The 72,089-nt window shown below is 37.5% G+C and overlaps 1 protein-coding gene and 1 pseudogene across 1 annotated transcript; both read left to right on the top strand.

Annotated features, from left to right (window-relative positions):
* Window positions 1–14,309: 14,309 nt before the first annotated feature.
* Window positions 14,310–68,994, top strand: SNX2 (sorting nexin 2). The gene is made up of 15 exons (XM_032156570.2): window positions 14,310–14,455; window positions 34,720–34,837; window positions 39,144–39,307; window positions 41,337–41,403; window positions 41,549–41,592; window positions 42,936–43,077; window positions 48,005–48,083; window positions 54,834–54,909; window positions 55,795–55,908; window positions 56,162–56,255; window positions 57,685–57,890; window positions 65,273–65,416; window positions 66,593–66,673; window positions 66,789–66,860; window positions 68,835–68,994. The coding sequence occupies exons 1-15, from the start codon at window positions 14,348–14,350 to the stop codon at window positions 68,883–68,885; spliced, it is 1,560 nt and encodes a 519-aa protein (XP_032012461.1). The 5' UTR covers window positions 14,310–14,347; the 3' UTR covers window positions 68,886–68,994.
* On the top strand, window positions 35,548–35,688 carry LOC116472122 (small nucleolar RNA U13; annotated as a pseudogene).
* Window positions 68,995–72,089: the final 3,095 nt, after the last annotated feature.

Here is a 72,089-nt window from a genome sequence, read left to right as displayed (position 1 = left end):
GGAGGAGTGTCTGCATTTTCTAATTTGTATGCATAGAGTTTAATTATGTTTGGAAATTAAATTTTAAATACTTAAAGAGGCAAATCATGAGGGTAGCTGTTCACTCCCACTACGAATAAAGTCAAGTCTCCATCCGGAGCTTTAGGCTTTGAGTCTTATCCAAGAGCACGTATTTGAATAACACAGTAAGAATCCATAGCATCAATCTTATGTAGACCTTTAAGAAAAGTACATTCTTGGCCCTATCCCACCCAGATAATTTGAACCAGAAAAGCTGAGGATAGAGCCCAGAAATCTGTGTTTTCTCAAGCCCTGCAGGGGATTCTGATGCACACTAAAGTTTGAGAATCATTGCTCACCATAAGTTGACTTCTACACAAAGACATAGTCCCACGGAGTGTGGAAAAAGCATAAGCAAATTGATTGTCATCTGCCCATGCTCTCATGAACAAATGGGAGAGAAACAAAAGAATCCTTAACTAAGAGAAGGCTAAGGGTTAGTTTCTCTCACCACCCTGTGCAAATGGAAGAGATGGATGGGTGGGAGTATTTCTACAGCCAACAAGTCTTCAGGAAAATTGAGCTTGACCATGCCATAACAAAAAGGTCAACATGGGCCAGGCATGGTGGCTCATGCCTGTAATCCAAGCACTTTGGGAGGCTGAGGTGGGCGGATCACCTGAGGTCAGTAGTTCAAGACCAGCCTGGCCAACATGGTGAAGCCTCATCTCTACTAAAAATACAATAATAATAATAATTAGCCGGCATTGTGGCACATGCCTGTAATCCCAGCTATACAGGAGGCTGAGGCAGGAGAATTGCTTGAACTTAGGAGGTGGAGGTTGCAGTGAGCTGAGATCGTGCCACTGCACTACAGCATGGGCGACAGAGTGAGACTCTGTCTCAAAAAAAAAAAAAAAAGATCAACATGAATTAACTGGTAGCCAACTGGGTATGTGCTCTACTGTGTTATGCTGTCCCAGAGAGATGATTATTGGACCCTCCTCCCATTGGGCTGGCTAGATGTAGTCCTCTTATTGACAGGGGCAGGAAACTAGATGCACTGCCCAGTCACATCAAGAGAAATCAGGCATCAGGGAAAGGCTGCCAGGCAAAGGGGACTCTCCCTTTTAAAAACATATCACACACTAACATTTTAAACAGAACACTGGTACTTAAAATGCTGCATTTAATTGACTTCCATTAGCCTGTTTTCTATTTAAGGATACGGTTTAAAACATTTTAAGGGAGAGTCATTACAATTAGTATTTGTCTGGAGGGGGTTAGGACTTCAACACATGAACTTTTGGAAGAATATAATTCAGCCCATAACACTATGTTTACCCACTTGGTTTCATATGTACTTCACAATTGCATAAAGATAGGGAAAAAACTCAACACATTCTGAAGTAGAAAGCTGATCATATTGTCATTGTGTTAAAATATTGGGCATAATTTATGTGAAAGTTGAGAAGCAATTTCAAAATGAATCTCCTTTCTTTGCAAGAAATGCCACATTCTTGGTTTTCCCTGTGCAGCTGACATGGCCTATACAGAGGCCCAAAAGAACTTCTCTACTCTGTGGAGAAACGCTTTTTCATATGAAGAAGGGCAATGCAGAGGATGCTGTGTTCCTCGGCAAAAGAACAAAGCAAACTCATTATGATAGTTCTGCTCAATCTTGCATGAATATTTCTTCTTTCCCAGGCAGAAATTAATGTAATTGTCCATCTACACCTCCTATCCCCAAAGCAGTTGAGAAGCCACACAGATATTCAGTAGACTGTCAAGTCTGTTAACAGCAGGAATTGTTCTGCAGAGCTAGGTATAAAATGCCACCAAAATTTAAATGCCCCATCCAAAGTGACTATCCTAGGAAATTCTCATAAAAGCAAACTGATAACTGTAATAGAAGAATATGCCCATAATTGCACCTTAATAGAGTTTTTAAAATTTGGGGAAAAATTGTTAGTATAATCTCTATAAATTACAATATAATTTCTCAGATCATTTTAGGCCTCTTTTGTGTAATTTATTCATTAAACATTATGTCATAATTAAATATAAAGATTATGTAATTAGAATATGCCCTTAAATATGGAGGGCAGCTAGGGAACATGTCAAGGCTATTTCTTCATTGGTAAAATGACAACTTTAATACAAAAACATACTAAAGAATAAGATGTTCTCACTACGGACACTATAAATAATAATGAACAAAAATGTCACAGTCTAGGCCAGTCATGGTGGCTCACACCTGTAATCTCAGCATTTTTGGGAAGCCAAGGCAGGAGGATCACTTGAGGCCAAAAGTTCAAGACTAGCCTGGGTGGTAGAGCAAGACGCCATCTCTATGAAAAATAAAAATAAAAAGTCGAAGTCTAAATCTATGTAAATAACATATTGACTCTATGTATAGCATTCATTTCCCACTTATGCAAATATTTTCCATTTATTCCATATTTGCAAAAATAAAACCATTTTAAAAATACTTCTTTAAAATTATACCATCTCCTTAAAATTATACCATCTTCATTTCCTCGAATACCTATATTTACTTCCAAGTAATAATTTTTTTTAAGTTTTAGGCTTTGCTGGATATTATTTTATGAAAGGATTAGATATTGCCTTAGGAAACTTAAAAAAAAATTTTATAAAAATTCTTTCCAATGGATACAATTTTTCTCTGTTTCTAGTTTGCTAGTGCATTGGCTTTTTTTTTAAGGTATGCAAATGTATGGAAATGATTCTTTTAATAGGAGAAATATCTATGTTCATTATTCTTGTTTCCTGAACCCTGTTCTGACAAGGAGCTCACTCCAATACCAGAAATTAAGTTTCTTGGTAAACTCAGAGCTGTTTTGAAATTTTATTTGTCTAATAATGATGTCTTGAAAGAAACATAATTCCCATTCAAATGCCATCAGGCTCACTGATTTTTGAGATGATTTCATGTGTGATATAAAAACAGTAGGATCTGAGATTCCCTTGTTAGTCTCAACCTTCCAATAGATCCTATACATGCTGGCTTAAAATGACAATACTGAAATACTGAGCTCTTTTATGATCACATAAAAACATACCACTGTTATTTCCACCCATTTTAATAGTTCATGGTGGGGCTGGGTGCGGTGGCTCACGCCTGTAATCCCGACACTTTGCAAGGCCAAGGCAGGAGGATCACTTGAGGTCAGGAATTCCAGACCAGCCTGGCCAACATGATGAAACCCCATTTCTACTAAAAATACAAAAATTAGCTGGGCATGGTGGCACATGCCTGTAATCCCAGCTACTCGGGAGGCTGAGACAGGAGAATCACTTGAAACTGGAAGGCAGAGTTTGCAGTGGTGAGCCAAGATCCTGCCACTGCATCCAGCCTGGGCAACAGAGTAAGACTTTGTCTCAAAAAAAAAAAAAAAAAAAAAAAAAGAATAATTTATGGTGTAGGAAGAGCAGATTAAGCAGAAAGTAAAATGAACCTCTAGCTCCATATGCCTTACCACCTCCAGGCCGCCATTCCGTCTTATCTGCCCAGAATTTAAGGATTGAGATTTTCATATTGGTTATGCACATTATGTTGTCTAATTTTCCCAAGAATCCATTAAGAAAGTTACTATTTTTATTATCCTCACCTTATAGATGATGAGACTGAGTCACAGAAACTCCAAAGCCTGCATGCTTCTCCACCACACAATATTACCAGAGATAGAGGAACCCCAACCCATTTACACTCATGGAATGCACAACTACCAGTTTTAAGCTATGGAATGGCCTGCATACACTCTTCTTTCCAAAGACTTTGATTTTTTCATAGTATTTACATTTTGATGATAGCAACCGTGATAAAGAAGAATTCTGCTTCTCAGCAGTGATTTGTAGTTGTATTATTTTGGATTAGATTTGGCTGCATGTGACAGAAGTTCTCAAACAATGGCTTAAGGACGATCGCAGTTTGTTTCTATCTCATGTAAAAGCCTAAGGCAGGCATCTCTGGGCTGCTGCAGCAGTTTCTCAGAACAGGGACTCAGGCCCTGCCTACTTTGTTGCTATACCAGTCCCAGGTTTACTTTATGGTCCAACATAGCTGCTGGAGCTCTAGCAATTGCATTTGAATTCCAGCCTGCAGAAGGAGAAAGTGTGGGAAGGGCAGGCCTTCCTTTTTTAAAGACATTTTCCGGAAGTTACACGTATAACTCTGTTTGCATTAAATAGGCAGGCCATACTTATTCACATGACCACCCCTGGCTGTAAGGAAGGAGGAAAAGTTCTCTTTGTTCTGGGTTGCCATGATGCCTGCCAAAACCTGGGTGAAGTAAGAATGGGGTAGGAATGGATTTGGGGAATCAACCCAGTCTTTGCCACAGGAGAGCAAAATGCATTCGTGTTAGATGGACACAGGGTGAGCTGGGGGCCATGGTATACTGGAGAGCATATGCTCACAGAGATATGGGCTACATACAGCCAGATTTAAAGAGAAGCCAGAAATCTAAATTTTTATGTGAGATTTCTTGATTCTTAAATATTGCCAGTTGATTAAAATATAAAAAAACAGTGCTGACCAAATAAAAGCCATCTGTGTCAAGCCTAGAGGCTGACAGTTTGCTTCCTTTGATCTAAAACAATGGACTCTGTTTCTCTTTGAGATTTACTATTTTCAATCAAACAACAAATATTGATTGAGGACTACAGTGTATAAGGTACCATGTCAAGGGTGATGAAGGACAGAAAGACACAATCTTTCACTGGAACAAGAAAGTCTCTGATGTAGGAGACAGAGTTCATGACTAGAATTGAAAAAAAGAGGTTGCAGTAAACTACTCTTTAGTTTTGCTTCATTTTGTTTTGGTTTTGGTCCAGTTTCTTTACCTAGCCTCTAACACTGTATCTTATTTCCTTAGGTCTTTTCTCAATGTTTAATAGTTTCCATTCTCATTTTAACTCACTCAAGTAAATGAATCTGTCCCTAGAATTCCATGCTTCTAAAATGTATCTCTTGGAAATACTGAGTCTCCTCTTCCTTATTTTGTTGCTAATGTTTTGGTTGACAGAAAAATTGTTTTAAGCCTTTCTTTACATGTGCTAGTCCTTGTAAAGTTAACCATATACACATACGTATCATAATTTATGTCTGAACTTGACTTATTGTCCTCAAAAGGATGTGTGATGGGACAAACATTATTAATATGTAAATGTCTATAACATTCATTCCTGCTCCTCCCAGAAGTAGAGAGTGAGAGGTATTGGTGGCAAAGACCAAAGTCACCCCATCAATTCTCTTGGGGAAAAGCAGTGAGTGGAAAACCAGCTAGGCTTCCCCTGCCCTAGGGTGATGAGTCACTCAACATTCCTGGTGTCCTCTGGTGCTGTGTGACTGGCAGATGGGAGTCAGGACCAGCTCCATAATTTGCAAGGCCCAGTGCAAAATGAAAACATGGGTCCCCTTGTTCATAATTATTAAGAATTTCAAGTTGGTTACAACAGAGCATTAAGCCAAGCATGAAGCACTTCTGAGTGTGGGTTCTGTGTTGCTGCACAGTTGGTGGTGACTGTAGTGGTGCACCACTGGACACTTCTGGCCAGGGGAGTGGGGAGCGGCTGGGCAGCAGGAAAACATAGGCTCAGAGTTGTAGGGTGAAGCTTTTGTTTCTGGGGAATCTGGGGGTGACAGAAGCACAGAGGCAGTTTACAGTGTAAGATTTTTTTTTTTAATGGAGGGGGATCAGGGTTTTCTTGTTTCCTTGTTTGTTGAAGTGTTCCTATGATGTGCATGTCCCCCTTTATGGTGTTCAGGAAATGTGGCCGGGCGTGGTAGCTCACGCCTGTAATTCCAACACTTTGGGAGGCCGAGGTGGGTGGATCACCTGATGTCAGTAGTTCGAGGCCAGCCTGGCCAACATGGGGAAACCTTGTTTCTACTAAAAATACAGAAATTAGCCAGGTGTGGTGGTGGGTGCCTGTAATCACAGCTACTCAGGAGGCTGAGACAGGAGAATCAGCTTGAACCCGGGAGGTGGAGGTTGCAGTGAGCCAAGATCATGCCATTGCACTCCAGCCTGGGCAACAAAAGCAAAACTCCATCTCAAAAAAAAAAGAAGAAGAGGAAGAGGAAGAGGAAGAAGAAGAAGAAGGAAGAAGAAGAAGAAGAAGAAGAAGAAGAGGAGGAGGAGGAGGAGGAGGAGGAAGAGGAAGAGGAAACAATTATTATTAAAGGATGCGTTAGCCGGGCGCGGTGGCTCACGCTTGTAATCCCAGCACTTTGGGAGGCCGAGGCGGGCGGATCACGAGGTCAGGAGATCGAGACCACGGTGAAACCCCGTCTCTATTAAAAATACAAAAAAATTAGCCGGGCGTGGTGGCGGGCGCCTGTAGTCCCAGCTACTCGGAGAGGCTGAGGCAGGAGAATGGCGTGAACCCGGGAGGCGGAGCTTGCCGTGAGCCGAGATTGCGCCACTGCACTCCAGCCTGGGCGACAGAGCGAGACTCTGTCTCAAAAAAAAAAAAAAAAAAGGATGCGTTAATCTGCAGCACTCCATTGCCATTCAGGCACTGAGACATAGGAGTCACACTATACAATGGACCCTTGGACAGTGCAGGGATTAGGAGCCCTGACCTCCCTCCCCCACAAAACAAAATTGGCATATAAGTTGTGACTCCCCAAAAACTTAACTACGAATTGCCTCCTGCTGACCAGAAGCCTTATCAATAATGTAACAGGTGATTAACACACATTTTGTATATGTATTATATACTGTATTCTTACAATCAAGTAAGCTAGAGAAAAGAAAATGTTATTAAGAAAATTGTAAAGATGAGAAAATATATTTACTATTTATTAAGTGCAAGTAGATTGTCATAAAGCTCTTCATCCTCATCATCTTCATGTTGGATAGGTAGAGGAGGAGGAGGAAGAAGAGGAGTTGGTCTTGCTGTCTCGGGGTAGCAGAGGCAGAAGAAAATCCAAGATTAAGTGGATCCACAAAGTTCAAACCCATGCTGTGGAAGGGTCAAATGTATAACCATTTCACAGTTCTTAGTAATGTCACTGATTAAGGGTTGGCCCACACTTTTATAGTAATAGGAATTTATTTGTTTGCATTTATGGCCTGTGAAGAAAAACAACAACAACATTATACTTGGCCATCTATCTCCCTCCTTCCCTCTCTCCCTCCCTCCCTCCCTTCATCCAGCCCTCTTTTCTTCCTGCCCTCTCTTCCTCCCTTCCTTTCATCTTTCTTTCCTTTGCTTTCTTTCAAACAATTGTGAAGACTTTCATTATTTTCCAGTAAGAATCTTAAAACATTTTCACTTAATGATAACCAATCATACTTATTTAAGCAATCAAATGATTATTTTTCCCAATACCATTGCAAAGAATATCATAATAAATTCTTACTTGTTCAAGGCTGCTGTCCTATATGTAACCTCACTCACCAGGAGCTATGTTCAAAGATAAGGCCCCTCCCTTCACTTTCTATATATTTTCTAATTTTTCACAGAAAGTTCCCTCAACCCTTCTGCCTTGAGTAATAGGTCACTCTATCCCCTAAATACAGCTTGTGTTGGGTTCCAAATATCACTTTTATACCATCACTTTTTTTTTCTTAAGAGATGGAGTCTTGCTGTTTTGCCTAGAGTGAAGTGCAGCAGCACACTCATAGCTCATTGCAGCTTCAATCTCCTGGACTCAAGGGATCCTCCTGCCTTAGCCTCCCAAGTATCTGGGACCAGAGGTGCGTGCCACCACACCTGGCTAATCCATCAATACTCTTGAAAAAAAAATCCTCCTTTGAAATATATGACACCTCCTATCTCTCCTTGTCATTGGAAACCACATATTTCTGGTCACTCTTACTGAGAGGCTTCAAAATCCTTAGTTCCCTTGTTCACCGAGATCATCCTTAAAAAGCCTAACATTGAATCAGTCCAACTATCCACCTCCACTCCTACACCAACATTGCTAGGCTAGTGGAGAAAATCTCATAAATGTAGAGATTATTTCTATCATATTGTCTCCACCTCATCTGGGCTTTCAATACTACTTGTCAATCCCTTATATGTCCCTAGCGAATGTTCTCTCCAATTCTACACACAATCTATTGAAAATGCTCTTCCTCGCTTCCTTCCTTCCTTCCCTCCCCCTTCCTTCCTTCCTTCCTTCCTTCCTTCCTTCCTTCCTTCCTTCCTCCTTCCTTCCTTCCTTCCTTCCTTCCTTCCTTCCTTCCTTCCTTCCTTCCTTCCTTCCTTCCTTCCTTTCTTTCTTTCTTTCTTTCTTTCCTTTCTTTCTTTCCCCTCTGTGGCCCGACCTGCAATCTACTCGGCTCACTGCTGCTACCCCGCACCGCGCGCTGGCTGGGACTGCCGGCGCGCGCCACCGCCGCTGCCTGCTTTTTCGCCATTGGCTGCAGGCGCCGTTTCGCCATGTTGGCCACGCTGCTCTCCAGCTCCTAGCCCCGAGTGCTCTGCCCACCACGGCCTCCGAGGGTGCTGGGACTGCAGACGGAGTCTCGCTCGCTCGGTGCTCGCTGTTGCCCGGGCTGAGTGCGGTGGCGTGGTCTTGGCTCGCGGCAGCCTCTGCCTCCCAGCCGCCTGCCTTGGCCTACCAGGGTGCTGGGATTGCAGCCCCTGCCGGGCCGCCGCCCCGTCTGGGAGGTGGGGAGCGTCTCTGCTCGGCCGCCCCTCTGCCCAGCCTCCACATCTGGGAAGTGAGGAGAGCCTCTGCCCGGCCACCCATCGTCTGGGAGGTGAGGAGCGCCTCTGCCCGGCCGCCCCGTCTGGGAAGAAGTGAGGAGCGCCTCTGCCCGGCCTCCCCGTCTGGGAAGTGAGGAGCGCCTCTGCCCGGCCACCCATCGTCTGGGAAGTGAGGAGCGCCTCTGCCCAGCCACCCATCGTCTGGGAAGTGAGGAGCGCCTCTGCCCGGCCGCCCCGTCTGGGAAGTGAGGAGCGCCTCTGCCCGACCGCCCCGTCTGGGAGGTCTACCACGGAGGCCAGAAGCAATGTTGGGCCTGGATGTGGTGGCTCACGCCTGTGGTCCCAGCACTCTGGGGGGCCGAGGCGGGTTGATCACTTCAGGCTGGGAGTTCGAGACCAGCCTGGCCAACATGGCGAAACATATGAAACATATGAAAAATACAACAGACAAACCAACCAACCAACTCAGTGACAACAGAACAGGTCTACCCTGGAGTCATACTCTTAAGTTTTTCTATTTTCCTCCCTTTCTGATCCTTTATCCCACTTTCTTTTTCTTCCTCTTCCTTCTCCTTCTTCTTTGTCAAATAGAGGATTGAGCTATTATCACTGATCCATATAAAGTCCCTCTCTCATTTATTTTAATTCCCACCCCCCATTTTTATTCCCCGACTTCCCATGTGCAACCTTCCTAATATGTTTGATATGCATCTTTTTGTTTGTATGTATTTTTAGAAAATGTTTGTTTTGTGTGCAAAAAAATTAATAAAAAAAAAGAAAGAAAATGCTCTTCCTCATGCCACTTATGCTGACACTAATTTCTTTTCTCTTAGTAATTAACTTCCCCCCTACTCCCGAAAAATATTGCTTTTGAGTATTGACTTTTTCCATTTCTTGCCCCTATATTTACAAACAAGTCTATAAATACATCCACTGAGGTACACTGATTGCATTCATTGTCCCAATTAACCACCTCCCTTTTCCACACCCTTTGCTCTACAATTTTGTAGTCCCTTCCCATTCTGATCCTGTGCTTGCCCATGTAACTTCCTTTTGTGGAGGCTTAAAGAAGTGCTTGCCTATTTCTGCCTTCTGTTTGGAGCTCTGCTAGGACCTTGAACAGAAGCCCAAGCTAACCTGCTGGAGGATGACAGCACATGGAGCAGAGCTGAATTGTCCTAGCCAAGACCATCCTAGTCCAGCCTGTCTCAGCCAATCTATCAGCTGACCACACAGAGCATGAACAAGCCTGAAGATAAGAGTTGCCAAATCTGGTTCAGTAGAACTGCCTACTTAATCTGCAGACTCATGAGAAATAATAAGTAGTGGTTGTTTTCAGCCACTACATTTTGGGATGGTTAGTTATGTAACAATGGCTGACTAATACAAACTCTCACCTCCATCTCTCCGCTCTCAGAAGAAGAGGAATCCTTTCTCCTTTTTAAGACAAATTTATCTACTTGCTCTTTATCTCATTCCTGCATTTCAGATCTCATCCTTTTGGTTATCTCTCTATATATTGCATTTTCAACCTCTTGCTCCCCCCTTTGACCTCTTTCCCTTATATACTAATATAAGCATGTTCAAACCTTTCCCATTAAAATAAAACAAACATACAAAAATAAACCTGTCTTCCAAAAGTTATTGACCTATTCTGTCATTCTTTTCGTTTATATTCCTTGAAACGATAATAATTTATACTAGTGCATTAGTTAGGGTTCTCCAGAGAAACAGCACCAACAGGATGTATGTATTAATAGAGAGAGATTTATTTTAAGCAATCGGTTTACGCAATTGTGGAGGCTCAGTGAATTTAAAGTCTGATGATGTAGGCTAGCAGGCTAGAGACTAAGAGAAAAGTTACAATTGGAGTCCACAGGCAGTCTGCTGGCAGAAATTTTTTCTTGCTCAGAGGAGGCCAGTCTTTGTTCTACTATGGCCTTCAATTAATTAGATGAGACCCACCCACATGATGGAGGGTAATCTGTTTTACTCAAAGTTTTCCAATTTCAATGTTAATCTTATCCAAAAAGCATCTTCACAGAAACAAACACTATAATGTTTGACCAAATATCTGGGCACCATAGCACAGCCAAGCTGACATATAAAATTAACCATCACAACTTGCTACACCCTTTTTTTAAATTTTCATTAACCATTCACCTTTTCAGTTATCATCTTATTAATCTACCCAAGGTATGTGATACCACAAATGCTCTCTTCTTTGTCCTTTTACTTTCTTTACAGCCCTCTCTCACAGATTGCTTCCTATCTCTCTGACTGATGCTCTTCAGGTTTATTTATGATCTTTCTCTTTCCTTCCTTCCTTCCTTCCTTGCTTCTTACTTTCCTTCCTTCCTTCTTTCTTTCTCTGTCTTTTTTTTTTTTTTTTTTTTTTTTTGAGACAGGGTCTCTCTGTGTTACCTAGCCTGGTCTCAAACTCCTGGATTCAAGGGATCCTCCTGCCTCAGCCTCTCAAGTACCTGAGATTACAGGTCTACAACTGTAAATCATCCTTAGGGTTGTGCTTCCCAGACTACCTGGGCCTTCTCATGTAACAGTGGCTCCAGCTACCAGATCTGTATCTTCCTCTTAGCTCGCTCTTCTGAGCTTCATTTCATTCATTCTTTCATTGAGGGTGTTAATAGGTTGTCTATCTTAATGAATGCAATGCACTATGGGGCCTTGTGGCGACTTTTAAAATGTCCCCCCAAAACCCTGCCTCCTGTTATTCACACCCTTGTTTTACTCCTTCCTTAGAGTGTGGGCTTCCAATGAATAGAATACAGCTAAAGTAATGAGACGTTACTTATGAGATTAGGTTACAAAAACACTCTGGCTTTTTTTCTTACTAACTCCCTCTTACCCTCTCTTAGAGCTGTCTCCTTCTGTCTTTCTCAAAAGTCTTTGCTCTGGGAGAAGCAAGCTGACATGTTGTGTGGGAAGCCTTACGAAGAGGCCTGTATGGCAAGGAACTCAGATTTCAGGCCAAGAGCCAGAAATAACTTGAGACCTGCCACCAGCTATGCTAGTGAGCTTGGAAGCAAGTCCTCTCCAGTTGAGTCTTGAGATGACTGCCTACCTGGTCAGTACCTTGATTGCAGCCTTCTGAGAGACCCTGAGTCAGGGGCGCCCAGTTAAGCTGTGTAACTAACGAGCTGGTCAAAGGGATGTGGACATAAGTGGTGTGTGCAACTTCTGGAATGTGCCCTTAAAAGGAAGGTAACATCATGTTTCCCTTTGACTCCTTTTCTGCTGGCTGGAATGCAGTGTAATTGTTGTGGTGAGCTGACTTGAACTGGGAGGATTCTTGATCCACAAAAACCATGAGAAAATAAATATTTATGGTTACAAGCTGCTATGTGTTTATGTAATTTGTTTTACTGCAATAAATAACTTTTACAGGGCTGGCTACTCAGGATCCATCCTCAAATAATGAATGCTCCCTGACATCAACGATCCTTCAGTCCATTAGGGGTGATAGAACAGCGTCTGTGACCACAGCACAACATGGTAGGTGTTAAAATATACACAACAACTGGTGGGAGCACAAAGAGAAGATAATTTCAATCGTACTTGAAAGTGAAGTGATTCACTCAGTGATTTTATTTTGTCATTGAATGAGGAGGCTAATCATTTGATGAAAATGAAGAGAAAAAGATGGTGGGATACTTGAGGAGAAAATGACTTTTTAGCACCTATGCTGGGAAGAATAGTTGAAGGAATTGGAAACGAAACAACTAATGGTATTTAGGCAGTGTAGAAGTCAGAATTGGAAATAATGGACTGACAGGATCTTCAATCTGAGGTTGGGATTTATTATGCAAATACTTTAGCAATCTGGATATAAGATTAGAGAAATTGATGGCTGAATTTGGGATTTCAGAGAAGATGAAACAGAAAAGCAATGAACCAGGAAGAAGATGAGCTGAGAAAAATAGCAAGACAATTATTGCAGTTCTGGCTCATAGAGGTTAGGCTGACTAGGGAGAGAAAGACAATCAAAGCTTCTGAGAGTTTAGGGAAAAGGCACCTGATTCTGATCCCCCACAAATCACTGAGACTAAGGAGTCAATGCTGTGTTTGGTTTAAGCCTAGGTGATGTATTCCCTCCCTGAGCTGGAGAAAACTCACAGCTGAGAAGAAAGTTCAGGTATACGACCATGAAAACCATGAATGCACTATCAGAGACCACTAGTTCCCTACTTTCTTCCAGGGTAAGTGAACCCCTAATTTTTAGGGGGAGAAATAACTTCATTTCCTAATGTCTTCTGTAGCTAGAGATGGCCATGTAGCTAACAAGCTGGTCAAAGGATTGTGGACAAAAGTGGTGTGTGCAACTTCTGAACTGTGCCCTTAAAAGGAAGGTGACATTATTGTTTTCTTTTCACTCTTTTTCTGCTGGCTGGAATGTGGTGTAACTGGTGGTGAGCTGACTTGAACCATGAGGAAGAGACTACATCCTAGGGAGGGCAGAACAACAGAAGGGTCTCATGTCCCTGAATGATCTCATAGAACCTTCACACCAGCCCTAGTCCTACATGAGGGACAATTAAACTTGCTCATTTTTCAAACCACTTTTACTGTGGGTCTCTGTAACAAGCATCAGGACCTATATTTCACCTATTTCAGATGTCCACTAAAAAAGATAAGCTGGGAATATATACGGCCATAGCATAAGACAGAAAGTAGTAAGCAATAAATAGAGACACATGTAAAAATTAAGGATGCATATAATAATCACTTCAAGTCAGGCTGGGAGCTTTCATAAGAGGTTAAAGTTTCTGACCCATGACAGACTCCAGACTTTCCATAAGGTGGTGGATTGCAGGCCAGGGAATGTGACTATGTGCTCTTAAGAATCATCCATTTATTTTCCTATCATTTTTCTAGACCTTTTGACTTATTGAGAAAGAAATTATGTGGCTCATGATAAAATTGGAGTGAATCGCAGACGAGAAATTATTCAGGTCCCTTTCGTTATCTAGAGCTGCAATCACCAAATAGGTAACCACTGGCCACATGTGGCTAATTAGATTTAAATTAATTAAAAATAAATAAAATTTTAAAACTCAGTTCCACACACCGGCCACATTTCAAGTGTTCAGGGGTCACAGGTGGCCAGTAGCTACTGTATTGGACAGCACAGATAGGGAACATTTCCATCATGTCGGAAAGTTCTATTGGACAGTTCTAGAGAGATCTAAGAGACAAGTACGTGTCTCTCGCTCACCAATACTCCATCTCGCCTCAGCCTGTGTGCAATCCAAGCCCAGAGACTGGTCCCCAGGCTCTACCACTTCCTACAGAAGATTTAAAGTAGTGCCAACAGAAATTACTTAGCCTAGTCCCGCCAAGAAGGTGATGTGGTAATAAAGTCCAAGATTCTGCCACATAAGTCGGGTCAGCAAGTCCGCGGCGAAAAGAAGGCCAAGTCCTAGACTTGCTGGGAGGAGGCGGGACAAAGGGGCGGGGCGAACGCAGCGCGCTCCGGGTGGGCGCCGTCTAGAGGCCGGGGGCGGGGCCGAGCGCGGCTGGGCGGGGCCTTGAGAGGCCGGCCGGGGGCGGGGCAGCTGGCGGGTCGGCGCGGGCCCAGCCGTGCGTGCTCACGTGACGGGTCCGCGAGGCCCAGCTCGCGCAGTCGTTCGGGTGAGCGAAGATGGCGGCCGAGAGGGAACCTCCTCCGCTGGGGGACGGGAAGCCCACCGACTTTGAGGATCTGGAGGACGGAGAGGACCTGTTCACCAGCACTGTCTCCACCCTAGAGGTGAGACCGAGGCGCTGTGGGTGCTGCGCTGCGTCGCTGCCGCGCGTCTCACCTTTCCCCTGCCCCGACTTGTCCCTCCCCACCCCCCGGGTTTGCAAGGACCGTCTTGGGGTGACACCTGTGACGCGAGCCCCACCTCCAGTGCCGTGCTTGGGCTGAGCGCAGGGCCTCCTCAGGAAAGCAGCCTGTGGCCCGGGGGTGCCGACCTAATCCTCAGAGGGGCCGGGACCGGACTGAGTATTGCGGCGGCCCTTTCCCAGCTCTGCTGGCCTTCCTCGGTGTCACTTGCACCTCCTCCTCTTAAAGCCAGAGAAGGGCTTTCTCTGCATCCCAGTAAACCTCCACCGAGCTCTCCGGGGGCTTCAGTAGCCCTTTTGGAGGGGTGCTCGCTTTTCCTTTTCCGAGGGAGGGTGTGCGGCTGCCAGGGGAGCGCAATGAAGTGAGCGCTGAGGGGTTGAGGGTCTGTGGGGAACGAATGGGTGCACTTTCCCAGGAATGGCCCTTCACGGACTGCTGGTTCCTCTTGAGGTAGCTGCTTCTGATTTGGACTGTTAAATAGGTAAATGCATTTGCCTGTTTTTGTTTGTCTGCAGTTCCTAGACTTTTAAAAGGTCGTAGTATTTATAAAATGTAAAGCTGAAGGCAGGATTAGTCCAGGAAACTGCTGTTGTGTGTGTGTGTGTGTGTGTGTGTGTGTTTTTCTAAGTTACCAAGGGAGAAATAGAAACAGATCTCCACTCCTTTTTCCTCTTTTCTCGCTTGATCAGCGATCTCTGAAGCTGTGTGTTCCTGTTTTTGTCAAAGGAAACACCCTCTAAAGTTAACTGTATTGGGCCCTCCTATATCCAGTTCACATTTGAATTGCTTTGGGTTTGATGAGAGCACCCACACCTCACAGCCTAATTTTAAGTGTGTGTATGTGAATTAAAATGTACGAAATTTCCCAGAGGATTGTTTACCGTGGGCTATACTTGCTTATAAAGTACTTTTAGTAAGCTTTCGTGGCTTGTTCAACTCTGCACCAAATCAGTTGGAAATTACTATAAAATATCTATTATCTGAAATTCAGTTACCTGAAACTGGAAACCCGGAAACCGTTTTCAGCACTGATCACGTTCTGCTAATTGCATGTGCAATGTCCCAGCCAAACCCCACCTCCCCTCAGGTTATAGGTTTCCTGCAGGTTAGTGTTAGTTTCCTGATCATCTTTGTGTCTCTTACAAAATCTTGAACATGTGTATTTATTAGGTTGGTGCAAAAGTAATTGCAGTTTTTGCTATCCGTTTTAATAGCCAAAAGCCGCAATTACTTTTGCACAAACCTAATAGTAAATGTTTGCCTAAGTTAAAACCAGCACCTCCTAAAATTAATAAAAATTATTTTGCAGAACATATTTTCGGGGATTAGTATCCTTTTAGCCCTTTCTACTTACTATACAGCTACTTTAAAATCTACATGTGTTGAAAGTGTCTGCAGGATCCTAAGACCTGTATTCCTTTTGGAGGATACAGTTTTTCTAACCAGCGAGAATCAGAACAAATTTGATTGACCCTAGTGTGAACTAGAATACTGTGAAGGCTAAGCATTCTGTTGGGGGTCGTTTAGAGTTGAGTAGAAAGAACTATAATCTGTATTTCCCATGTGAATAAAACTTTAAAAAACAGAGTGTTACAACCTTTTTTCAGTAAGTCTGCAAAGTTTGATTATGAATAGTTTATCTTGGTTAACGCACTGTAAAAGTTGTAAACACATTTGTTTTTGATTGTTCATCTCAGCACCTTATTTAATGTACTCATTTAGGTTACTAATTTTCAGAAGGTGGTGTGGCTATGAGATTTGTAAAGTCAGATTTTTTTTTTTTCTTTTCAAATTTGGGAAGGATATATAGCAGTATTTCCTAGTATACCAAAACTGCTTTAAAGGAATGTTCTTTCAGTACTTCACTTTTCTTTTAAACAGTGCTTCTCAAACTGTGGTGTCCCGGAGTATCCACAGTATTCATCTTTAAAATGCAGATGCCTGTGCCTCACTGGAAACTGCATGTTTAATAAGTGTTCTAAATCCGTGTTTTGCAATCTTTATAAATAGGGATCTTGTTGAAGTGCAAATTCGGATTCTGTAGGACTGGGTAGAGCCCAATATTCTGCATTTTTAACAAGCTTTCCTGATATCAGTGCTTCTGGTCCACAGACAACGTTGAGTTGCAAGGCCCTAGGTGATTCTGATATAGATCATCAGGCTTGAATAGTTATTACCTAAGAAAATATATACTACTTAAACCATAAAATCGAAAGTAAGACATATAAATTAATGTCTTTTAACTTAAAGTAAGTCAGAGTTTATTATATTATTCATAGAGGAACTTTTTCATTTAAGAGCATTTAATTTGCAGGGGGATCAATTGAAATTTAAGTGAAAATCAAATTATAGAAAGCTTCAATGGCATAATTGTTTAGCTTGTAATGCTTATGCATTACTATATCTGTACACTTATGTGTATATTTTTACTTCTATTATTTTTAATTGACACATAATATACATATTTATGGAGTACAGTGTGATGTTTCAGTACCTGTGTACAATGTGTAATGATCAAATCAGGGTAATTAGCTTATCCATTACCTCAAACGTTTATCAGTTCTTTGTGTTGGGAACATTCAAAATCTGCTCATCTAGTCCTTTGAAAAGATACAATAAATTGTTAATTTTAGTCAATGTATGGTGTTCTAGAACACTAGAATTTATTCCTCCTATTTGGCTGTAATTTTGTATGTTAACCCATTTTTGACTATTGGCCCCTTCCCACACTCTAGTAATCACTAGTCTAGTTTCTACTTCTGTAAGATCAACTTTTTTAACTTTTACATACGAGTAAGAACATGCAGTATTTGTCTTTCTGTGCCTGGCTTATTTTACTTAACATAATGTCCTCCAGGCTCATCCATGTTGTTGCAAATGACAGGATTTCATTCCTTTTTATAGTTGAATAGTATTCCATCATGCATATATACCACATGCTCTTGATTCATTCATCTTTTGGTGGATACCTAGATTGTTTCCAAATCTTGGCTATTGTGAATAGTGCTGCAGTAAACATGGGGGCACAGATATCTCCAACATATTTATTTCCTTTCCTTTAGATATTTACCCAGTAGTGGGATTGCTGAATCATACGGTAGTTGTATTTTTAGTTTTCCGAGTAAACTCTGTACTGTTTTCCATAACGGCTATACTAATTACGTTCCCATCAGCAGTGTATAAGATAACTCCTTTCTCCACATCTTTGCTCGCATTTGTTATTTTTTGACTTTTTATTTATTTTTATTTTTATTTTTATTTTTTTTGAGACAGAGTCTCGCTCTGTCACCCAGGCTGGAGTGCAGTGGTTCGATCTTGGCTCACTGCAATCTCCACGTCCCAGGTTCAAGCAATTCTCCTGCCTCAGCCTCCTGAGTAGCTGGGACTACAGGCGTGCGCCACCATGCCCTATTTTTTGACTTTTTAATAGCTATTCTGACTGCGGTGAGATAATATCTTATTGTGGTTTTGATTTGCATTTCTTTGATGATAAGTGATGTTGAGAATTTTTTTCTTATGTGTATATTTTTTAGCCCAATGTTAAACTCCTCCCCTTTCAAAATTAATAACAGCCACATAAAGCTGTATCCCCTTACAAAATTAATAACAGCCACATAAAGCTGTATCAGTAAATAAAACATTTCAAACCCCTACTGTATGTTTCTGTTGTGACTGTGAAACAAAAAAGGGATGGAGACTGAGAAGGGAATGAGAAGGGAAAAAATCTGGGAAAAGCCTGTTCTTTTATGGTACCTGAGAGGCAAGGCTTTAACTTGTTTGTGAATACTGTTTTATTCTTTAAATGGTACAACCCTAAGCTTAATGGTGCTTTAAACTTTAAATACAGTTTTGCATGGAGTAGTAGATAGTACATTTTAAAAAAAAGGTCAGGAATTTATATTAACTACCTGGTTCTTTTTTAAAAACAGCTGTGTTGAGATATGATTTATATATCATATAATTTACCCATTTAGTATGTACAATTTAATGGCTTCTAGTGTATTCACAGATATGTTCAACATCACCTCAGTTTTAGAGCATTTCATCACATCAGAAAGATACCCTGTACCCTTTAGCTATCATCCCACGCCTTAATTCTCTCATCCCCTCTGCCCTCAACTCTAAGCAGCCACTAATCTACTTTCTGTCTCTAGATTTCCCTATTCTAGACTTTATGTGAATGAATCGTATAATACATGGTCTTTTATGACAGGCTTTTTTCCTTTAGTACAATGGTTTCTAGGTCTGTAGCGTGTATCAATACTTCATTCCTTTTTATGACCAAATAATATTCTATGGTATGGCTGTACCACAGTTTAACCATTTGTTGATGGACATTTAGGTGGTTATGAATATGACCGTGAATATTCAGCTATTGTGAATAATACCGTTAACATTCGTGTACAAATGGAATTGCTGGGTTATGTGGTAACTCCGTGTTTAATCATTTGAAGAGTTGCCAGACTGGTTTCCCAAAATGGGATGAGTTGGAGGCACTTTTTAAAAAAATTATTTTATTTTTTCAAGTTCTAGGGTACATGTGCAGGATTTGCAGGTTTGTTAATAGGTAAATGTGTGCCATGGTGGTTTGCTGCTCCTATCAACCCATCACCTAGGTATTAAGCCCAGCATGCATTAGATCTTTTCCCTAATGCTCTCCCACCCTCCCCTTACAGGCCCCAGTTTGTTTTGTTCCGAGTTGGAGGCACTTTAAATAGTCTGAGGTTAAAGGCCTAAAGAAAGAACGTGCAAATAATAAAGGAGAAAAGAGAACTTATGTAATAACAGATTAAAAGATAATATTCAGAAGACTTATAATGCCTCCCTTCAGATGATTCTTAGGGGAGGGAATAATAAGTTTATTTCACTTGAGGTTATGTTATATCAGTGAAGATAGCATTAGGCAGCTAGGACTGCTGGATGGGCTAGAGATGTGGCTTTGGGAGTCTATCTTAAACTTATTGAAAACACTAAACCGGGATCTTTGTGGAAATCTAGTCCTCCTATAGTGGAGTGTATGAACCAACGGAATACAACCATGTGAATAAATACCTGCCATACCAGTGATATATGTGTAATTAAAAATCTGCACAAGGTACAGAAACAGGTGATATATATGTAATTAAAATATGCACAAGGTATAGAAGTAGTATAGAAGAGTGGGGTGACTTGATTGCATAGAGATGATCTTTGAGGCCCTGAAAGTGGTTGAGAATTATCAAGAGAAAGAAAGTAGAATAAGACAAGAGACACTTTTGATAAAGAGGAACTGAGAGCAAGTTTAGTATCTGCTGTTCTAACACAACAGGTAGTAAAAGTGTATATAACTTGTTTTCTTTTGTCTTTTTTTTTTTTTTTTTTTTTTTTGAGACGGAGTCTTGCTCTGTCCCAGGCTGGAGTGCAGTGGCACAACCTCAGCTCACTGCAGCCTCTGCCTCCCAGGTTCAAGCAATTCTCCTGCCTCAGCCTTCCAGGTAGCTGGGATTACAGATGCATGCCACCATGCCCGGCTAATTTTTGTATTTTTAGTGGAGACGAGGTTTCACCATGTTGACCAAGCAGGTCTTGAACTCCTGACCTCGTGATCTGTCCACCTCGGCCCCCCAAAGTGCTGGGATTACAGGCCTGAGCCACCGCACCCAGCCTTGTTTTCTTAATTCTGTTTTCTAATCCTTGGGCCTCCAACTTTAAATGTATGAATTTTTTGAAAATTTCATTATGAATTATCTATGTTTCAGAGGGAAAAATTTGTGAACAGGTATTTAAATGCATTAAGCATGGAAAATTACTAGAAAGAGATTTATGAAGAAGCATGATTCAAGTTGACCACTTTCTCTTGAAACCATTAAATTTAAGGAGTTTTGAATGAATTATTTTTAGATCCTATAAAAATATGTTATTCTATTAAGTTGCTTAAGACAGGGATGCTCAGCTTTTGTTTTTTTTTGTTTTTTTGGAGACGGAGTCTTCGCTCTGTCGCCCAGGCTGGAGTGCAGTGGCGCAGTCTCGGCTCACTACAAGCTCCGCCTCCCAGGTTCACGCCATTCTCCTGCCTCAGCCTCTCCGAGTAGCTGGGACTACAGGCGCCCACCACCACACCCGGCTAATTTTTTGTATTTTTAGTAGAGACGGGGTTTCACCGTGGTCTCGATCTCCTGACCGACCTCGTGATTCGCCCGCCTCGGCCTCCCAAAGTGCTGGGATTACAAGCGTGAGCCACCGCGCCTGGCCCAGCTTTTCTTGAAGAGATTTTCTTAGCCTCTACCCAGCCTCTGGCAACCACTGATCTGTTTTCTGCCTCAAGTTTTGTCTTTTCTAGAATGTCATATAGGTGGAATCATAGATTATGAAACTTTTAGAGTTTGACTTTCTTTAACTTAACATAAAGCATTTGAGAGTCATTAAGTTCTGTGTATCAATTGTTAATGACTTGTTTATTATTGAATTTAGTATTCCATTGTTTGTATGTAACAGTTTGTTGATCAGCTGAAGGACATTTCAGTTGTTTCCAGTTTGGGGTATTTATGAATAAAGCAATATAAACATGTACTTACAGGCTTTTGTGTGAGCATGAGTTTTCAGTTTTGCAGCGTACATACTTACAAAGTAGGGTGGCTGGCTTGTGTGGTAAATATAAGCTTAATTTCAAATAAACTGCCAAACTCTTTTCCAAAGTGGCTGTACCATTTTGCATTGCATCAATAATGACTAAGAATGACAGTTTTTCCATATCCTTGTCAGCACTTGTTATTATCAGTTTTAATTTTAGGCAGTGGTGAGCTTAAGGCTAGTCTTGCTAGCAAGAACTGCATGTTACATTTTTAGGAATTTTATGAACTAGTTAATAAACAGCCATTATTAAAAATTAAATTCAATGAATTTAAAATTAAATATATACATATGTAAAGATTATAAATAATTTTATGAATTTTTATTAATGTTATAAATATGTAAAAAATATATATATAAAGCTCTTTGCTTTCTAATTCCTTTACTACATTTCACTATTACCTATGCTCTTGAGATTAATTATGTCTGTTGTGTCTGTATGGTGGAAGGTACGTGTCTTCTCAACTCTACCACAGAAATCAGCAAAAGCTAAAAATCTGGATCTTCTCCTCTGCAGATCTGATTGCCAAACATTTACCAGAACAACACTGATTTTTAGCCATTCTAAGAGGTGTTTAGTGTTACCTCGTGCCTTTAATATATATTCACTAATGACTCATGTTGCTGAGTATCTTTTTATGTACATACCGTCTGAATATTATCTTTTTTGGTTATGTGTCCTTTTACATCTTTTGCTTATTTTTTTATTTTATTTTATTTGAGATAGAGTCTTGCTTTGTCGCCCAGGCTTGGAGTGCCGTGGTGTGATCTCGGTTCACTGCAACCTCCACCTCCCGGGTTCAAAAGATTCTCCTGCCTCAGCCTCCTGAATAGCTGGGATATAGACGCCCACCCCCATGCCCAGCTAATTTTTGTATTTTTAGTAGAGACAGGGTTTCACCTTGTTATCCAGGTTGGTCTCTAATTCCTAACCTCAGGCAGTTCGCCCTCCTCAGCCTCCCAAAGTGCTGAGATTACAGGCGTGAGCCACCACGCCTGGCCTATTTTATTTTATTTTATTTTGTTTTATTTTATTTGAGATGGAGTCTCACTCTGTTGCCCAGGCTAGAGAGCAGTTGGCGCAATCTCTGCTCACTGCAACCTCTGCCTCCTGGGTTCAAGAGATTCTCCTGCCTCAGCCTCCCTAGTAGCTGGGATTACAGGTGCCCACCACCATGTCCAGCTAATTTTTGTATTTTTAGTAGAGATGGGGTTTTGCCATGTTAGCCAGGCTGGTCTTGAACTCCTGACCTGAAGTGATCTACCTTCCTCGGCCTCCCAAAGTGTTGGGATTACAGGTGTGAGCTACTGCACCTGACCTGTTTTGCTCATTTAAAATATTGAATTTTGAGAATTATTTATGTTCTGAATATTTTTTTTCGCAGTCGGTGGCTTGTGTTTTTTGTTTTGTTTCTTTTTGTTTTTTGTTTTTGCTGAGATGGAGTCTCACTGTGTCACTAGGTTGGAGTGCAGTGGCATGATCTCGGCTCACTGCAACCTCCACCTCCCCAGTTCAAGCGATTCTCCTGCCTCAACCTCCTGAGTAGCTGGGACTACAGGTACGTGCCACCATGCCCAGCTGATTTTTTTTTGTATTTTTAGCAGAGACAAGGTTTCACCATGTTAGCCAGGATGGTCTCGATCTCATCACCTTGTGATTCGCCCATCTCGGCCTCCCAGACTGCTGGGATTACAGGCGTGAGCCACCGTGCCTGCCCGGTGACTTGTGTTTTTGTTTGATTAACGGTATCTTTCTCAGAGCAGATGTTTAACATTAACATTTAAAGGAACGCTATCTTTTGTTTTTTTATTGATAGTATTTTAGATGTCACATATATGAAATCCTTTGCTAACTTTAACCCATGGTCACAAAGGTTTTGCTTATAGTTTCTTCCAAAAGAATTTGGAATTTTACATTGTACATTTAGGATTCATGTTGAGTTAATCTTTGTATGAGATATGGGTTGACATTCTTTTTTTAAAATACAGATACTTAATTATTCCAGCACCATTTGTTGAAAGTCTAGCCTTTCTTTATTGGGCTGTCTTTTTCAGAAATGAACTGACCATATATGTGTGGGTTGACCTATTTGTGTTTTATTTCATTGATTTATTGAGAATCCTTTCCCAGTCTACACTGTCTTGATTATTTAATCTGAATCTTGAAATCAAGTCGAAAGACTCCTCTAACTTTGTTATTTTAAAAATTGCCTTGGCTATTCTAGTTCTTTTGCTTTTTCTTATAATTTTAGAATCAACTTGTTGATTTCTACTGAAAAATCCTGCTGAGATTTTAATTGGGATTGTGTTGAATTCATAAATTAGTTTCAGGAGAATTAACCCATTAACAATATTGAGCCTTCAAGCTATAAGGATAATCTCTCTCTTTATTTAGTTAGATCTTACTTGATTTTCTTTCATTAATGTTTGTAGCTTTCAGCATATAGATCTAGCACATATTTTGTTACGTGCTAGATCTGTATGCTGAGTATTTCATAGTTTTTAGTGCTTTTATTTCTTTTATTACTTTTTATATTTCCCCTTTGGTTGCATGTTGACCCTGTATGATAGCAACTGTTCTAAACACTTACTAGGTTTAGTAGGTTTTTGTAGAGTCTGATGATTTTCTGTGTAGATAATCATATTGTTTGTGATTGTAGTTTTATTTCCTTCTCTTAGTCTTTATACCTTTTTTTTTTTCTCTTGTCCTAATGGCTGGGTAGGACCACAAGTATAATATTGAATTAAAGTGGTGAATATTTGAATATTTGAATAAAAGATAGTAAATATTCTTTCCTTTTTCATGATCTCAGGATGTAAGATGTTATCTATAAGGTTTTTTTTTCTAATGAGCTTCATCAAGTAAAAGAAGTTCTCCTCTGTTTCTAGTTTTCTGAGTTTTTATCCATGAATGGATGTTAATTTTGACAAATGCTTTTTCTGCATTCATTATGATAATCATATAGTTTTCTTCTTTAGTTTATTGATAAGGTAGATTATATTGATTTTTTTTTCTTTTTTTCTTTTAAGCCCCACCCTCAGAATGATTTTCAAACTGATTCAAAAAGGTTGAATCATCATTACATTCCTAGGATAAACCCCACACAATCATAATGTATTTATCCTTTTTATATATTGCTGGATGCAATTTGCTAGATTTTGTTTAGGCTTTTATGTCTATGTTCATGACAGGTAGTTGTGTTTTCTTTTTCGTATGTCTTTGGTTTTCATATGAGAAATGCTAGCTTCATTAAGTGATTTGGCAAGTGTTTACTCTTATTCCATATTCTTGAAGAGGTTGTGTGGAATTAGTCTTATGTCTTCCCTAAATGTTGATAGAATTTACTAATGAAGTCATCTGAATTGTAGTTTTGTTTGTTGGAAGGCTTTTAATGACAAATTCAATTTTTAAAATACAGGACTACTTCATGGTGAACTTTGGAAATATATCTTTTAAGGAATTTATCCATTCAGTCTCAGTTGTGAACTTTATGGGCATACTGTTTTTTGTAATAGTTGTCATCCTGTTATCATGTTTGTGGAGTCTGGATGGTAAACTTTTTTTTCCTGATACTGGTAATTTACATCTTCTGTTTATTTATGTATTTTGATTTGGTGGAGGTTTGATATCCTCTTAGGATCTTCTCAATTAGCTTTTGCTTTCATTGATTTTTTTCCTCCTGTTGTTTTTGTTGTGAATTTCATTGATTTCTGCCCTTTGTTTTCTTTCTTCTGCTTGCTTTGTGTTTAATTTGCTTTTCTAGTTTTTTTTGTTTGTTAATTTTTATTTTTATTTTTATTTTTTTTTGTAGAGACAGGGAGTCACACTATGTTGCCCAGGCTGCTCTCAAACTCCTGGCCCCAAGTGAGCCACTTACCTTGGCCTCCCAAAATGCTGGAATTACAAGTGTGAGCCACTGCACTGAGCCTGGTTTTTGGTTTCTTATTAAAGTAGAAGCTTGGATCATTGATTTGAGACTTTTTTCCCTACTCTTGCTATTTAGCTATGTATTTCCCTCTAAGCACGACTTTGGCTGCATTCCACAAATTTTGATAAATGTTTTTTTGTTTTCATTCAATTTAAAATAATTTCTGGTTTCTCTTGTGACCTCTTATTTGATCTATGAGTTATTTAGAAGTACATTATTTAATTTCCAAAATTTGAGGATATTCCAGATAGCTATTACTGATTTCTGGTTTCGTTTGGTGATGGTAAGAGAATGTTTTATGCGTTTCATTTTTTTAATTTGTTAAAGTTTGGTTTATGGCCCAGAATATGTTCTATTATGGTGAGTGTTCTGTGTGCCCTTTTGAAAAGTTTCTCTTCAGTTTTTTTCCTTTTCTCCTTTCTTATGTATTACTTTATGTTTATTAGTATTTCATTTTATCTACTGGGTATTTGTTTAATATCATTATGTTTAAATATATATTTTAGTGGTTGCTCTGCAGCTTAAAATATGCATACCTGAGTTGATATTATACTTCACGTAAAATGCCAAGCTTTACAACCACATAGGTTCATTTACCTTCCCTCCTTTACGCTTGGAAGTCATTGCTGCCCACACCAATAGCATAGTTTTGCAGTTGGCGCCATCCTCAGGAAAAGTCAAGACAGAATACAAAAAAAAATGGCAAAATGGATCCTTGCAAGGATGGGCCATTTTTTTACATTTTGGCTCCCTCCTTAGTCTGCCTGCTATTTTTTACTTTTGTTGCTTTTTGTATTCTATCCAGAATGTTTAGTGTCGTGTCTGTGGAGGAGGGAGGCTTTAGTGATCCTTGTTGATCTTGTTTGGAATCCAAAGTGCCACTTTTTAATTGAAGAGATACTAGCAAAAAAATCTTAAAATTTTTTATCCTGCATACTACCAGGTGATGGTGTGGGGGAATAAAGGAATATTCGTTTATTAAGAATATAGATGTCTGCTCAATTGTATATCTTGGACAACTGTAGTTCTCATCATGAAGAATCTGTGCCACAGACAGAGAAGCCATCAGTATTCCTTTCCACCATCACTTTCTCATTTGGCACTCACTCTCCACACTCCTTTCCATCCACTAGAAAACAGCTCTTTTCCCATTCAGTAGGAACCTGGAAGAGGCATGGAGAGGCAGGACAAAGATAAGTAGGTTTTTACAACCTTTAAAGAGTGACAGCTCCCTTGGCTGGGTGTGGTGGCTCACGCCTGTAATCCTAGCACTTCGAGAGGCCAAAGCAGGTGGATCACTTGACGTCAGGAGTTTGAGACCAGCCTAGCCAACATGGTGAAACCCTGTCTCTACAAAAAGTACAAAAATTAGCTAGGCATGGTGGTGCATGCCTGTAGTTCCAGCTATTTGGGAGGCTGAGGTAGGAGAATTGCTTGAACCTGAGAGGCAGAAGTTGCAGTGAGCCAAGATTGCACGACTGCACACCAGCCTGGGGGACAGAGCAAGACTATCCCCCCCCAAAAAAAGAAAGAAAAAGAGTGATAGCTCCCTGGCAGTTGAGCAGGGGACTTCAAGCTGCTGATGGTTGGACACTTGAAGGAAGTGGATTCCTCATAGCGTCTCCATAGTGATATGACTGCTCCCCAGCAGCCTCTACTTGAGTTGCCCACTGCCCACATCATTCCCATTGTGCAGTCCACTCTTGGGCTCTGGACTATGAGGTGAAAGGGTTGTTTTTGTTATATAAACATGTTTGTTTTTCTTTCTTTGTTTCTGGTGTCAAAACTATGAGCACCCAAGGTATTAGCAATATGAACTTTCAGTTACGATAAGAATGCATTATACATTGCAAATAGTTTACATGTTTTATAGCTGTATACTGTATTATAATCTTTACTTCAACAGTCATGTCTATTTTAAAGAACTTAAGAGGAAAAAATACTATGTTTTATTTATTCAGATATTTACCATTTTTATTGCTTTTTTTACCCAAGGTTTGCGCTTGTAATTTTTCTTTTTAGCATAAAGAATTTCCTTCAGCATTTCTTTTTGAGCAGATGTATTGGTGATGAATATTCTTAATTTGTACTTCATCTGAAAACTTTATTTCACCTTCAATCCTGAAGGATATTTTCACCGTTTATAGGTTTCTGCGTCAATAGGTCTTTCAACACTTTGAAAGTGTTATTCCACTGTTTTGTAGCCTTTGTGATTTCTGGTGACAAATCCAGTTGTTTAAATTGGTATTCCCCTGTAAAAATATGTTGTTTTTCTCTAGCTGCTTATATTTTTTCCCCTATAGCTTCCATTTTCAGCAGTTTGAATCTAATGTGTGTAGGCATTGTATTCTTTGATTTTAGCCTCAATGAGGTTTGCCAGGCTTCTCGAATCTGTACATTTATATTGTTCACCAAATTCAGGAAATTTCAGCTACTGTTTCTTTAAATACTTCTGCAGCAATCTTTCATCCTTCCTTCTGGAACATTTTAGTATTGTCCCATAGGTCCTTGAGGCTTTGTTCATTTTTTCAGCTTCTTTTCTCAGGAGAAGTTATCTTTGTTATTCAGATTGGATATTTTCTGTGGATTTATTTTCAATTGCACTAACACTTTGCTCTGTCAATAACAATAACAACCCATTATTCTCTTCGGCCACAGCTCATTCTGTTATTGAGTTTATGTGAATTTTTTGTTTCAGGTAATTATTTTTTTTCAGTTCTAACATTTTATTTTCTTTCTCTTTTTTTGTAGCAGCTTTCTTTTTTGCAGCAGCTTCTGTTTCTTTGCTGAGAGCTGTCATTTCATTTACTTCAAATATGTTTACCTTTACTTCACACAACATAGTTAGAAATGCTTTTAAAAGTTTTAAAAAATAATACATTCAACATGTGGGTTATTTCTAGGTTGACATCTGTTGATTGTCTTTTCTCTTAAGATTTGGTCACATTTGTTGGACTCTTTATGACAAATAATTTTGGACTATATCTTAAACATCCCAAATGTTATATTGTGTAGGCTCTGCGTCCTGTTATAATCCTCTGGAGACTATTGGGATTTTTTGTTTTTTTTTTTTGTTTGGTCAGGCAATCAACTTGCTTAGGTTCAGATTCCAAATTTCTGTTTTGCCTTCTGTGGGCAGTGGTTCTAATCTCAGTTCAGTTTTCAAAGCTTTTGCTTCTTCAGGTCCGTCTCATGCAGGCACCATTCAGGTCTTAGTCTGGGACTTTGACAGTGCCTAGGTATCAGTTGAGTTTTCCAGTCTGTGAGAATTGCTGTGCTGTTTGGCTACATATGTGCTGCTCGGGGTTGACCCTGAGATTTGCACACATTCATTCACAGAATTAGGGGATCCCCTTCTCCAGTGTTTTCTCTGGGATATTCCCCACATTCTTCAGTTTACAAGACCGCCCCCCCTTCCCGACGACACACACACACACACACACACACACACACACACACACACAGACAGTTCCTCTAGCCTGAAAGATGAGGTTTCTTTTGGCGTTTTATCTACCTGTGCTGTAGCTCCTGTAGTGCAGCTCCATGCCTGGGACTTGCTTTCAGCAAATCTGCAAGAGAAAACAGGGGGAAAAAAACAGGGATTTATTCATATACACATACTCCTTAGCTCATATGACCCCTTTGTCTGATTCATCTGGCCATAAAGATGAGATTTCTACCAGAGTTTAGCTGTCTCTGTCTCTATACCATTGCACAGGTCTGTGACTGAGGCCCACTTTCAGGACAAAACTGTTAGAGAAAAGAGGAAAGGAATAGACTGTCTGCCTTTTACAATCTGTCAGAATTTGTTTACTTTTTAGATTCCTCAAGTACTTTTTAAATTTTATCTATAGGCTTTAGTTATAATCAGAGAGAGGGGCTCTAGTTGGCTTACCACTTGTATGAGTCATCTGTTGCTGTGTAACACATTAGCGACTTAAAATAATAAACATTATATCACAGTTTTTAAGGGTTGGAAATCCAGGAGCAGCTTAGCTAGCTAGGTATTCTCATCCAAGGTCTTTCATACAATTGTAGTCAGGATTTCAGCCAGTGCTGCAGTCATCTGACAGCTGAGGAGGATCTACTTTTTTTTTTTTTTTTTCTCACAGAGTCTTACTCTGTTGCCCAGGCTGGCGTGCAGTGGTGCGATCTCAACTCACTGCAACCTCCGCCTCCAGGGTTCAAGCTATCCTCCTGCCTCAGCCTCCCAAGTAGCTGGGACTACAGGTATGCGCCACTATGCCTGGCTAATTTTTTTGTATATTTAATAGAGATGGGGTTTCTCCATGTTGGCCAGGCTGGTCCTGAACTCGTGACCTCAGGTGATCCACCCACCTCAGCCTCCCAAAGTGCTGAGATTACAGGCGTGAGCCACCCTGCCTGGCCAAGGAGGATCCACTTCTAAGCTCACTCTCATGGCCATTAAGAGGAACCTTCATATCCTTGCGACGTGACCTCTCTGTAGACTAGTCAGCATCTGACAAGCCGTTTTTCCCAATGAGTGGTCAGAGAGAAAGGGTAATCACAAGACCAACCAAGATGGAAGCCACAGTCATTTATAACCTAATGTCAGAAGTGACATACTATCATTTCTGCTGTATGCTGTTGGTCACACAGATCTACCCTGATACAGTGTGGGAGGGTACTATACAAAGATGTGGATTCTTGGAGGTAGGGATCACGTGGGTGGATCCTCTTGGGGGCTAACTCTTGGCTGTAGCTCGACCTCTTTGTATTTCTGTTTTCTACAAAAGCAAGATAAAATACGGTATGTTATATTGGGAGAACTCCAAACAATTTTTCATTACGTCAGTGAGCATAAAATGCACATCATAGAAAGATGGTGTGTGGCCGCAGATGAGGGTTTATGGGGAAAACTAGTTGCTTACTTTGTATGTATGCAAAGGGGGTTAGCTTTTAGACCATAGTCAATGAGAAGTCATTGAAGAACTATGAGCAACACATAGGTTTTTAGATTTCCTTGTAACAATATGAAGAATATACTGGAAGTTGGGGAAGAAGATAGTAAGACAGTTCACTTTGGTTGGGCAGAAAAAAAAAATGGTTTTGGGATGTTGCAGCAGAGATACATATAAGTGAGAGAAAGGATAGAAGATAGGGGAATTGGCTAGATATGGAAGATGTGGGTGGTACGAGAGTAGGACTTTGGGAAAATATCTGGATTTCTGAATTGGGTCACCTACCAAGAAGGGCAGTTGTTTCTTCTTCCCAGTCTTTCTGCCTTTTACTTCCTTTTCTTGTCTTTTTGCATGCAGCTAGAACTTTCAGTATGATGTTGAAAAGAAGTGGTAAAAGGGGACAACCTTGTCTTGTTCCTGATGTTACTGGGAAAGCTTCAAATTTCTCACCATTAAGTATGATGTTAGTTGTAGGCTTTTTGTAGATATTCTTTTTCAGGATATCCTCTATTACTAGTTTACTGAAAGTTTTGATCATTAATAGATATTGGAGCCACTCTGTCATATTTTTATGTGGATGCACTATAGGCTATTTCAATTTTTTTTTTTTTTTTTTTTTGAGATGGAGTTTCGTTCTTGTTGCCCAGGCTGGAGTGTGATGGCGTGATCTCAGCTCACCACAACCTCCGCCTCCTGGGTTCAAGCAATTCTCCTGTCTCAGCCTCCCGAGTAGCTGGGATTACAGACATGCACCACCATGCCCAGCTACTTTTTTTTTTGAGATGGAGTCTTGCCCTGTCGCCCAGGCTGGAGTGCTGTGGTGCAGTATCAGCTCACTGCAGCCTCTGCCTCCCGGGTTCCTGAGATTCTCCCGCCTCAGCCTCCTGGGTAGCTGGGATTACAGGTGCCCGCCACCACGCCCGGCTAATTTTTGTATTTTTAGTAGAGACGGGGTTTCATCACATTGGCCAGGCTGGTCTCGAACTCTTGACCCCAAGCGATACGCCTGCCTCGGCCTCCCAAAGTGCTGGGATTATAGGCGTGAGCCACCACGCCTGGCCTAATGTTGTATCTTTAGTAGAGACGAGATTTCTCCATGTTGGTCAGGCTGGTCTGGAACTCCTGACCTCAGGTGATCTGCCTGCCTTGGCCTGCCAGAGTGCTGGGATTACAGGCGTGAGCCACTGCTCCTGGCCCTCAATTTTTATAGTAATATACAACATCTGGTAGACAAACTTGTGGTTAATTCTTTGACATATCCATCATTATTTTCTTAAAACTCAGTTAAATGATAGTCATTGAGTGTTTTGCTGCCAGATACTGAGTAAAGAGTAGTGAGCAAGATGAGATAACTCTTTCTTTCTGTATACAGCGTGCAGTCTATAAAACAGATAATACTTACAATGTGGTAAGAGAAATTATGACAGAAGTAGTTACTCTGTGGAAGCATATAGGCCAATCACCCAATCACAATTTTCTAGAGTTACAGTTAAGGTTGTCAGGAGTACTTTCAGAGGAGATAATACACAAACTTGTTCTTTAAATTCCTTCAAGTGGAAGTTGCTAAGTTAAAGAGAGGCCCACTTTTGTGAGAATTTGGGACTTTAAGAATTAGTTCTTGAGAGACAAGAAAGCCTCTTTAAATTTTCCTATAAGGGTTTGAAACTACTTTTGAATGTTCTAAAGAGATATTTTTGTGCCACTGAGGGTAGTTTACTTAAAAAGCTAATGAGAAAATCTTATTAATTAGGAGTGGCATCAAAAGACTATTGATCCTACAAAATGCTTAGTAACTGCTGGGCGAGGTGGCTCATGCCTGTAATCCCAGCACTCTGGGAGGCTGAGGCGGGTGGATCACCTGAGGTCAGGATTTCAAGACCAGCCTCACCAACATGGTGAAACCCCTCCTCTACTACAAATACAAAAAAAATATCTGGGCGTGGTGGCGGGTGCCTGTGGTCCTGGCTACTTGGGAGGCTGAGGCAGGAGAATCGCTTGAACCCGGGAGGTGGAGGTTACAGTGAGCCGAGATCGTGCCATTCCACCCCAGCCTGGGCAACAAGAGTGAAACTTCATCTCAAAAAAAAATTGCTTAGTAACTATAAAAGAAAATATTAATACAATTTGCCTTTAATTAAGAAATTCTATTGCAAAATCTACCATTAAGAAAGTAAAAAGGTAAACCAAAGGTTGGGAGACTAAATTATTAATACATATCTGACAAAGAATTTTTATCCAGAATATGTAAGGAACTTCTGCATATCAATAGAAACAACAGAAAAATGAACAAAATATTTGAAGAGACTCTTCACAAAAGGATATCTAAATTCCCTTTAAACATATGAAAAATTGCTCACCATCATTACTTATCATGGAAATGCAAATTCAGAACACAATGATACATAACTCTACATACAAGAGTAGCAAAAGTGAAAAAAATGGAATATATCAAAATGTTGGCAAAGAATTGGAGCAACAAAGTTTCATCTGCCGCTGGTGGGAGTGTAAAACTATACAACCACTTTAGAAGATTGTTTACTAATAACTTCTAAAGCTGAACATTCATCTACCCTGTGAGTCAGCTATTCCATTCTTAGGTTTATACAATCATATTTGTTTACATGTTCACTAAAAGATGAACTAGAAAATTCATAGCAGCACTATTGATAGTATTAATAGTAAAAAATTGATAAACTTCCAAGTGCTTAACACTAGAGTGGTTCAAGTATGGTATTCACACAATGAAATATTATACATTTATGATAATGAGTGGTATACTACTACACAGAACACTATGGAAGAATCTTACATACATAGTAACATTAGGGCCAAAAACCAAACACAAAAAATAAGTACCATATGGCTCTATTTTATGAAGAGCAAAAATAGGAATAATTGATCCATACTGGTAGAAGCCTGCATGGTAAAGAATAGGAGGGAGCATAAGTGGAACTTCTGGGTTTGATGGTAATGGTCTTTCATGATCCAAGTGCATTTGCATAGGTATGTTGAGTTTTTGAAACTATCTAGCTGTACACTTTTGATATATACAGTATTTTTGTGTTATACTTCAATAAAAAGGTTTTTAAAAGACCCGTTTTGGCCAGCCACAGTGGCTCGCGCCTATAATCCCAGCACTTTGGGAGGCCAAGGCGGGTAGATCACCTGAGGTCAGGAGTTCGAGACCTGCCTGGCCAACATGATGAACCCCATCTCTACTAAAAATACAAAAAAAAATTAGCTGGGCACGATGGTGGGCACCTGTAATCCCAGCTACTCGGGAGGCTGAGGCAAGAGAATCACTTGAACCCTGGAGGCAGATGTTGCAGTGAGCTGATATCACGCCATTGCACTACAGCCTGGGCAAGAAGAGCAAAATTCTGTCTCAAAAAAAAAAAAAAAAAAAAAAAGACCTAGTTTTAACTATTGTAATACGAAAACTGTAATAAAGATAAAAGCTACACAATCTAGGTTTCATTGTGTTACTCATACGTTATGGTTAAAGAAGTACAAGAGTGGCTCATTCCTGTGATCCCAGCACTTTGGGAGGCCGAGGCGGGTGGATCACCTGAGGTCAGGAGTTTGAGACCAGCCTGACCAACATGGTGAAACCCTGTCTCTACTAAAAATACAAAAATTAGTCGGGCATGGTGGTGCATGCCTGTAATCCCAGCTATTTGGGAGGCTGAGGGAGGAGAATCACTTGAACCCAGGAGGTGGAGGTTGCAGTGAGCCAAGATTACACCATTGCACTCCAGCTTGGGCAATAGAATGAGACTCTGTCTCAACAAAAGTACAAGAATAATCATTTGCTTAGATGAAATATAAATGTCTTGAGAGGTCACATTTTTAGTTTGAAGTGATAGAAATTTTAGAATAATTGGTCTTAATTCAACTAGTAGTAAGTTTTCCTCTTATAGTAAAACAGTGCTTTGAACTTCTTGGACATGCAACATGTTTTCAGGATCTGTTGAGTCACGTGGAATTTTGGTGTTTGGGTATATCTGCCCCCCACCAGGAAAAAATAAACAAACAAACATGGCAATAACAAAAACAAAATTAGGGATTTTTGAAAATCAAGGGACATGATGTGGTTTTGGTTCTATTGTATATGACTGTGTAAAATATTAAATTTGGTTTTTGTTAATTATAACTCAGTATGACAAACTAGTACCTCCAAAAAGGATGACTAGAAAAGGTTTTCTGGCCAGGGGCGTTGTCACACACCTGTAATCCCGGCACTTTGGGAGGCTGAGGTGGGAGGATCACTTGAGCTCGAGAGTTCAAGCTGGCCAACATGGTGAAATCCCATCTCTACAAAAAATAAAATAAATAAATAAATAACCAGGTGTGGTGACGTGCACTTTTAGTCCCAGCTACCCTGGAGGCTGAGGTGTAAGGATCGTTTGAGCCTGGGAGGTCAAGGCTGCAGTGAACCAAGCTCACATCACTACACTCCAGCCTGGGCCATAGAGTGAGACCCTGTCTCAAAAAGAAAAAAAAGGTTTTCTTTTTTAAATCTTAAGTGACTTTTTGTTAAGAAAGATGATGACTTAAAAGTGTGTTATTAGTTCATTCTTACTCTCAGAGGAGGAAATATAAATAGCTGTTCTTGTTCTTTCCTCCATTCTTATCAAGAGAATGTTCTATTTCTGTAGTACATGGTGACAGAATTACAACAGGTAAACATGCCAATCCTTTACCTATTATTGTTCTTTTTTAACAGTCAAGTCCATCATCTCCAGAACCAGCTAGTCTTCCTGCAGAAGATATTAGTGCAAACTCCAATGGCCCAAAACCCACAGAAGTTGTATTAGATGATGACAGAGAAGATCTTTTTGCAGGTAATTGTCATGTCTTTATTTTTTAATAATGGTCAATTGCAGTATATTTTCTATTAGATAGAAAATATCTAAAACAAAACTGAAATTTTGTGTAAAGTGTTAGTTGTAGCTCTTGTAACTACTTAGAAGGATGGGGAATTTCCAATCCCATTGCTCTATGAGAAATGTGGACTGTCCAGAGAAGCAAAAATGTGGTTCTTTCTGGCTGTAAGCGTTTGAGAATAAATTGTATATTATAATTTGATTGGGGGCAGTACTTACATGCAAAAGACTAATGAGTGTGATGTTCATACTTTGAGAAATAGCAGTGAGTATACTTTTTTATTGCTTAAAAGTTGTCCCAAAGCAAAATTAAACTATGGATTTAAAAATTATTCTATATTTATGTTTGAAAACTGTTTTAATAAATTGCTGTACTATTTACCATCTGTTCCATTTGACCCACTTTTAGGTGAATAAATTGATGCTTAAGGAATTTGTTTTTGATACAGGGGCAGGATTTGGTGTAGTTCATCCTAACTTAAGAAAAAAAGGACTCTTTTTAACAATTATCTGCTTTAAAATTAAAATTAATGTTTTAATATTAAAAAGCAACATCTTCCTTAAAATTAATGACACAAAAAAATGAAAATGGTAAATTTTATTTTGTGTGTTTAATAGCCTAATTTACCTGAACTGGCTTTCAATGAGTTAAAACTTAATATGGATGGATTCTTTTGTGGCTGATAAGCTTGGCGTTTTCACACTAAACATTTTTAACTCATGAGATTGGGACTTCACACTAATCTCTAATCTTTGAGATGTGCCTCCCTCAAACCTTGCTGCAGTATTGGCACATTACCCATCTCACATGAAAAAGGAAAAAGAAAAAAAGATAAAAAATGAATAATTATGTTCTTAACTTTCATAGTGGTTCAATATTCAAACCATTCCGTGTTTTTGTACAAACATATTTGAAGATACAATCCTCCCTCACAAAAATCCATATAATTTACACCTTGATTCATTCCATGAGAAGTTGTCACTGGAGATGAATTCACATATTTTATTATGTCACAAAATTAAAAGTATGATACCAAATACCAATCATGTTCTCTTTTTAAAATTTTAAGCCACCTAACAACTTAGAGTCAAAATCACCGTTAACCAAAGTTGTAATATTTCAGTATTTGTTATTGTGTCCTTTCATGGACTTTTTTCCAGGCAATCTTTCAAAGTTGTTTCATGGTTTTTGTGTCTTATGCTAAAAGATGACACAAGTTCTTTCTCTACTTAGCAAATACTAATCTAAAATTCTGTGTATTCCTTTAATGGTATAGGGTCATACATAGAGGTTTTCAATTATCCATTTTCTTAAAGACTTCTTCACCCTATAGTCTCAGATTTCTATGTAGATGAGTATGTTTAAACCTTATACTGTAACAACAGAACTGTGTCTGTGTGTGTTTGTGTACATGCAAGGTTTTTTTTTTAACAGTATGCACAGCTGATCAAAGAGTTAGCCAAGTGAGGACTATATAATGATATTTGCCCACTTAGCTTTGTTAGAAAAAAAATTAAAAACAATTTTTAGACAGGTCTCACTCTGTCACCCAAGCTGGAGTATAGCCATGCCATCATAGCTCACAGCAGCTTTGAACTCCTGGGCACAAACAATTCTCCCACCCTTTCTTCTCAAGTAGCTAAGACTTCAGACATGTACCACTATACCTGGCTAATTTATTCATGTTTTGTAGAGATGGGGTCTTGCTATGTTGCCCAGGCTGGTCTTGAACTCCTGGCCTCAAACAGTCCTCCCACCTGGGCCTCCCAAAGTATTGGGATTACAGGCGTGAGCCACTGAGCCCAGCGGGAAAAATCTTTATAGTGTTTTATTGTACCTAGCAGTCTATACTAAATTCTGTGAATCAAATATGGTGAATATCAGTGTTTGTTTTAAAAAAGAGAGATGGGAACTAAAGAACAATAAACATAGTCATCTGTCCCCTTTGTTAACCCGAAAATAGAAACATTTTTTATGCTTTAGCTTTCATCTTAAACTCAGCTGTATTTCATAATGACATCATTAAGTGACTGAAGACCTAATCTGATCATTTTTGTAGGAATGAATGAGTATTACACTTGGTTCTTATTTATAATACATTTTAACAGGTGTAGCATTCCTCCTTCTATGGAGGAGTATGGTTCTAGGAAACTATAATAAGGAGCAGCATATGTTACTGGGATGGTGAAAACTATTGTCCAGTAGTGAGAAACCTATACTCGATTTGTTCCTCCTCTACCAGAGGAGAGAATATAGATATTGCTGTAGTGACATTGACATAATCAGTTCATACATGTCTCAAAGTATGTTTCCAAGGAAAAATTAATCTTTATAGTTAGCACCTATGAAGCATCTTCCTGAACCTTTAGGTCTGCTTTAAATTAAACCTTGTGAATTTGTAATATATTGGTTTACTTAAGCTAAAAGGTGTCATGAAGAAAATTTAAGACAGATTATATATATGTATGTTGAATCTAAATCCTACAATTTTTGAATGAAGCAGCCTGTTAGTGTAAGTAACACAAAACTCAGTATCAGTAAAGTAAAATGTGATTAAAAAGTTTAAATGACTTTATCTGTACTGATTTCTCAATAAAGTTACTATCTCTTGCAGTATTTTGCCTGTGGGCCTGTTGCCAAATAACAGTGCTTCTTTCAGATTCTGGGGTTTTTGTTTTGTTTGGTGCTTCTTGTTTTGCTTATTGTTGTAAATATCTCACACTTGTAGCTTTGATATACTGCTTTTTTAACTTTATCATATTACTCATTGGTTTCATTTCTTTACAAAAAGAGTAATAAATACCAGCAATCATCACAGCCTGAAGTTGCATATAAGCTTTTATTTTGTTACGGTAGGCTTATGTATAGCCTATTTCAACATCTATAGTCCATTTTCCTTCCTCTGGTTACCGTAGTTTGGAAGATTTTTAGCTATTGATCATTTTCGCTTTTAATATGAAAAAGTAAAGAGATCATCTATACCAAGTAAGGATCTCATCAACATGAGATAACCAGTAAGAATAGCTTAATAAAATGTTGACATGTATAACCTTATTTCAGGTAAATATGCTATTACTGCTATACCTTGAGGTATTAAAATTAAAATGGTTCACTGACTTTCATTACCACCATCTTGAACCTCTTAAGAATCTAAGAACCTCAGGTTAGAAACCACTGGCCTGGTCCTGTGTTTTCCTTGAGGTCCTGCCTTCCTTTCCTAGTATCAGTTCTACAAACCAGCAAAGTTGTAGTTTACATTATGGCCACCAGTTGTAATTTTCCCTTTCCTAGCCCTGCTTTTTGCATATGCTATTATTCCGTTATCATGGAATTCTTTCTTCATTTTTTCTCTACCCATTTCATTCTTCTCAGATCCATTTTGTAAACTGTTCCTGATTTTTGTCTCCCAGCTCAACTCAAATTGTAGTGTTTGTTCTTTAGCTCATGTGGCAATTAAATGTCTTGTAACATTCTTTTCATTTTTTGCCTGGCTATTATTTAAGTCTTTTATTATTATTTAACATCCCACATGCTTATGTCTTGTTTTCCCCAACTAATTATAAACTCTCTGAGGGCAGGTATGATATTTTACATTTTTGTGTGTTTTTCTGTTGCACTTAGCACAATGTTATGTAGCCTGTAGACATTCAGTTTATTAATTTGGTTTGATTTTTAAAATTATTAGTATTAGATTTTTCAAGTGAGTGGGCATTTTAATTTAAAACCTAAACACCTATTTGTTTTGTGTGATATTTGTGTATCCAACTAATATCCAGTAGTCTTTAGCAATTAATTGCTTTAGATTACTAACTTTGTACCTTTTCCTAACTAGTTTTTAATCCAAGTTAAAATAGTTGTGGGCAGACTTCCGCCATAAAATGTGTTTATATGTATAAAATAATCATAATATTAGTGTAAATAACTTTTTGAAAGGTAAGTTACCACAAGTATAAGATGTTACAAATCCAAACATGAATGTGGAATCATCTACATCACTGCTTTTCTTTCAGCCTTATCCCTACCACTAGTATAATTAAGCTAACTTAATAGGATTCTTTCTAAAACCAACAAAGTTACAGTTGGTTTTAAAGTTGTGATAAATAAGGATGCATAAAATTCCTTTGTGACAATTATTTTTAAATGACATTATTTTTATATTTGTGGGTAATATAAAAATATTTTTTATAATCCATTAACTGCTATGTAGAATATTGGGGGTTTGCTTGCCAGTGTTCTTAACTAACTTGTTTAATCTGTGTCTAGAAGCCACAGAAGAAGTTTCTTTGGACAGCCCTGAAAGGGAACCTATCCTATCCTCGGAACCTTCTCCTGCAGTCACACCTGTCACTCCTACTACACTCATTGCTCCTAGAATTGAATCAAAGAGTATGTCTGCTCCCATGATCTTTGATAGATCCAGGGAAGAGGTACAGGAAAATGTATTCTAAATTAATATGTAGATATATACCTTTTTTCCCCACCCAACATCACTCTGCTGTTAGTCATTTCTAATCAAAGCCTTTCAGACATTCTGGGAAAAGAATATTGGACCAAATAAGTTATAGGATCTGGCTTCTATCTTCCCCCACTCTACCCAGTGACCTGGGCATATCATTTACCTTGTTAAGTGAAGGAGTTTGTCATTTCTGATTTTATGATAACAGTGTGTGTTTCCTAGGGTTTCTCTGTTGGTCAGATGATATATAAAAGTGCTTTGAAAACTGTTAATCACAATAAAGTGATATTTTGAGTAAATTTATTTGATAAAATTTGTAATAAATACTGTTAATACTTAAAGGTTGATATTGAAAAAGAAGGGATGATGGATATCATTTAAAGGTACATTCTCATGATTTGGCGGTAATTTCTGACAAGGTGAATTTGGAAAAGAAAAATTATACGGAGGTTATTTTAATGGCAAAATTATATATTTAAAAGTCATTCATGGAAATATGTCTTTAAAATGACCATGATTAAGTAACAACCACATACAAAAATACGAACAATCTCGCGAACATAATATTAAGGGAAATAAGTAAGACATAAAAGAATACTTACATAATTCTAATATATGAACTTTAAAAACAGGTAAAACTAAGGTACAGTGTTAGATGTCAGGGTAGTGGTTATGTTGGCAGGTAAAGAATGGGTTGTAACTGGAGGGGAAGCATAAGAGGGCCTCCTGAGCTGTACTGCTGATGCTTATTTCTGATTTAGGTTCTGGTTACAAACGTGTTCACTTTGTGAAGGTTTATTGAACTGTACACTTAAAATTTATTTACTTTTTATGTAATGATTTTTAAAAGTTTTACTTTAAAAATATCTGTACAAGAAGACAACCTCGAAATAAAACAATTATGGTTCGAAACACTTTTCATTTAGATAGTGTTAGACTATTAATAATTGCCTTGAAAAATTTGCAAAGTTGAATAATCTCTGAACTTTGTGCTTGGGAATAACAAAGCTTTCCTGCAGAGCTGATGTTTGGATTGCTTATTTTTAATGGCATTTACAAGGGCTTCTCTGGAGTCTCGACATAGGGTTGTCATTTTTCCCACTTACTGCTTTTTCACTGAGGTTTATAGTGCTTTCTTTCGCCTCCAGAAGAACATGTGTTTATTAGATAATTAGAGAAATCTTGATACTAAAGTTGCTTTTCAGTATAATCACTTCTGCTGGGATGTAAGGTTCTACTGGTAAAAGTAATGACTACCTACTTTCTTGGTATTAAAGGGTAGAGATAGAACTTTGAAAAATGCTAGTATTAAAGTTAATTAAGGAGGTAATTTTTTAATAATCTGAATCTGAACATTCAGTATATAGAACAAAAAATTCCACAATATTTGTACAAAAAGACTAAAATATTTTTTCTGCATCTGATGAATTAACATGAGATTTTGGGCTGGGTGCAGTGGTTCACGCCAGTAATCCCAGCACTTTGGGAGGCCGAGGTGGGCAGATCACGTGAGGTCAGGAGTTCAAAACCAGCCTGGCCAACATGGTGAAACCCCGTCTCTACTAAAAATACAAAAATCACCCGAGTGTGGTGGCAGACACTTGTAATCCCAGCTACTTGAGAGGCTGAGGCATGAGAATTGCTTGAACCCAGGAGATGGAGGTTGCAGTGAGCTGAGATTGAGCCACTGCACTCCTGCCTGGGCAACAAAACAAGACTCTGTCTTTAAAAAAAAAAAAAAAAAAAAAATTGTTACTTCTCCAAATGGTCTTTTTCGTGTGTGTGTGTGTGTGTGTGTGTGTGTGTGTGTGTGTATTTTATTTATAAAGTCAGGAAATGTGAAAGTTTTTATTGTTTTTCAAAAATGAAGTATGAAGTGCTAGGTAGCTAAATTATTTGTGTGACAGTGACTCTTACAGAAAATAGATGACAAAAATTAGTGTCATGACAATAATTTAAATTATAATTTTTAAAGCCAAAAAATAAATTATACTTTCTAGATTGAAGAAGAAGCAAATGGAGATATTTTTGACATAGAAATTGGTGTATCAGATCCAGAAAAAGTTGGTGAGTCAATACTTATTATATTTTTTTATTTGCTTTTTATTAGTTTGTTGGTTTTGTATTGTTTTTCTTCATACATCAGTATAGTATTAAATGAGTTTTATTTTTATGCATGTGATTTTAATAGTAGTATTTGACTTTTTTGTAGGTGATGGCATGAATGCCTATATGGCATATAGAGTAACAACAAAGGTGAGGTTTTTGTGCTTTTAAAAAAACTATGGAGCCCTCATTATGTGTAGTATGAGGATATGGCTATGATTAAGGTAGAAGTGATCCCTGTCTTCATAAAGGTTACCACCTAATAAAGATTGCCAAAAAGTAGGTACAATGAGTTGTGAGTGGTTTGATATGTAGTGTTCAGTGAGAGTATGCAGAATGGGACCTGGTTTAGACCTCTGGATGCCTAAGCCAAGACATAGGTGAGGGAAATGATGGGGAGGAGGGGGGGAAGAAGAAGAATGCTTGTTCCAGGTGAGGAATTTGCTTGTGCAAAAGCCAAAAGTCAAGCAAGCATTGTGCTTTCTAGAATCTCCAAGAAGTGATGCATGATTGAATTGTTCGGCAGTAAGCCTTTGTGTATTATGAGCAGCCACATTTTAAGGAGTTTGGCTTCATCCTAAGTATAATGGAGAGCCATTAAAGAAGTTCAAAGAAGAGTGTGGCACAATTAGGTTTTTGTTTTAGAAATATTTCTTTGGCCTCAGTATGAATTGGGAGGGTCAAAGTAGAGGTCAGGATTTCCAGTTAAAGGGACACTGCACTGATTAAAGGATTGTATGCCTTTAAATCTTAAAAGAGCATGTCTGTCACAGCAATTCTATCTGTGAGCAGTAATAGTTTATACCAAGAAAGTGGTTCTGGAGATGAGCAAAATAAGTGGCTTCTTGAGTTATGTGGGCGGTAGAATTGACAGGACTTGGATATAATGGGTGAGGGAGGAGAAGGATGCCTAGGTTATTCACTAGAGGGACTTTGCAGCTGTGAGAGTGATCTGTGGAGAAAGGCAACACGGGCAGGAACACAGTGAGGATGAGGACGACAGTTGTTAGTTCATGGATAAATATTCATTAAACACCTACCATGGTGTCAAGCTTTGTTGCAAGCACTGGGGTATAGTAGTAAACAAAAAGATAAGGGTAGCATCTTATAGAACTTATGTTCCAGCAGGGGGAAATAGGGTAAGTTTGAAGTGCCAGTGAGATTTTAAGTGGAGGAGTATTTGGATATATTGGACTGAAGCCTTGAAAGATATCTGGGCCAGATGTAAAGATTTAAGAATTATTAGCATGAATAGAGTGAATAAGATAGTTAAGATAGAATAATGCAAATACTTTTTTGTCCTATTAAGATTCTGTAAAATACATCTATGGTTTAGGTTTGTTTTAGTTAGAAACCTATATACCACATTAGTTAGATACTCTGCATTCTTTTGCAAAGTAGATATATGTATGTGTTCACAATTATGTGTAACATTAACTTGGGGAATAATTGCTTGCTATTCAAAATTTGAAATACCTCTTCTTCACTTGTAGACATCTCTTTCCATGTTCAGTAAGAGTGAATTTTCAGTGAAAAGAAGATTCAGCGACTTTCTTGGTTTGCACAGCAAATTAGCAAGCAAGTATTTACATGTTGGTTATATTGTGCCACCGGCTCCAGAAAAGAGTATAGTAGGTAAGCACAAATTTTTCAAAAATTAATTTTTGTTACTGTTACTAGTTCAGTTTTAACTGTATAGATCTGTGGATTTCTTAATCATTCACTGTCAACATTTTATAATGTGTAGAGATAACTGAATTTAAATATTTCATTCTAATCATGCATGGATTGAAGAATGTATGAGTAATAGTTTTATTTTCTAACACGAGGATTTTTGTTTATGTAATACAGTAATGTTAAATATTGGGTTGAGACTGTGTGTGGTGGCTCACACCTGTAATTCCAGCACTTAGGGAGGCCAAGGTAGGAAGATCACTTGAGGTTAGGAGTTCGAGACCAGCCTGGCCAACATGGTGAAACCCGTCTCTAGTAAAATACAAAAATTAGCCAGGCATGGTGGCACATGCCGGTAATTCCAGCTACTCAGTGGGCTGAGGCAGGAGAATCACTTTAACTCAGAAGGCGGAGGTTGCAGTGAGCTGAGATCACGCCTGGGCAACAGAGTGAGACTCCGTCTCAAAAAAAAAAAAAAAAATTGGGTTGAAATTTACCAAGTTAAAAGCAGTTAGAAGCCCTAATCTTTTAGGGTCATTAGATTACCATTTTACTGAGTCACAATCAGAGAATACTTAATATTATTAATATGTTAACATTTTTCTAAGGGATGGAAATGTTACACCCTCACTAGCCTTGGCTCATATAAGAGCTATTTAAATTCATCTTAGGTCATTTCGTACCTCAATTTAAAGTTTAAAAACATTTCTACTTTTTTTTTTTTTTTTTTTTTGAGATGGAGTCTCCCTCTGTCATCCAGGCTGGAGTGCAGTGGTGCGATCTTGGCTCACTGCAACCTCCGCCTCCTGGGTTCAAGTGATTCCCCTGCCCCAGCCTCCCAAGTAGCTGGGACTACAGGCACACACCACCATGCCTGGCTAATGCTTTTTGTATCTTTAGTATAGATGGGGTTTCACCATATTGGCCTGTCTGGTCTTGATCTCCTGACCTTGTGATCCGCCTGCCTTGGCCTCCCAAAGTGCTGGGATTACAGACGTGAGCCACTGTGCCCGGCCACATTTGTACTTCTGTAAGCAATAAAGACTTAGTTAAGAAACTGCAGAAAATTACAAAAGAGGAGGAAACCTCCATAGGCCTACCATTAAAAGACATCTGTCATCTCAAAATTTTGTAGTATTTTATTCAATGCTTTTTCAGTCATAGGTTTTTATTTACCTTTTTCTTTTTTTTCCTTTAAAGTAATTATCTTCTCTGTATTGTTCACAGTTTTAGTATATGTGCTGCTGAAGTGAGCACTACCATTACTTTTCTTTATACTTAGATTAATCTGAAAGTTTTTTTTTTTTTTTTTGAGACAGAGTCTCACTTTGCTGTCCAGGCTGGAGTGCAGTAGTGTGATCTCGGCTCCATCATGGTGGCTCACGCCTGTAATCTCAGCACTTTGGGAGACCGGGACGGGCAGATCACCTGAGGTCAGGAATTCGAGACCAGCCTGGCCAACATAGTGAAACCCTGTCTCTACAAAAATTAGCCGGGCATGGTGGCTCCTGCCTGTAATCCCAGCTACTTGGGAGGCTGAGATGGGAGAATTGCTTGAACTGGGGAGGCAGAGGTTGCAGTGAGCCAAGATTGTGCCATTGCACTCCAGGCTGGGCAGGAGAGCGAGACTCCATCTCCAAAAAAAAAAAAAAGAATTTTGCTGATTTTTTTTTTCCCCCAAGCTGGTCTCACACTCCTGGCCCCAAGCAGTCCTCCCGTCTGGCCTCCCAAAGTGGTGGGATTACAGACTGGAGCCACCATGCTCAGCCAAATTTTGCTGATTTTTAAATTATTGTTTTTACTTTTTTAAACGTTAGGTTTATAAAGCAATGTTATTAGTGCCTGTTAGTTTCAAAACCTAATGTATTTTGATGAATTCGTTATATTCTTTCTTTTTTTTTATTCAAAAATTGAGTTTAGTGGTTAACTTTTTGGTCTTTGAAGACCCCTTTGTAGGGATGGTTCAATCCAAAGTGTTGAAATCTATAGGGATGGTTCTATAGCGACGGTTCAATCCAAAGTGTTGAATCAGGGATGGTTCAATCCAAAGTGTTGAAATTACAGGCATGAGTCACCACACCCAACTGAAATACATTTAACGTGGATTAAATTGCTTAAAACTTTTTTGCTTTTTCTTGAGACGGAGTCTTGCTCTGTCACCCAGGCTGGAGTGCAGTGGTGCTATCTTGGCTCACTGCAAGCTCTGTCTCCGGGGTTCATGCTATTCTCCTGCCTCAGCCTCCTGGGTAGCTGGGACTACAGGCGCCCGCCACCACTCCCAGCTAATTTTTTGTATTTTTAGTAGAGACGGAGTTTCGCCGTGTTAGCCAGGATGGTCTCCATCTCCTGACCTTGTGATTCGCCCATCTCGGCCTCCCAAAATGCTGGGATTACAGGCGTGAGCCACCGCGCCTGGCCTGTTTAAAACATACACACACACACACACACACACACACACACACACACACACACACACACCATCATTCCAAAAAGGATTTCAGGCAACTACATGTAATACAGTTTATATATAGAGAAATTATCAGGAAAAAAATAAATGTAGTCAAATAGTAATATGAAGCTAGGCAAAACAATTTCTTCAAAGTATGATGAAGTCTTGAATAATTATTAAAGGTGAGTGACAAATTGATCTTTGAACTTCTAATTACATAGCTGGTGGTTTTCAAGTAACTTACACTTATAGCAGGGAGTGTGGAAAAAGAGTCATAACTTCTCCTCTTTGCGGGGAAGCTTTATAACTGCCACTGAAGGGAGAAGAGTCTTCATTAGCACATAACTTACTACTTTGGTAGGACCTTAGTTGACCTAAGAACACTATTCCATTTAATCTATTAGAACAACAAAGTTGAAAAGTATTAAAAGTTAACTAGTTATGGTAGGTTGTTTGGGGTTTTATTTATTTATTTATTTATTTATTGGTCACAATGTCCCTTAACGATTACCTCTAAAAAGTAGAATGGATAGGTCTTTAACTTCAGTGAAGAACTACCCAGTGGTGAGATTTTTTTTTCAGGGAAATAAGAGTTTGTGAAACAATTCACATCCCAATTCTGGTAGTTCAGTCAGAGGTAGTTTTAGGTGTCTTAAGTTTTCCTTTTCGGCCGGGCGCGGTGGCTCACTCTTGTAATCCCAGCACTTTGGGAGGCCGAGGCGGGCGGATCATGAGGTCAGGAGATCGAGACCACGGTGAAACCCCGTCTCTACTAAAAATACAAAAAAAATTAGCCAGGCGTGGTGGCGGGCGCCTGTAGTCCCAGCTACTCGGAGAGGCTGAGGCAGGAGAATGGCGTGAACCCGGGAGGTGGAGCTTGCAGTGAGCCGAGATTGCACCACTGCACTCCAGCCTGGGCGACAGAGCGAGACTCCGTCTCAAAAAAAAAAAAAAAAGTTTTCCTTTTCAGCCATTGTATTCCATTGGAATTTTAAACAAAACATTAATAGGTGATTAATAAGTTAATTAATGTGCCAAACTGAAGATGTACCAAACTGAAGATGTACCAAACTGAAGAATTGTATGGTTTTACATAATCCATTTTTAAAAGGCTTTATTGGAATATAATTTACATACCATATAATTCATCCATTTAAAGTGTCTAGGTTGGGTTTGGTAGCACATGCCTGTAATCCTAGCACTTTGGGAGGCTGAGGCAGTTGGATTGCTTGAGCTCAGAGGTTTGAGACCAGCCTGGGCAACACAGCAAAATCTTGTCTCTACAAAAAATTAGCTGGGTGTGGTGGTGCGTGCTGGTGGTCCCAGCTCCTCAGGATTGCTTGAGCCTGGGATATAGGGGCTGCAGTGAACCGTGATCATGCCACTGCACTCCAGTCTAGGTGACAGAGTGAGACCGTGTTTCGAAAAAGAAAAAAAAAAAGGTATCCAATTCACTGGCTTTTAATATGTTAAGAGTTGTGCATACATTACCACAGTCAATTTTAGAATATTTTTATTACCCCAAAATGGAATCTGGGATCCCTTAGCCATCATCCCCTAATGTCCTCATTCTCCCCAGCCCTAGGCAGTCATTAATTTACTTTCTTTCTCTGAGTATTTGCCTATTCTGGACATTTCAGGTAAAGAGGATCATGCAGTAGATGATTTTTTGTGTGTGTGACAAATTCCTTCCACTTAGCATCATATTTTCAAGGTTCTTTCATGTTGTGGCATATATCAATACCTTGTTTCCACCGAATACATTTTTGAAAGGAAAAAGAACAGGAGAATAAAAGAGAAAAATCTGCAGTATGAAATTAAATTGCCCATACAGAAATAATTAACATGACTTATTTTTTAAATCTGAAGTTATAAATGACTCTGTGAAAGAGCTTTTTCTTTCAACCATTGTAAAACCAGCTATGATAAGTAAATAAGAACATGCTCTTAGAATCTGCAGGAGGGGAAACATAACAAATTCATGGATTACATTTACTTTTATTTTTGTCATCCCAAAGTAAAGAATTTTAATTATTGCTCATGAGACATGAAAATGTTAATTGAGCTTAAATTTATTGATTTGAAATTCCATTGTGTATATTGGGTTAGAAACACATTTTAATTTACCAGGAGTATAAAATACAACAGATAAGGGATCTTTTTGATGTAAGCTTTTCTGTAAACAAAAGCAGTATGGGTCAGAAAACTATAAACATTTTATCTGTTCTCGCATGTTCTAAGTATTTACCAAGTAAAGATGTTAACGTATCATGAGATTTAATTCCTCAAAACGTTTTTGCTTTTTAGATAAGATACCAGTTACAAGTTTAGGGCTGTTAAGTTCAAATTTTGAGTGTATTTTAAATTATGAAGAAATGATTATAAAAGACTTTCACAGCAATATAAAGTCATCATGAATCTCATTCAACTTCTTCAAAGGGATGACCAAGGTCAAAGTGGGTAAAGAAGACTCATCATCTACTGAGTTTGTAGAAAAACGGAGAGCAGCTCTTGAAAGGTAATTCTAGACAGCTATATTTTATTACTCTCATGTTTGTACTTTAATATAAATGTAATTCTGTTACATGGCACAACTGTGTTTTAATGACTAAATTTTTTCCAAAGTACCACTTGATGGCTCTTAAGATTGCTTTAAACTTTTTTAAGAAAATTACTTCTTTCAACAAAATACTGTATAATGGTTCTGTATGATTTTTATTAATCCTCATCAATAGTCTAACAAAATAACACCTGTTTTTCTATTATATGCTACAAGCAGGAACATATAATAGAAAACATATAAAGACATGAGTTAGCTGGGGATAGAAGTGTATCATAGGTAGTCGCCAAGAGTTACTAAGAAACTGCTAAACTTGGAAAACATGGAAGTTGTGAATGGGGGAAAAAATAAAAATTTTTGGATGGAAATAATCCCAGTTTGGTCTTATTTAGGTTTCTAGGAAGTTATACCACATTCATATACTGTGTTGGATAGTATAGCTAATTATAGTTCATCTAAATTAATTTTTCTGATGAGTTTTTACTTAGAACATTATTAAATACAGTGAGAAGTACAGTTTGTGCCCCCCTTATTTTTGTATCATTGGTTTTTACATGAATGTACAAAAGTATTAGTCTTTGCTTGAGTTGACTGTATACAGTTGGCCCTCCATATCTGTGGGTGCCTTATTTGTGGATTCAACTAACCATGGATGGAAAATATTTGAAAAAAATTATTACATCTATACTAAACCTGTACAGACATTTTTGGTCATTATTGTCTAAACAATACAGCTTAACAACTGTTTTCATAGTATTTCCATTATATTAGGTATTATAAGTCTAGAGATGACTTAAAGTATATGAGAGACTGTCCATAGGTTATTATGCAAACACTATGCCATTTTCTGTCAGGGATTTGAACATTTGCAGATTTTTGTATCTGTAGGATGTCCTGGAACCAGTCCCCCACTGATACTGAGGGACAGCTATACTTAAAGACTAATATATATGCTCTGTTTTCCTTTAGAGTACTTGACTCTACACATTTCCTATAGCTTTGAAGACTTGTCTTCATTGAAGCAGACTAAAAGGGGGACGGATGGGAGGATGGGAAGAACCCCACTTCCATAATCTTAGAATTATTCCTTCCTTGCTGTGCTGACAAAGTGAGAAAACACATACAAATTATCTTAAAGCCCAGCATTTAAGACACAAGTTGGTAATTACCTAGACTTGAAACTTTCTATTTCATTGGTTTTTTTGTTTGCTTGCTCTTTATTTTTCTCTGGCTTAAAATCAGCGGTTAGGGTAAATAGGACAGGTCTTGGGGGTAGTATCTATTTCTCTAGGTCGCAAATTGTTTTTTAAAACTATTTCAAGGCAACTTGTTTCTAGTTTTCAGTAGTAAGTTGTTTAAATTTTAAGAAAAATGGCACAATGAAGTTAGATTTGAACAATTTACATTAAGAAAAGCTAAGGAATATAGTTTAAAATCTTAGAGAAGGCTTAAAAATGGGATTATGTCTGTGAGAATCAGCAGTTACCCAGAAAAAGGATTTAAATTGCATCAAGAGAAGTTTAGGTTAGGCATTTGAATCGATTCTATTGTAGGAGAGGTCATAGACTGAATATTTTTAAGAATAAAGGTAGATAATGGTCTGCCTTGATTTCACTTAGTCTTTCCTGAAAATGTAACCATGACCCTTTGAGAGACCTTTCAAGTCTTATTTTTCTATGAGTAAATTTGAAGTATTTCAGATGGCATGCTTGATAAGGAACTTAATGAAGATTTATTGTACCAAGGACATATAATTTGATTCTACCTTTACCTTTCTTCCAACTTGACTGCATTGGATAGTACTTACCATACCTTCATGTACTATGAAATGTTGAGGAGAGTTTTAAGGGATATTGAAACTTGACCCTGTTTGTATAAAGACACTTTCTTTACTGATAAATGCTACTTGTTAAATGCTACCATAGTGGAATTTGCAATAGTGAAAAAAAGAAAGAAGCAGTATAGTATGAGGGAAAAGTTCATTTTCAATTAGAAAAAAATCACTGAAGAAAATATAGGCATAAAGGTATAGAAGCAAAGGAACTGGAATGGTTTCTTTTAATCTAATTTTAATTCTTCTGTCCAAGCTAATTTTCCTGTACACATTTTTTTTTTTAGTCTGTACAGGATTTTAAAACTGCGTTTTTCTTGCCCTTTCATATAGCCAGCTTTTCTAAAGTGATTTTTCTGTGGTATTTCTTAAACTTTAAACATCAAACAGGTACATCTGTGGGATACCCAACCCAGTTGGATCTGGTGGGTTAGGGAAGCATTTTTCTTTGTATTATTTTATTTAATAGTATGATATTTACGTATTTGTTCAAACTTAGATAATCCAGATGACTACCTTGAATGAAAGGATAAATATCTGGTATTAAAGGTTAGGAAGAGAAAAGGAGTGGTTAAATACCCAAGTATTCCCCTGTGCCACACTCAGTAAAGTAAGCAGAGACTGCTTCTATTAAGAGTAGCCCTAACAGCACTTGCTTGGTTTTCTTGAGAGTGCTTCAAATCTTTAGATCATATTGAGTGTATTTTATAGGTAAGGATACACATCTGTAAATATAAAATGAGAAATTTAGAGCATAATAATAAGTGTATAAGATTTATAATTCTTTTTCAGTTGAAACCTGTACTAATACACACTTTCTGTGTAACCTTACGTAAATTACTTACATGCATTCGTCTTTAAAGTGTAAGTGTGAGGCTGGGCGCGGTGGCTCACACCTGTAATCCCAGCACTTTGGGAGGCTGAGGTGGGTGGATCACGAGGTCAAGAGATCAAGACCATCCTGGCCAACATGGTGAAACCTGTCTCTACTAAAAATACAAAAAATTGGCTGGGTGTGGTGGCGTGTGCCTGTAGTCCCAGCTACTTGGGAGGCTGAGGCAGGAGGCTTGAACCCGGGAGGCAGAGGTTGCAGTGAGCCAAGATCGTGCCACTGCGTTCCAGCCTGTCGACAGAGTGAGACTCCGTCTCTAAATAAATAAAAAATGATAAATAAATAAATAAATAAAATGTAGTGTGTCAGGATTGTGTTCATTTCAAGCATCTAAAAATCCAACTGGCCTAAACAGTTAATGTAGATTAATCCACTCTTTCAAATCAAAGAGTTTGGAGTAAGCAGCTGTTCAGGATTATCTAATTCATCAGAAAATTCTGTTGCTTCTTTCTGATGTCTGATAATACAACCTTTTCTCACCAGTCTACTGACTTTGAGTCCAAAGGTGTTAATTAACTGCAGTAGCCTCCTCATTGGTGTCCCTGATTCCATTCTTGGCACTTCTACTTTAATATAGAACTTTACAGTAGTCATTCTAAAATATAAATCAGATCATTTCAACCCCTCCCCATCCTGGCCCCATGCCCCCATTTTACTCAATAAAAGCCAGAGTCCTTTTAATGGACTGCAAGACTCTATATGACCTGCATGCCTCACTGTGTTACCCATTTGATCTCATATCCTCTGTGATCACTCACTCTGCTTTAGGCCAGACTAACCTTTTGCTGCTTCTCAAACACCCTAGGCATTTTCCTACCTTAGAGTCTTTTCAACTGCCTGCTCCCTCTGCCTAGAATGCTTTGTTCCTAGGTATCTGCATTGCTAACTCATTCCTTGTTCAAGTTCATATGTTCAAATAACACCTTTCAAGTGAAGCCTGTTCCAGTCATTGGCTTTCTTCTGACCTACTCTATTTATATTGCCACCAACCACATCTTAAATACTTGGTCCCATTTACCCCATTGTTCTGTCTTTTTTTCCCATAGCTTTTGCCACCTTGTCACATGCTTTATCATTTGTATGTTTATTATGTTTATAGTTTATTGTCTATCTTGTACTAAAATGTCAGCTTCACCAGGGAATGAATCTTAGTCTCTTTTGCTCACTGATGTGTTCCATGTACTCAAAGCAGTACTTAATAGGTAGTAAGAGCTCAGTAAGTATTTGCTGAATGAACAAGTGAATGTCATCCAAGACCCAGGCTCTTTCTTATTCTCCCATTATGTGTGCTTGTGTTTTAGTTTGAAGCAAGATAAATATTTGTAACTCTGTTGCTCTCAAGCATTTTATATAACCTACTTTATTTTGTTTTGTTTCTGGTAAGTAAATAAGAATTTGAAAGCCTTGAGGGATTTTTCATCAGTAACTTGAAGTAAATTTGAAGAACAATTACTGAGCACCTCTTATTGGATGTGATATTGATCAATTCCATTGCCTTTTATTTCTGTCTTTTTTCAGTGTTTCTATTTCTCCCCATACCTCTTTTCCTGTCTTCTTCCTACACTCATTTACCCTTTTTGTCGTGTGTCTTTCCTTTGTATTACAACCATCTCTGGTCTTAATTCCGAATTGGCATATGTTTATAAATATTTATTGTTTTAAAATCCATTTTATGTTTCTGTTCTTAATTTCAACATTATGTAAGCTTATATATATACAAGCATATAAGCTTATATATGAGAAACACATATAAACTAAAAAAAAACATATTTTTTTAATATATGTATTTAGTATATGTATTTAGTTTTATTTTATGTTGCCCTTGAGAAGGAAAGTTTTATTCCCTTTTTCTGGAATATCATTTTTCAAAATTGATTCTTCAGAATGCTAATATGTGGTAGAATGAAAAAGATCTGTAGTCAATTGAGTTTTGTCAACATAGGGTTTAACAAAGTTAAACCAGGGTTGTTTTCTGTAGGAGTTCTCACAACACTTAATAAAATGCTGTCTGCTATCAATTTTAAAAGACAGGAATATGTATATATTTCAAACTTTCTTGATATGGAATCAGTCTTTTTCGTGGAATATTACGTGAGACTAGTATTCTACAGAACTTACTTTGGAAAGCTGTTTTAGAATATAAATGATACAAGGTATTTCCACTTAGGTTTGAAATATTAGAATATTTCCTTTTTTTTTTTTTTTTCCTGAGACGGAGTCTCGCTTTGTCACCCAGGCTAGAGTGCAATGGCGCAATCTCGGCCCACTGCAACCTCCGTCTCCCGGGTTCAAGCAATTCTCCTGCTGCAGCCTCCTGAGTAGCTGGGATACAGGTGCATGCCACCACCCGCAGCTAATTTTTGTATTTTTAGTAGAGACGGGGTTTCACCATGTTAGGCTGGTCTCAAACTCCTGACCTCGTGATCTGCCTGCCAAAGTGCAGGGATTACAGGCATAAGCCACCTCACCCTGCCAGAATGTTTCTTAGAGGTTAAGTACTAGATGTTTTGTCTTTCTTGGGTTTTTGTTTTTTACAAGTATCTGAGTGCCTGCTGTTACCTAGCTGTTGTATGCACCGAGATGAGCAACTTATGCAAACTGCCTTCAAGTAGTACTCAGTCTAAACAACTAAATAACTTATCTGATATATTGTGAGAGAACTTCAGTGTTAAAATTGTAAGTCAAATTCAAGTGGGGAAATACCAGCATTTCTTAAACCTGCGGGATTAGTGTTCTTGCTGCATCCCTTTTTTGGCTTCGCAATATAGGCAGCAAAAATTTTTTTAAACTCAGCATAGATTGTATTGAAGATATCTGTTAAATGCTCTGGTTCTAGTATAATGACTTCTTATGTGGACTACTGACTTAAAATGAAGTTTAGTATGCTGTATGTTTTATTTAAATATATAAAAACAGAAGTTAACATTTTGATACTGATAAAATAGTCATTTTGATCAATGTATAGAATTTGACTTTAGAGAAGATTATCACTTTTGGAAACATTAATTTTAGGCATATTTTATAATCAAAGAGATAGAAATTACTACATTTATTCTAAAGAAATAAAATAAATGTGTTGTTGTGAGGAAAAATATTATAACTGAAATATTACCGCATATAGTTATTAACTTGGGGAAAGGTAGCAGTTGTTTTTAATGGGATTAGATGAGTAATCGAGAATCATCAAATAGTTGACCTTATTTCCTTTTATGAAGTCATGATTGGTAATTTATTATGGGTGACAGGCACGTGTGAGCTTTTCTAATAAAGGGAAATTGATTTCATAGTGGTATTTCTAACTTTTTCATTTTTGTGCATTTTATGTGGTATTCATTTATTTCATTTTATATGATATCATATTAGATAAGACATTTACCAAAAACAGCAAAACCTTAAAAATAGAAATACTGAATAAATACCTTTGAAGAGGTATGGGGAAAATATTGAAGAAAATTTAGTTCTTATTAAGTGAGGACTAAAGCTAATTGTGATCATTTAAATATGCTGACATGCAAAAAAATATTGATAGACTCTTCCCCATTCTGATGATAATAGCAATTTAAAACTCGGTTGAGTGGAGTATATATAGTAATATTAATATGTTTCTTAGAACTCTAAAATTATAGTTGAGAACATGACTCCACCCAAAGATAAAATTATGCAACAAACTCACATACCCCTTTACAACATTAATGCTTTGCAGTGACAAGTTTGGTGAGTTATTTAACCTCTCCCCACTCCCACCCCTTGCCATTTCTCTTTTTACATAATTATGAAAACTGGATAGTATATCAGTTTTCAAAACATCAACAAAAACCTTTTTAATTATTAAATTGCTGTAAGATTCTAAGTAATTACAGTGAGAGTAGTCTAATAGGAGGTAGTGAGGACACCTTTTTTCCTAGTATTTCTATTTTTTTATCATTTTGTTGAAATATAATTCAAGATGCAACTGATAAAGGAGCAATTTTACCCTTAAATCTAGGTATCTTCAAAGAACAGTAAAACATCCAACTTTACTACAGGATCCTGATTTAAGGCAGTTCTTGGAAAGTTCAGAGGTATTATTTCTATATTAAAATTTTGCGTATGAATGTTCTTGTTGTCATTGTAATTTATATGACTATATATAGTAAATAATTGGGTCAACTACCCTGCTAAATTAGTAGCAAAATTGCTTTGATACTTGTAGGGCGATTAGTCCCTTTCTTGAACACTTAAAACAGGATTTAAGAAAGTGATTTATAAGTATTCTAACTCTGAATGCCCTAAGTTGTTCCGCAGGCATCATGTTGAAATAAGTTTATTCAGACTTCATTTTAGAGAAAGAGAAAGTTGAATGTGTATTTGCTTCTCTACATTTTGGTATCCTTATTAAGGTTTTGAAATGCAAATTTGTCACTTGAAAGAGCCTAATTTCTAAACATGATGCTCTTTTTATTTGAAATGTTTGATATATTTTTGGCTCCTAAGAGCAATTTAAGTTCTAGTTTGCATTTTTTTCTTTAATTTACTTGAGTTGCAGAATTTTTTAAAAACTCAAAATCACACAATGCTAACTGAGCATAAGGAGATTTTTCTCAAGACTTTCTTCTTTCCTTATAAACAGTTTATTTCTGTTAGCAAACAGGTGGCCAGTGTTAGGGTACTTGGCAATTTCTTAATATATTTTGACAAACAGGGTGTTTGTTCCATCTAAATGTAAACGTGCAGAAGAAAAGCAAATGGAAAGTCTATTTTTTAAGTTTTCCTTTGAGAATGTACAAGTAGTATAGTTGAGAAATTAGATCTCACTATTGAAATGTATGAGAGTGAAGGAAATACAACCTCTTTTTTAAAATTTGTGTGTGGGGCGGAGGGGGGAGGAGGGGGGATCACTTTTGTGCCTAGTTAAACCTCCAGGCTTTTAACCGGTTTGTTTGCCCTTATTTGTCATTCAATTCCAGCTGCCTAGAGCAGTTAATACACAGGCTCTGAGTGGAGCAGGAATATTGAGGATGGTGAACAAGGCTGCCGACGCTGTCAACAAAATGACAATCAAGATGAATGAATCGGATGCAGTAAGAGCTGATTTTTCGACTTGAATAATGAGATGAATTAATGAGCCCAACAATTGCATTTTAAAGCTGTGCAAGTGGAAAATAGGATATTAATTTGCTTATTGAGTTTAGTTCTCAGCCACATCAGTTGGCCACCATGGTTATACATGGTTAATTTGTTGCTTTAAAACAAGGAATGTAGCTTGCTATTGGTAACCTAATTTACAATGGTTTGTTCTTCCTAAATTAACTCCATGTTTCATTTTTTTCTTAGTGGTTTGAAGAAAAGCAGCAGCAATTTGAGAATCTGGATCAGCAACTTAGGAAACTTCATGCCAGTGTTGAAGCCTTGGTCTGTCATAGAAAAGGTTTGTTTGCCTTACTGCTTACGTGGTTAGCACCATAAAACTAATGAAAATATTTTATTTAAATTTTATGAAAATAAATATTCTGAAGTTACTGCAGAAGAGAGAAAACAATCGTTTAAGACAATGTTTTCTTGTTCAACTTTATTATTTAAATTTTTTTGTTCTATTTTGATTTAATATCTAGTTTAGAAGTACAAAAATAATGAGCTTAGAAAACTGTTAACTGGTACAGATGTGAGCTAAAAAAAAGAACAAAGAAAACTATATTTGAGTTTTGGATTAAAACGGTCACTTGAGATTAACTTGTTAAGTATAGTTACAGTTAAATGGATGAAGAGGTCTTATCAATTAATAACTTTGATTATAATAAAAAACTTGAGATTTGAAAATTGCTTTTTGGAAATTTTTTGGAAAGTATTTGTTTTGTGTGTCTATTTCCTGTAAAACCCTTTGAAGTATTTTCATCATTTTTGAACTACAATATTGAAAAATCTGGAGATTTTGCTAAAAATTCATAGAAAATTTGAGTTGTAATATTTTAATCCACAGTGAAATTACAGTTTTTTGGTTTATTTTTAAAGAATCCAACAATGTAAATATCAATTGTCCAAGATATTTAATAAGCAAATAATATGTAACATTACCAGCGATACATTTTATTAAAATAATTATAGAAACTTACTAATACATTTATTATTGAAAGTAGTTTGTAACAGCTTTTGCCATTTGAATTATATATATCTCTTAGGGAAAGGGCTTTTTTGGAGAACTTTACATAATGTAGAGCAATGGAGCAGTTTCCAGGCAGTGTAATTATTAGTCACTGACAGTATTCAGCCTGTAAACATCTACTTTTCTTTATTTGAAATATCTGAAATGATCACATTCTAAATCTTTTTAGAAATTCTAATATTTTACTGAGATTGTTGTACAACAAAGGAAAGAAACAAAATTTATGTTGTGTATATAATTTTACCTTTGCTCCTGTTAGCTAAATAATATTCTCATTAAAATTATAGATGTTATTTTCAATGACAAATGTTTAAAGGCCAGAAATGTGGTATAAATCAATTGTGAGTATTACCAGTTCTTCTCATATTAAAAATATATTTCATTTTTAGGAATGGACAGAGAAACTGAACACTGTGGGAGAAAAAACAGGAGGCAGATTTTTATATTAAATGATTTAAACATAGTTCATCCCTTTGGAATATAAGCAGTGATTTGTCTGTGTTTTCAGTAGATCTCCGAGCACTTGGCATTTATGCCTGAGGCATTTTAATGACTAATTGTTTCATATTAATTAATTTACAATATTATTTGAGCAACTTGTGAATAAGTAAAATTTAGAGAAAAGTGGAAAAATCAATACAATATTTTCAAATTTTATGAGTGAACACTAAAATTGCATGCTTTTTTTAAATTTCAGAACTTTCAGCCAACACAGCTGCCTTTGCTAAAAGTGCTGCCATGTTAGGTAATTCTGAGGATCATACAGCTTTATCTAGAGCTTTGTCTCAGCTTGCAGAGGTTGAGGAGAAGATAGACCAGTTACATCAAGAACAAGCTTTTGCTGACTTTTACATGTTTTCAGAACTACTTAGTGACTACATTCGTCTTATTGCTGCAGTGAAAGTAAGCCCTTTCTTGCATGCTGCTCACTTGTGTCGTGTACTTTAAAAAGTATTTTGTTGCCTATTAATTATGTATTTACATGTCTTGATTCCTCCTATACTAGCATGAATAAAATGGCTTCAAGATAAGTATACATAGTACTTTCTTCCCTATGACTTGCACAGTACAATAGATAGAATTAATGTTTTTAACAGGTCTAAGGATGACAGATAAGATAGAAAACATTATACATTTACTTATGTATTTGCTTATACAAGTTTGGAGCTAACTAATAGTGTTTGTTTGCTCATTCTAGCACTAACTGAAACTACTCACTGTACTCTATTATCATTAGTAAAGCTGACTGTGTAATAAATAGGATAAAACCAGAAACGATTATTGCAGTGAATATGTTTAATGGAGGCTTCATCATGAATTTGGATGTAATCAGATTTTGTATCCTCAAATGTGTAGTCACCATGTGTTTATAGATGAGATGGGACTAGATTAGATCATAAATTGTGTTATTGAGTGGCAATACTTAAATATAATAGTCCAATTTCTGAATAGTTGAGAAAGTAATCCAGTTAGTAAAAATTAGTATTCTACAGATATCTGCAGTATTCAGACGGTTAAACTGAACTGAACGTTACTCAGTGTATCCTGTCTCAGAAGATACTTTAAGATCTTTGAATTTTTGTTACGGATATTAGTTATCATGGGGTTTGGGGGGTACTGGGTATTTACCTTTTACCTTGAATTTAAACATCTAGAAAGTTAATGAGATCTTGTTTCTTTCTTATGCAAAATTTTTTCAGCTAAAGTCTGTGATCAAGATGAGTTAGTACTCATCTACAGTGAGCATATTTATTGATGGTTCTGTTCTCAAGCGACTGATGACATTTATTACTAGAGCATTCTTAGCACTTCAGAATGGTGCTTCCTTTTATTTGGTAAAATTGCCAATTTTACTTGTATTTTACTGTTTTAAATGTTGTTCCTTATGCTGTTGGTGATTAATTTTTCAGTATTTAGAAATGTTAATATAGATAGCAGTTGTCAGAGTATATATACTTCATTATGTATAGGCAGCTTGTGATGTACGGAGATCCAGTTTACAGATTTGTCCCACCTACTCTCACTTCTTACCAAAGCGCCCAATATCATGAGAGCTGTTGTAAAAAAGTGTGGCACTTCCAACAAACTTTTGGGTCAAAAAAGGGGAGTTGGGCAGTGTCTGTAAGAATACATATCTGGGCCGGGCGCTGTGGCTCACGCCTGTAATCCCAGCACTTTGGGAGGCCGAGGCGGGTGGATCACGAGGTCAGGAGATCAAGACCATCCTGGCCAACATGGTGAAACCCTGGCTCTACTAAAAATACAAAAATTAGCTGGACATGGTGGCGTATGCCTGTAATCCTAGCTACTCAGGAGGCTGAGGCAGGAGAATCACCTGAACCAGGGAGTCAGAGGTTGCAGTGAGCCGAGATCGCGCCACTGCACTCCAGCCTGGCGACGGAGAGACTCCATCTCAAAAAAAAAAAAAAAAAAAAGAATACATATCTGCTAATAACAGCTAGCCTGGAAAAAGACCCCCTGGCAGTGATGGCCTGCCTGTGTAATGGATATTGATCCCTCAAAAACAGCTTTCCTCATACCGTGTTTTTGCTGTGTTACTGTTTCCTGAAATTAGTTATATTCATGTTTTCCAAAATATTTTCTATAGAACACTGGCACCAAAAGATGGATTACAGTTAGCTAAGTTTGGGAAGTTATGTATATAGTATCCCTGTTTGCAAGATTCAGAATGCCTTTTAAAAGCTCAGAACTGGTTAGGAGTGAAAAAGAAAACAAATTTTAATCCAGAGGCTTCTAAATTCATTTGAACAAGAATTATTTTCCACCAAATATCTATTTACATATATGGAACACATTTGTGGAAATACTGAATTAATGATTCATTGACTAAAAGAGTTAAAGAGCTGTGGTCAAGTTGCCTTCAGGTAAATTAAGCTCTTTAAGATTAGTTTCTACTGAAACCTAGCTCAGATCAACTACACAAAAGGAATTAAGATATTATGGAAGGAGGTGACAGGTAATTTTTATGGTTTTTGTTTTTGTCCTATTCTTTGTTTTAAACTAATTCATTTGTATTTGAAAAAATAATGCACATACATGACAGTTCTAATAGCTCAGCAAGGTAAATTTGCCTGCGGAACTGAGACCTGTAGTCTCTGACCTCAGTCATAAACTGTTAGGTTCTTGTGTGTCTTTACAGAATTAGCTATGCATGTACATGAAGCTAATTCACCCTCTGTCTGTTTATTCCTTCCATCCCCTTCTCTCCCTCCCTTCCTTTCTCAAAAAGGAATATACTGTGTGTAGTGTTCTTTGTCTGCTTTTTACACCCACTCCACTTAATAGAGCATTCTCGCTATCAACATAAGTAGATGTCTTTTTTTTTTTTTTGTCAGGCGGAGACTCGCTCTGTCGCCCAGGCTGCAGTGCAGTGGCATGATTTCGGCTCACTGCAAGCTCCGCCTCCAGGTTCACGCCATTCTCCTGCCTCAGCCTTCTGAGTAGCTGGGACTATAGGCACCCACCATCACGCCTGGCTAATTTTTTTGTATTTTTAATAGAGACGAGGTTTCACCGTGTTAGCCAGGATGGTCTCAATCTCCTGACCTCATGATCCACCAGCCTCAGCCTCCCAAAGTGCTGGGATTACAGGCGTGAGCCATTGCGCCCGGCTGGTAGATGTCTTTTTAATGGTTGTATAGCATTCCATCATATAACATTTAGATATACCTTGAATTATAGTCTAGTCTTTTAAAAAATCAAGTATTTTGATAACTCTTTGGACATAAAGATTCTATAAGTAGAATTGCTGACCAGAGGGTATATGCATTTTAAATTTCAATAAGTATTGCCAAATTACTGTTCAAAAAGATTTTACTTTGTACCCTAACCTAGCTAAACCTATGTGTTTCTTTTTACTACCAACCGAGAATGAAGGTTTTTTGTTTTATAAGTTGTCGTTTACTTAGTGTGAATCAAGACATCTTTACAAATGATAAACCATTTACATTTCTTTTTCTTTCTTTTTTTGTTTTGAGATGGAGTCTTGCTTTGTCGCCAGGCTAGAGGGCAGTAGCACGATCTTGGCTCACTACAACCTCCGCCTCCTAGGTTCAAGCAATTCTGCCTCAGCCTCCTGAGTAGCTGGGACTATAGGCATATGCCACCACAGCCAGCTAATTTTTCTATTTTTAGTAGAGACGAGGTTTCACCTTGCCCGGATGGTCTCCATCTCTTGACCTTGTGATTTACTCACCTTGGCCTCCCAAAGCACTGGGATTACAGGCATGAGCCACCGCACCCGACCCTACATTTCTTTTTCTGTGAATGAACTCTTCATGTCCTTTGCCCAGTTTTTGTTTGCTTATTATCTATTTCGAATAGGTGCTTATTATTAATTAACCTTTGGTTTTATCCATATCGAGCATACTTTTCTGATGATAGTTCTTCAAATTGGGAGTACTTTGGGGATTAATATAGAGCCATTGTTGGGATCAAAGAACATCAGGAATTGGAACACTAAAGAAAAAGCTAAATTTTACCCATTTCAAAATATTGCCTAAGCCTGGCATTGTGTCAGGAAACTCCTGTTTTCCTCTTTTGTATAGTACATAGTCTCTGCAATTTAGAACTATAAGTTTTGGCTGTATCCTTACAAGCATTGTCATGTATTGGGCTTCTTTGAACCACTAGAGTAGGGTCAGAGATTGAGGGCAATGGTTCTTAATGTTTTTAGCACTAGAACTCTTCATAAATAATTTTTGGGGATCCCAATTTATAAAACATACTAAAAAAATTTATTTAACTAAAAGATGGGTTCCCCAAGGGGTTTAAATACTTTATTGTTTGGCTATAAATACTCAGCACCTCTTCAGAACTCCATGAAGCTGGGCAGCATATTTTCAGATTAACTGAATTACAATATGATAATAATTAAAATTGTAGCATCAAATTTCCTGATGGGCCAAAAAAACTGTTAGACATCTACAGTCTTGTCTGAGAGCAGCTTGCATACAAATGTATGCCATAAATTAACAGAGGAATGGAGGTCCTAAATGGATGATCCGTGTAAACTTATCCCTCTTATAATGGTTCTACTAGAGTGGATTAGTATCTTGACATACAAAGGGAAACATTGTTACGATTTAATTGATTTAATATAGCATTGTTAGAAGTTTGAGTGGTGCTGGTTCTTTTTTATTTTCTGTTATTTTGTTACAAAGGAAAGAAAACAAACGAAGAAAAAGTTAATTTGTATATTTAAGATTAATTTTTTTTCCTGAAATAACCTGACTTTAGTAGTCTTACCTTTATCATAGCTCCTACATCTGTACCACAATAAACATGTCCTGGTCCTAGAATACTATGAGATAATAAATTGGACAGGGACCAAATTAGTTTAGATTTAGCTTATCAGTGGAAAAGCTGGTTTATGTATACATTGAGAACTTAAGCAAATATTGAATTAAAGGGCATGTTCATTAGCTTTTTCCCTGTATTGGTACATATTTTAAGGAATCAAATTGTTACTGAACAGAGGAATTTATAAATGAAGAAAAGATATGGCCCTGTTTCCCTAAAGCAAGACTAGGCCTAAAATCTTACATTGCTTTTTGGTGGTCGTGTGTATGTGTGTGTTTGTGTGTATAGGAAGTGAGAGGTATTGTTTGTCTTAAGCTTTCCAACATGTGGTCGTGTGTGTGTGTGTGTGTGTGTCTGTGTGTGTGTATGTGTAGGAAGTGAGAGGGATTGTTTGTGTTAAGCTTTCCAGCATGCGGCCGGGGACAGCTTTGAATACAGCCCAACACAAATTCACAAACTTTATTAAAATGTCATGGCCGGGCGTGGTGGCTCATGCCCTGTAATCCCAGCATTTTGGGAGGCCGAGGCGGGCAGATCATGAGGTCAGGAGATGGAGACCATCCTGGCTAACACAGTGAAACCCCATCTCTACTAAAAATAAAAATAAATTAGCTGGGCATGGTGGCGGGCGCCTGTAGTCCCAGCTACTCAGGAGGCTGAGGCAGGAGAATGGCATGAACCCGGGAGGCAGAGCTTGCAGTGAGCTGAGATCCGCGCCACTGCACTCCAGCCTGGGCGACAGAGCAAGACTCTGTCTCAAAAAAAAAAAAAAAAAAAATTGTAAAAAACACTGATGACTTTTTTTTTTTTTTTTTTAAGCTCATCACTTAGTGTTAGTGTTAGTATGTTTTATGTGTGGCCCAAGACAATTCTTCTTCCAGTGTGGCCCAGGGAAGCCAAAGGATTGAACACTGCTGTTTTAAATGACAGTGACTTTTTCTGAATCTATTTGTGTTAGATGTGTTACTTTTGGATTTTAGCCTAACTTAATTTGACTAAAGCAAAGTTAATTTATAATAAGGGATGTTTTAGGAAAAACATATTTTAAATATAAGAAAAGCAGACAAAGGGGACAGTAAGATTCACTTAATAATGTAAGAAAAATTATCTGAGAAGACAAATTAAATATAGCGAAGTGGATTTAAATACCCATAGATAAGGTGCTTTGACTGCCAGTTTGCCCTGGATAGCTGTTGTCCTGGTTAATTTAAAATGTTCACAATCCTAAAGAATTCCTTTGGAAAAATACTTTGGTTTCTGGTTGATTGGATTTTTTAATGCTATTGTCACATTTTAAAAAATTGCCATATGATATAAATGCTGTCTAGTTATACATTTTTTCCATAATACTAAGCTATCCTTTGCACTTTTAATAGAAAGCTTAACAGTTAACTACGTTTACATATGTATGTTATTTAGAAGTAGTCCATAATGGCTGTACCTACTGATTATTTTTTTTTTTTTTTTTTTTTGAGACAGAGTCTCGCTGTGTCACCCAGGCTGGAGTTCAGTGGCGCAATCTCGGCTCACTGCAAGCTCCGCCTCCCGGGTTCACGCCATTCTCCTGCCTCAGCCTCTCCGAGTAGCTGGGACTACAGGCGCCCGCCACCACGCCCGGCTAATTTTTTTTTTTTTATATTTTTTAGTAGAGACGGGGTTTCACCGTGGTCTCGATCTCCTGACCTCGTGATCCGCCCGCCTCGGCCTCCCAAAGTGCTGGGATTACAAGCGTGAGCCACCGCGCCCGGCCTGTACCTACTGATTATTAAGCATCCACTAGGTTAAGTCACTATGCAATAACATACTCCTCATGTTATTTCTAATCCATAAATGTAGACATCACTTCCTACCTTTCATATTTGGGATCATTACAGCTTGGAGAAGTTGAGTGAATTTACCCATGGTCATACAGTGACAAAACTAATATTAGAACCAAATTTGATTTTCTCCAAAGCCTGCTTTTTAAAAATACACTACCTACATATTTTTCTCTTCAGCAGATCCCTATAGGAACATGTATTTTTACTGCTTCATGGTTCAAAAAGTTTTTTATTTGGAATAAATTAAAATAACTCAGGTTTAGTGCTTCCTGGTTCACCCAATTTACTAATGTTCACTTCATGAATGTTTGATTAGTAATTACTAAAATAATTTTAATATTTATCTAACATCAAGCCAGAAAGGGGATTCTTAGTGGGTTCTCCCATCCTATCCATCATTTTTTTCATGAGACTTCTAATTACTCTAATTTGTCCATACTTCATTTATTTTCTCTATTCACTTGCCCTTGCTCTGCCAGACTCCTTGAGAGAAGTCATGGATTTGGTTGACTTATTGTATTAGGATCGTTTTGTCTATTTCTTTAGTTCTGCGGTGTATATATAAAAAATATGTATAGTCCTCTTCGTCTTTTGCCCTTTTCATCTTAAGACTGTCTTTTTATTCATTTTGTTATATTTTACTTTTTGATTGCTTTGCCTTTTTTTATTTGCTATGGTAATTTCTTCTACCACATATCTTATGAGTTTTTCCCATTTTGTCTTTTCAATTTCAGACATGTTTCTAATACTTAATATGCTTCTAATATTATTTAGTGGGAAAATTTCCAGTGTAGGTATGACACTAGCATTTTCCTATTAAAGACATCTTTCTTCAAAGCATAAAACGCTGTTATAAATCTTATAAACCATATTTAAAGCCCTAAAGGCTAGTGATGAAATGGGTTTTGAATGTAGTTTTTATTCTGAACATGTTTCATCCAGTGACAGGGTTTTTTTGTTTTAAGCAAATGAATATGGAGATTATTTTCTTTAATATTGGCATACTTATTTTCAGTATCTTAGTATATTAGAATAGCACTTAAATACTTGGTTTTATTGCTCTCAGTATTATAACACTTCGAGTGTTATGAAAGTATTTTAAATGTTACTCTTACTTAATAACATTATGTCATTCACTTATAGGGTGTGTTTGACCATCGAATGAAGTGCTGGCAGAAATGGGAAGATGCTCAAATTACTTTGCTCAAAAAACGTGAAGCTGAAGCAAAAATGATGGTTGCTAACAAACCAGATAAAATACAGCAAGCTAAAAATGAAATAAGAGAGGTGATTACTAAATGCTTTATCTCTTAAGTTTTTCATGAGTCATTCATATATACATAATTTTTCATAATTTTTTTCTAAACCATTCAACACTTAGCTATTTTTGCATATTTTTATGAACTGTGTTAGAATTACTTTAACATTTTAATCATTATTAAAATCTCCAGAGCCCTTTGTTACTTATGGAATGGATAAAGAAGCATACAAGGAAAACAGCTAAAATTAACCTTTACATTAATAATTACACATTTATTATTAGATGGTTAATTTTATTTCAGATTATTATTTTGTGTCTAAAAATGGTTTTAGAGCTAGATCTCTCCCACATTTAGCTGTCCAGGCAACATTATCCCCCCATATATATGTATTATATATGGTATTTTAGTGAATTTATATAAGTTTATTATAATTTATACACTTTTCTTACCATGCTTCAATAAGGAAATTGAAGAGGTAGGACAACCTTTATATTACTAAAAATAAATGTACCTGCCCTTTGAAGAGTATGTACCAGTGTTTTGGTTACATAGTGGGAAAAATATCATTTCATTGCTTAAATCTTCAGTTATTTTAGTTGTTTCATTGTTCACTAATCACAACATTTTGTTGTTTCTGTACTGAATTTAATATTTATTGATGGTCTTCAGTAGACCATAATTCCACATTTTTTTCCAATCTGGTCATTTTACCATTACAAAAATATTTTTAAAATGTTTACCATGTAATTTTCCTAATTTAAAGTATTTCCATCAGCATATAAATTTTGATGAACATATATCCTTGTATTTAACAGTATTGATATATTCTGAAGTAATTACTGATATAAAAAAGTAATTAAGAAAATTACACTGTAACACTGATAATTTATTTTGTGGTGAATTTTATGCCCAAAATCTTTCCTCTTATATTTAATTAAGCTTTGGACATTGTAGTTTATTAAGTACAGTATTGAAATATCTTAATATTGAGCAAATCTGTGGAATATTAATGGAAATGAAGCTAACATGCGTTTCTATTGGTTGAAAGTTAAGTGCAATTTCTGTTGATGCTAAATTGTGCATTGCCAATATTGAGCTTTCTCAGGATTTTCAGGCATTGTGATTAAATTGAGTGGTCTTGACAGTACTATACTTTTTTTTTGAGATAAGCATAAAATATTTCTTTGTTTGTTTTTATTAGTGGGAGGCGAAAGTGCAACAAGGGGAAAGAGATTTTGAACAGATATCTAAAACGATTCGAAAAGAAGTGGGAAGATTTGAGGCATGTATAATAATTTTGCATTTATCTTAACAACATGGTCACATTTTGCTGCAATTTTGTGGTAAAGTTGAATTTAGCTTTCTACTAACGGACTTTTTAAAATGTACTTCAACAGAAAGAACGAGTGAAGGATTTTAAAACCGTTATCATCAAGTACTTAGAATCACTAGTTCAAACACAACAACAGGTAAGCCATTTTTGTTTATAACTTAAACTTCTAGAATTTGTTTTTGGTGTACTTTCTTATTTTAAAAAGATGATTAATGAACTCGGCATCTAAACTCAAGAATAAGAAATGGAAGACAGAAAGCCAGTGATGGTAAAGGATAAAATGGTAAACTAATTGGAAACTATCTCAGCTTTTTTTTTTTTTTTTGCCTCTGCTTAACACTAAGGCAGAGATAGACTTTTACCAGTTTTAGGCCATCAGAAACCTCATGGGCAACTTTCCCCTTTCACTGTCTTTCTAGTTTGTTTTCCTTGTTGGTCAGACCTGTTTGAGTAAATTCTCATAGTAAGTGTGAGAATATTAACAAATAGAACTTAAGCTAAATAGAACTTAAGCATAACAAATAGAACTTAAGCTAAACACTTGCAGAATTAAAAAAAAAACTGTACTGTTTTCATTTTTGCTTTATTTTGTTTGGGGTTGGTGGTGGTTGAATGCTGCAAGTGGCATTTGTCTCATTTACCATGGATTTTAATGGCATATTAAATAAAAAGATAATCGCAGAAAATTTTCCTGTATATTTTAATGTAAATTAGAGTCACAGGTCAAGTAATTTAATATCTTGAAGGATTTTTTCCTTCCAATTTTAAAATATGTGGATCTAGAATGTCATTTGTGTAAAACATAATAGGTTGTTTTTGAATTAAGTAGTATGATGTCTTCAAATTGTCTTTAATTTTTATTTAAACAGCTCATGAAGTTAAATTTTTTAAAATATGAAAATAAGTCATTTAAGCTTGTTTTTAAAGGAATTGTTTTAAACATGACTTCAGTTTATATTTCAATCTGTTCTCTGGACTATTCAAGGAAGACTGACAGCTAATTCTATCCAGTCCTTTTTTTTTTCTTGTTCAATATTTTCTTCCTCCTTATATCCCATTTTTTTGGTCTAGCAATAACGTAAACTGTCAGTATGCTCTGAATTGGGAAATCCTGTCACTTTATGCTGGAAAAGGTCATTGTAGTTGTATTATTTACTTTAATATATGGTAACACTGTTCTATGTAAAATTTTGCATAAAACAAAAAATTGTACATTAAAAGAACTCTATTATTTTACATCAAAAACTAAAAGTAGCCAAGAGTAATTAATGTTTTAAATAATTTATATATGAAATATATTGACGAACTTCAGATAAGGAAATTAAAATGATTCCTTTAAGAACCAGACATTGGCCGGGCGCAGCGGCTCATGCCTGTAATCTCAGCATGTTGGGAGGCCGAGGCGGGTGGATCACCTGAGGTCAGGAGTTTGAGACCAGCCTGGCTAACGTGGAGAAACCCCGTCTCTACTAAAAATACAAAAAAATTAGCTGGGCGTGGTGGCGCGCCTGTAATCCCAGCTACTCAGGAGGCTGAGGCAGGGAATCCCTTGAACTGGGAGGTGGAGGTTGCAGTGAGCCGAGGTCGTGCCACTGCACTCCGGTCTGGGCAACAAGAGTGAAACTCCGCCTCAAGAAAACAAAACAAAAAAACCCCAGACATTAGTAAGTATTAGTCATTGTTAGTTAGCTATTTGTATAGTTCTTTAATGTTGTTTTTGTTTTTGTTTTTTTTGAGACGGAGTCTTGCTCTGTTGTCTAGGTTGGAGTGCAGTGGTGTGATCTTGGCTCACTGCAACCTCTGCCTCCTGGGTTCAAGCGATTCTTGTACCTCAGCCTCCCCAGTAGCTGGGATTACAGGCGAGTGCCGGATTGGCAGGCTAATTTTTGTATTTTTAGTAGAGACGGGGTTTCACCATGTTGGCCAGGCTAGTCTCAAACTCCTGACATCAGGTGATCCACCCACCTCAGCCTCCCAAAGTGCTGGAATTACAGGTGTGAGCCACCCCTCCCGGCTTATGTAGATTTTTTTTTTAATGCTGTATGGGATATATGCATATAAATGACAAAAAGGTAATGAGAATAACTTATATTTTAATTATCATTCACAGCTGATAAAATACTGGGAAGCATTCCTACCTGAAGCCAAAGCCATTGCCTAGCAATAAGATTATTGCCGTTAAGAAGACCTTGGATGTTGTTCCAGTTATGCTGAATTCCACAGTGAAATCATTTGAAACCATCTAAATAAACCACTATATATTTTATGAATTACATGTGGTTTTATATATATATATACACACACACACACACTCTCTGACATTTTATTACAAGCTGCATGTCCTGACCCTCTTTGAATTAAGTGGACTGTGGCATGACATTCTGCAGTACTTTGCTGAATTGAACACTACTGTGTCTTAAATACTTGCACTAAATAGTGCACTGCAAGACCAGAAAATTTTACAATATTTTTTCTTTACAGTATGTTCTGTAGTATGTTCACCCTCTTTATGAAGTGAATTATCAATGCTTTGAATAATGTTCACTTACACATTCCTGTACAGAAATTACGATTTTGTGATTACAGTAATAAAATGATATTCCTTGTGAAATATTAGTAACAAATTATTTGGGTATTTAAACATTAGGAATCTTTTCAAAGCATTTTTAATAGGAAGAAATTTTTCTTCTAGATGTATATAGATGATGCTATGATTCCTTAATTATTTTAATTGACAAAGCTGAACTCATTAAATGACTAAATGAAGCTTAAGTTTTCTTATGAAACCATCATAAATCAAAGAACATTTGTCTCTTGCTTGTCTTGGGTAAAGAAGAGAATAATTGTCTTTGCTTGTTTTTAACCATCTCTATTACAAGTGCCCAATTTAAGAATTAGGAAAAAAATGTATTTATATACTTTTACAAGTCCCATGGATTTTGTTCATCTTCTCGTTATCTTCAGAATCTTGTACTTTGCATATATTTAATTTATTCTTGTCTTTTTTTTTTCTTTCTTTTAAACTAAAAGTATATCATCTGTGCTCACAGTTGACAAGGAATGGTACCATGTTAAAATATACCATGATTTGATGAATAAGCAAGCACAACACAAAGCAAATTTGAAGTAAAGTGAAATTTAGTTTGCCTTGGGTAATGTTTTTACCCATTCTGTATGCTACTTAGACAGCTGTTATCTAATCCTTAATGCTGATGAAACTTTAAGTTATGGCTCGGTGTGGTGGCTGACGCCTGTAATCCCAGCACTTTGGGAGGCTGAAGTGGGTGGATCACCTGAGGTCAGGAGTTCAAGACTAGCCTGGCCAACATGGTGAAACTCCGTCTCTACTAAAAATACAAAAATTCGCTGGGTGTGGTGGGCCGTGCTTGTAGTCCCAGTTACTCAGGAGGCTGAGGCACGAGAATCGCTTGAACCAGGAAGGCGGAGGTTGCAGTGAGCCAAGATCGTGCCATTGCACTCCAGCCTAGGCAACAAGAGCAAAACTCTATCTCAAAAAAAAAATGATGACTGGTGTCAGAGCTATTTTTGTTTTTTAAAAAATATTCTTACAAACACCCCTCTTCTTGAGCTTAACCACCACATGTCCCTTCCATAGGAACAAGATATGGTATGTGTAACTAAGTCCTCTCTAGTGAGTCACTGGATAAAATTTATATATCAAAGTATCCTTAGCATGTGTTTGCTTCTGCTTTAGTTGAAATGTTAAGTCTTCTATAGGTGTTATTCATATTTATACTCCCACACCCCAGAAGAGTGGCTGATACATTATAGGTTAATAATAAAGGCTTGATGGGCCAGGCACAGTGACTCACATGCCTGTAGTCCCAGCTTCTTGGGAGGCTGTGGCAGGAGGATCTCTTGAGCCCAGGAGTTTGAGGCTATAGTACACTATGATCATGCCTGTGAATACCCATTGCCCTACAGCCAGCCTGGACAACATAGTGAGACTGTGTCTCTAAAAAAAATGAAGACTTGATGAGTTGAACCGGGAAAACAAACGTTTGCTGTTCTAAGAAGAAACTGAAGCAGAAATAGTACAATCATCTTTTGTTGCTTCTGAGAATACTTTTCAGAAATGAATAATTCATAGTAATATATATCAGATGCTGTCTTGCTCCTCCATTAATATGGAGCAAAAGATAGGCTTACCAGGAATAGTTTCACTAGAATGATGTCCTAGTGTTATATCCACAGTTATATTACTTAGAAAGTTTACACATGGGATAGTTATTAAAGTTATTATTAAAATCTTCCATTCAGATGTGGTACATTAGAATATTCAGTACCTCCAAGTAAAATAATAAATATTTTCAGCCTTGATTAAACTGTAGACTCCATTCCAGACTTCCATTTCCCTTGCCCACATTTATTAAAAGATGAGTGTGCTGGAAATTTCAAGTATTATATGAGCCTGTGATACCTACCAGTACTTAAACAGGATTTAATTATTTCAACACTCCATCCATCAATCTTCATTTCTCCTGTTAAGATAAAAATGCTTTCATCCCAAATAAATAAAACGAGAACATTAATAGTGCTAATAATATAATCTTTTCGTTGGCTAGGTCTGAATTTAATGTTTTTTTTTTTTTTTAATGAGATCAAAAGTTAAGGACTAAGGCAGCAAAATATTGTGAAACAAGCTGAACTTGGGATCAACATACATTTGTTCAGTCTTGTTTCATTTAGTAGCTGTATGACTTTGGGCATATCACTTAAATCTCTTACCTATAAAACAAGTACATAAAACTCTTGATTTCTGAAGTGCCTTTCTACTTTAGTTTGTTTAAAATATCAAACTTCAATATAAATATTGTGTTGGAAAACAATTCTAATCAGAACTTCTATTAAGTAAAACAAGACAAAATGTGTGTAAAAATATGACTTCTAACACATAGATTTCCTTGATTGTATTTTCTACTGAACTATTTTCAAGTATTCAGCTTGTTTTATACAGATATATTAATCTCAAAATAACTTTGTTTCATTGTTGCTACTCCTTAAAATTTTATTATCTAGATCTAGTAAAGTTTTCTGCATTCATTGCATTAATGTTGGTTCAAAAGTAATTGCATCCTTTGTCATTATATAAATTGTTTTCTAAATGGCTTTAACTATGACATAAGCCTTTTAACATAATCACCTTTCTTTAAAGGAGGAAGTCACATGAGTAGAGAAGGAAAGTTATATTCCTTTACAAATGCTCTTAATTTTAATGTCTAAGGGAATTATAGAAACTTCCATTATTCTGCCTTAAATAGGGATGTTACTTCAGTTTTCTTGTCATGGCTCCCTGCATGGGCAGTCATGTTAACAAGAGTCAGGGAGATAGCAGATATTCCGT

This window comes from Hylobates moloch, unplaced genomic scaffold (genome assembly GCF_009828535.3).
Source record: "Hylobates moloch isolate HMO894 unplaced genomic scaffold, HMol_V3 SCAFFOLD_6, whole genome shotgun sequence".
NCBI classification, from domain to species: Eukaryota; Metazoa; Chordata; class Mammalia; order Primates; family Hylobatidae; genus Hylobates; species Hylobates moloch.
The sequence above is the reverse complement of the archived record's forward strand: the minus strand, read 5'-3'. Positions and strand labels throughout refer to the sequence as shown.

Excerpts from the sequence above, each read along its gene's own strand:
- SNX2 (XM_032156570.2), top strand. The coding sequence starts at position 14,348 with ATGGCGGCCGAGAGGGAACCTCCTCCGCTGGGGGACGGGAAGCCCACC. Across the intron at positions 56,256-57,684 it reads CTTGGTCTGTCATAGAAAAG|AACTTTCAGCCAACACAGCT; the intron begins GTTTGTTTGCCT and ends TTTAAATTTCAG. Across the intron at positions 65,417-66,592 it reads CTAAAAATGAAATAAGAGAG|TGGGAGGCGAAAGTGCAACA; the intron begins GTGATTACTAAA and ends TGTTTTTATTAG.